Raw genomic sequence first — 72089 nt, 5'->3', positions numbered from 1 at the left:
TCTCCCCATTGAGCGGTTGCTGTAACAGGAGTTCGAATTTCCTGCCTTAATCCTGATTCAAATCTTCGACAACGTTCCTTTTCATCCGTTATTATGTTTAAAGCATACTTAGATAGCTCTGCATACTTTAACTCATACTCAGCTACAGTCATGTTTCCTTGCATGAGCTGTAGGAATTCATCTTGCTTCGTATCCCGATATGATCTGGGATAAAATCTTTCAAAAAATGTTTCTCGAAATTCTCCCCAACTTATCCCCTCCTCTTCTCCTCTTCTGTTCTTTAGTAGCTTCCACCAGTCCTCTGCCTGTTTTTGCAGTAAGAATGTGGTAAGGCTTACTTTATGGTTTTCAGGACATCTCATGACTTGAAAACATTTTTCTAACTGGTTCATTCAGGTTTTTGCATCTGTAGGGTCTTTGGTTCCTTCAAAGGTTGTGGCCCCCAGAGCTTTTAATCGCTCTATCCCATACTTCTTTTTGGGATCAGATCGTATAAATTCTAGGCTTGCTTGAAGTGTTTGGGCAAATTTATCTACTTGTTCCTCTTTCTGGATTTTTCTCTTTGGTGGCTCGAGGTACTTTCGTTTCTGGAAGGTTGTCCCATTCCACGTTTTCCACCTTTCGGTATTTTGTCTACAATTATTCATACATTAGATCAGACGTAGGTTACTAACACATAATTTTATTTATTAACAGTATTTGGATTCATATACTATTTACAGTGGTCTATGGATTTCTAGATAATCCTAGGTTGTCAAAGGTTTGTTGGATTCTTTCATTTCTCCACATACACCTTTCCTGAAGGTGCCCCGGCTGCTTGCAGAAAATGCAGAATTGGTAGATTTCTTCTTCTTGCAAGTTGTAGGGGGTTTGTTCCTCAAATTCTATCACGATCCTCTACGGAATATCTTGCTTCCCTGCGCAGGCCCACTCTTGATCCATTGTTAGTTCAGGCAGTACATGGCTACTCCCCGAACCTGACCTGCCGGTTAGCTCCCGTCGGTATCTAGCTTCTCGCGATCTCCTTTGGAAAGTGTAACAAGTTTTACGAATGTGGCCCATCTTGCCACAATCGTAGCAATATCTGGTTCCCTTCAAACATACTCCCCCATGTATAGTGTGGACATCCCATTCTAGATCGGGATACCACGAGATTTGTATTGTTTACAGTGATGAAACTATTATTTATGTTATTCTCAAAGTTTTAAGAGTTATCCCCTGGGTTAGCATTGCGGGTCTCATCCTGCGTTCTGGAGTCGTTCCCCCACCAATTCTTTCTGCTCAGATTCATTTCCTACAGTAGACATTTTCCAGGTTATTACTTATTCGTCATTTTCCACATCTCCCCTTTTATTTTATTTTTTATTATTTTTTTATATTTATTTTTTTTTTTTCAGGATTTCCTATGTCCATCTATTATTTCCTTTTCCATTAACCTCTTTTTCGATTTAATGCCAAATTTTCCTAATATAGTTTATTATACCCAACTGTTGGCTTATCCTAACTTTTATTACTTGGCTTTTCCTACCTTAGGTAAGCCTTTTCCTGAGACCGTTGTGGCTCTAAACTTATCCCCTCTATTATATTTTGCCTTATTTTCCTAGATCCCATTTATTTATGCCTAGGCTAGACTCAATTTTTATTCTTAATTTTTCTCAAAGTTTTTCGCAAACCTTTGCCCTAATACCTAGTTGGTATCAACTTAAATTTTTAAACTCAATCTCCTCCCAGGTATTATGTATACCTGTGCTCTGATACCAAGTTGTCACACCCCCTCCCAAGCCTTAAACCCCTAAGACTGGGAAGGAAGCGTGAGAGTGATTATAACCCTTCTAAGACGATATTTGTACTAACTATTGTTTTCGCTATTTATTATGATTACAATGGGTTTACAACATTTACCTATTTATCTATGTAATCAATAAGTTCTCATTATCCCACCTATTAATCTATACAACCAATTAAAAGGTTACAATACTCCACCTATTTATCTATATATGTAATTTAATCCTCTTTTCGATTCTTTTAACACATGATCTGAGTCGTGCCCCGAGAGTTTACCGAGCTTTTAGTTGATGGTGGTGGGTGGTGGACTCTTTGTTGAACGCTCCGCTCCGCTACCTGGGGGGATTAGGAAAACAATTTGAAGGGTGTAAGCTACTAAGCCCAGTGACTGGTTCTTTTAAAGATGAAAATCATTTTGAAAATCATCATTTTGGAAAACCTATCACATGTTGGCACTCACACTGAACTCAAGTGCAATCAATGGCATAATCACGCAACTACTAATTTGTATTCCAATATCAACACATAGCAAGCATATCCTATCATCAAAAAATACAATCACTTATGGAAACCTTCCTATGACTCCAATTTTCGTCAATGTGCACATCGACCATTTTATTTATCTCGCTAGCAATGCTTAGGTACTTGACCATATTTTCCGCCGGTCGTCACTGACTATTATTTCCCGCTGACCGAAGCCGACCATTATTTCCCGCTGACCGAAGCCGACCATTATTTCCCGCCGACCGAAGTCGACCATTATTTCCAGCCAAGCACCTTTTGTTAAGTATGCTAACCATATCCCAGGCATAATCGCAGTTTCCATAGTCACACAAAAACAATATCATGGCTTCACAGTATTTAAGATGCATTTCTCTTTTAACTTAAGTGAACATTCACAATGGACTCTACTGTAATGCATGCGAGAGATGACGGCAAACCCTATAATTCATAGGATAGCAAATTCTAACATCTCAAGACTATGATGTTCAGGTTATACAACTATAATATTCACATTACGTACTGATTTATCAAAGACACAGTGCTAACAAAGAAGTATAACACCAATAGTACATCAAGCTACTCACTGTACTTTCTAACTAACAAAGCATGTACTATTTACCAAATATACTGACTTTACCCAACTATCATGCTAACAAATGATGCTCTGGAGTGACATAACATTTACCACGCATACTAACCTAGCAAAATCATCATGCTAGCAGGGATGGTATTTTCTAATGCCATATAATACGCACAACATCTACTAAATTAGTAACAGCAATGTAACACTTACAACATATGTTAACTATCAAAACTATAACACTCACAACATATGTTAACTATCAAAACTATAACACTCACACTAAGTTTTCCCTCTTAGAAGGAAATTTGGGCAGCACCTTCCTCGAGCTTCTCTCTTTTAACCTCACAATACTACCTCTCTCCACATAACTATTACTAATGGAATTTGTTTGAGAATGAGTTTAATTCTTAAGCCAAAGCCTCCTATTTATAGTCATTTTCAACTCTTCTCTATGTGACAACACATCCTACAAGTGGCCTTTTTTAAATTACTAGGGTTAACTGAGTTTTTGAGTTGTCTAATTTTAAGTTTGCCCACCAAAATTACTCCTATGGCATGTAATCTTGGCCGTGCATTTTAACCCCTAAGTTTCTACATGAAATCTCCTTTTGCCACCTAAATTTCTTAATTTTTGACTTAATTATCAAAAATATCAAAGATCGAGTACATTCCTTAAAACACAGCATTCTTTCCAAATCTCGCTCTCTCCGCTCTCGCTTTCTCCAACTTTCTCACTCATTTGGCTCTCGGCAGTGTCACTTTCTCCATGTTTCTTGCTAAGGATCTCGCTTTCTCCAGCCTTCTTGCTCATTTGAATCTCGATAGTGTTGCTCTCTCCATGTTTCTCGCTAAGGATCTCGTTTTCTCCATTCTTTCCAACTTCCTCCAATCTCGTTAGTGGGTTACCCTCACTGCTTGCGACACGTGGATTCTACTTTTGTTTTCAATTTTTAACTTACCCCGTACATTGATAATTAATTTTCGCCTCCAAATCTCTACAAAAGGTATCCAAATTATTCCCACCTTCAAATTATTAATTCCAACCTCCCAAGTCCTCCAATGAACAGTTTCCAAATGAAAAGTTATCTAATTTTCTTTGTCCCTCGAATTTGCTAGCTTCCAACTCCCTTATTAATCTTCCCCGATTTTACCCACTTATTCATAGCTATATATGCTATTGTTGGATAATTATTAATAAATTTCTTAATTTATCAAATTTTCCCTAAATTCCACCCAACTTTCTCTTAATTTAATTTATCAGAAATATTTATAGATTTCTCTCTAGAAAATTTTAAGTAAATGTGCATGAATTTTTTTTTTTAAAGAAATATGATTAAAACTATTCTTAAACAATATCAGGATACGTTTTAAAGATTTGAAATAAACATGAAAATGTTGAACATATTATAAAAATACCTCCTCCTCCTCCTCCTCCTCCTCCTCCTCCTCCTCCTCCTCCTCCTCCTCCTCCTCCTCCTCCTCCAAAGTCAAAGCTAAAAAGGTGTTGGTATTTGTGCCTTAAGCCCTAGCAATTGTCTAGCTTATTAATTTAATTCTTAAACATCGAATATTAAATTATCCATCAATAATTAAAATCGAAGGTTATTACTCTACCTTTTCGAGCATAATAAAAGACCAAATTTACAATTTAATTAACCTACAAAATTGAATATAAATTTACAAATTAATAAATCTCCCATAAACAATGAAATTTATTTCACGTTTTCTACTTTTAATAGAATATTAAATTAAAGATTTGTATATCCAAAGAAGTATATTAATACACATTATTTTTAATGTAGAGTTTCGTCTTCCAAAATTGAATCGAATTACTTAATTAAGAGCTTAAAATATATCTCAAGGTAAATTAATTGGGAACATAACGAAAGTTTCCTTAAAATATTAATGAAGAGTTTTTATATTTAGCCTAAAAAATAAATAAAATTTTCATCCATAAAATTTTAAAGTCATGAATTGTAGAACAAAGAAAATGTCATTGCACATGGTCCTCATTTTAAGCATTTCTTGTTTTTAAGATTTATGAATATTTTGTGTGTTTGGTAGAGAAGAGGGTTATATTTTAACCCTTTTGGCATGATTAATAGCATTAACAAAAAAAATTTGGGGGTTTCAAATAATTTTAAGAGTTACAGCAACAGAGCACTTGTCCATCTTCAGGGATGCAATTTCCATTTTCAAGTCTTCGTCCAACGCACAAACTTTGGTATTGTTCATTTTGAGAAATATTGGTGTCTAGGCAAGTTGAATCACAAACTAATGGTTGAGAATGTCCTACCTTTAGTTCCGCATCTACATCAAATTCAAATAAAAATTAGATTTTCATTCAATTGTGGTTATAAGTTTATTATGTGACGAACTATTCATTGAAATAAATAATTATAATTTTTTTTTTTTGTTTTTTATGTGTAATGCGAGTGAGTACCACAAAATTAGTACACTCTTGGATAATATTAGATATATAAAGAAAAATATTTTGAATTGATAATATACTATACTATTGATTATTAATGAAAAAATTAGATGTCTTTCATTTGTGATTCGAAAACAATGATTGAAAATTAAGACGTTATGGAAAGCTAAAATGTAATATGTATTTTATCTTCCTTAATATGTGATTAGCAATTCAAAATTTGAGTCATGCTTTTTGAATCTTATAAAATTATTTTTGGGTTTCTTAAAATTTTTGGGGGTTTGGATTTATTACATTTTTATAAGTTGTGCCAATCATTTAATTTGATAACTAAAAACAAAAATGATGGTCATAAGAAAAGCCTTATAATCAAATATAAAATTTTTCATTTATCACAAATTCTATTTCAAAGAAAAAACTTTCTTCTCACCATTAGGTTTATTTTTTAAATAAATAGAATATGTATGTATGATGTATGTGTGTGTATATATATATATATAGTAGATGTAGAAGAAGCAAATGATTATTATGTTTGTATAGTATTCATATATGTTTAAAATATGAAATTATAGAAAAATAGTGAATCTCTTTCGTTATACACATAAACATACGTATTCTTCTTCTATATGTATAACTTCCTCAACTTGGTAAACATGGTTTACTCAAACATGTTTGTATGTGTAATTCGAGTGAGCACCACAAAAACAGTGTAGTCTAGGTCACATCTATGTACTTCACTTAGATATATTGAACAAAAGAGAAAACATGACTTACAAGAGTAAACACAAAGAGAAAACAAACACATTGTAGTGAGAGTAATCAAAAAACACTTGTGTATTCATATTTTCATTAACCATGTCAATTATACAACAATGTGATTTTAACTTTTGAAACTCACTTTATATAATACATTTTCATCATATTTTGGTACATGCATATACCTAAATATTTTAAGCAAGAAATCATAATAAACTAATATTTATTTCCTTACACATAAATACTTTTTCATTGTATTTTGATGCATGCATATTCTTATATATTTAAAGCAAAAAAAAAATCAAATTAATATTTATTTACTTACACATAAATACATGCATGTTCTTATATATATAAGACATGCAAGCATTAGCAATAATGATCTTACATATAGATATGATACAAGGTTACACAAGGTTCATCAACGTTCTGGTCAAAGTCATATGACTTGATCGCAGTATCAAACCGTATGATCCAAGATCGAAAGGCCTGTTTCAGCCCGTAAATGGACCGATTCAGCTTGCAAATCTTTCACTCTTGACCTTGGGCTATGAATCCCTCGGGTTGCACCATGTAAATGGTCTCCTCAAGATTGCCATTCAGAAAGGTCGTCTTGACGTCCATTTGCCAGATCACATAATTATAATAAATTGCAATGGACAGGAGGATGCAGATCGACTTTAGCATGGCAACAAGTGAGAAAGTCTCCTCATAGTCGAATCCCTCTACCTGAGTATAACCCTTTGCCACAACTCGAGGCTTGAAGGTTTGCACCTTCCCATCAATACCCCATTTGCGCTTGTTGATCCATTTACAACCTATAGGTACCCCATCAGGCTGATCTCGGCCTTGACCCATTCATCTCCGTCAACATCTTCCATTGCCTTCTGATAAGACAACGGATCCTCAACCTCACCATTTGTTACCATAGCAAGGATTTCCGTGGAACCCAGATAGTGAAGGGCGAGTTCGCACCCTCCCACTATGTCGAGGTTTCCTCAACTCTTGAGGTGGAATCGACCTACTAGATGAACTCCTATCAACAACTCTTGTTGATGTAGAAGGCTCTTCAACAACTCTAGTTAAAGTTTCAATAGTTTTATTGGAAAGCTCACGCAACATGACTTTACTTCATGGACTGTGCTCCCTTATATGATCCTCCTCCATGAAAGTAGCGTTCGTGGAAACAAATACCTTATTTTCCGATGGATCATAAAAATAACCCCCTCATGTACCTTTGGGTTAGCCTACAAAGAGGCATAACCTCTACCATCGTTCCAACTTCTTGGGATTTGCCTCAAGCACGTGTGCAGGGCAGCCCCAAATGTGGAAGTGACATAAACTAGCTTTACATCTGTTTCACAACTCCAGAGGTGTTCTCGCAACACTCTTTGAATACAGTTGAGTATGTATAGCACAGTCTCCATTGCAAAACCCCAAAACGAGTTCGATAAGAAAGCGTAACTCATCACCGAACAAACCATGTCCAATAAGGTTCTATTTCTCCTCTCTACTACACCATTTTACTAAGGTGTACTCGGTACTGAGAGTTAGGAAACGATTCCATGTTCTATCAAATAGTTCTGGAATGCCAAGTTCAAAAACTCTCCATCTCGATATGATCAAAGTGTTTTAATCCATCTATCCAATGCGTTTTCAACTTCAACCTTAAACTCTTTGAACTTTTCAAAGGATTCAGACTTCCGTTGTATAAGATAAACATACTCATACCTAGAGTAATCATCAATAAAACTGATAAAATAATCATAGTCACCTCGGGCTCACACATTCATAGGACCACAAAGGTCAGAATGTACTAACTCAATAGGCTAGGGCTTGATAACCTTTTCCAGTAAAAGGTCGTTTAGTCATCTTACCCTCAAGGCAAGATTCGCACACCAGTAATGAATTTTCTTCTAACTCACTTAGAAGTTCATTCTTCACCACTCTCAATCCTATTGAGATTGATGTGCCCTAAACGAAGATGCCAAAGATGGGCATTTTCTTTTGGAGAAATATGTTGACATTTTGATTGAGTTACGACAGTTTTAAACAATTCTGTGTTATGGAGGGAATTAATGGCTAACGGCCTTAGCACATATAAACTACTTTCTAGATATGTTGTACAAATAGTAACACCATCTTTATGAATAAATGCCTTATCCACACTAAAAATAACAGTGTATTTACATTGTAACAAGCACTTTATAGAAATGAGGTTCCTCTTGAGTTCGAGAACAATATATACATTATTCAAAACTAGAAACCTATTTTGTAAAGCTAAATGGAGCCCTCCCACTGCCACACCTGAAACGACGTGCCCGGTACCTACTCGCATCGTCATCTTTCCAGCCTCTAGCTGTCGCCAGGATCTAATCCCCTGAAAAGAAGAACAAACGTGATTAGTGGCACCCGAATCAATTGTCCAGGCTGAATCATCACTCTCCACTAAACAAGTTTCAAGTACAAGTAAATCATATTTACCTTTATCTGCCTTGGCCTTAGCCTTGGCAGCCTTCCTTTCCTTCAGCCAGCGAAGACAGTTCCTCTTCCAGCGTCTATCCTGTTTGCAGTGGAAACACTTTCCCTTTTCAAACGGTGGTGGACGCCTTCTTAAGGCTACAGACAGTAGGTTAGCAGGGCCCTTCCCTTTTCCCTTACCACCCTTCTTCTTCTTCCCCTTTGGAGAGTTAGAAGTAAAAGGTGCAGACTTCATTCCTAAGGTCGAACCCCTATGGAACAACCTGGAGGATAAAGCAACATTTGTCTCACCCTTCTTCCTCTCTTTACTTTTCAATAAAGATTGGTAGGTCTACAACTCGTTGTAAGGTTATATTTCACTTTGTTAAGAATCATATTACTAGCAAAGTGCAGGAAACTCTCCGGCAAAGAATGCAGGATTATACTAACCCGGCTACCCTCATCGATGGTAGACCCATTCAACTCCACCATATTGAAGTGGACCATCATGTTAAGCACATGTTCATGAACAGAGGTGCCTTCATCAATTTTGGAGTTGAATATATACTTAAGAGTCTCATGCATAAGTTGTTCAGACGATTGTCCAAACACCCCTGCAGGGACTCCATAATCTCACGCGCTGAGACCAAGCACTCATGTTTCTTGGTCAAGACTTCAGAAAGACTTGCCAAGATATAGGCTCGGGCCTTTTCATTCGCCTATGTCCATCGCTCGTATGCCTCTCAAACATTTTGAGTGGTATTGAGAGCTGGAATAGGAGGATAGACCTCCATAAGGGCGAACATGAGATCCTCAATGATAAGAATCCTCGATTTTTGTAAAGGTTCATCCCAATCCATTAATTCTTGGTTTTTTACATGCAATGTATGGTTTTTATATGTCATATGGTATGCATATATAGTAAATCATACCTTAGGTTATGCATTTGTCATGTATCATCTCTTTATTGTGAATGTTATAATTTAGAGAATCATGATTTAATTATGTAAGAGCATGTTCATGCATCATATAATATAAGAGTTATAATTATGCATGCATAAAAAGCATAGACATGCATCATCTTTATATTATAATTGTTATAGTATAAGGATGAATGGAAAGCATGTTTGCTTGGTTATTACGCATATATAAAAGTTATGTATAGTAATGATCGGACATTGCACGAAGCATGACATATAGGTTTCTTTATAAGCGTTATAAACACCTAGTTGTGCGCTATGTATTTTAGTTGTTTCTTTTTAAATGTTAAAGAGAAATTAGAACTAAAAGCAATAAGAAAGACATTCATGCTCATTTAGGTTTAATTCGTGGTTTTAAAATGTTTAAAACTTGGATGACATAGACCTAAGATCACGGTTCTAATATGATTAGCAACCCTAAAGGGCTTTAATGTTTTAATCAGTTTAATAGGATTAAATTGACTAATAAAGTGTAGTAAATATATCTACAAGAGACCTTTTGTCTAAGGCGTGTTCTATCTAGGCTAGGGTATTTAGTTGACAGAAACGTAACACCTCTACCTGAAAACTTACCTAGAAAGGTGAATTAGATAGATTTGATGCATGCATGCAAGTTAAAGACGGTCTATTAAAGTGTTTAAATGTGACTACTTGAACTTGTTCATATTTCTAGACAAAAGTTATTTATGTGCATACTTAAAAAGATGATTTAGACTAAAATCAATAGCCAGATTGTCTAGGTTAATGAACCCCTAGGTAGAACATTCATTGAGAGGTATTTGGGGCATGAGATGCTTCACTTAATCCTTCCACATTTCCTCTAAATAGTCCACACCGTGAAATCTACACTCGGCCTTGAGGCACCTTTGGCGTGTCCCCCTAACGGATGGTATTTGGGTAGGTCAATATCAAGGTGGATGGAGAGGGTGTTCATAGTAAGTGGAAGCGGAAAGTGCGACAGCATATCCCTCGATCTCCCTTGTTGGATTGAATAAAGTTACTGCACATCGCCTCGAGGCACCCTGGGACTGTCCCCCTAAAGGATGGCATTTTTGTGTGTTTCTTTATTTGATCTCCTATAAGAAGATAAGGTAACTTAGTCTTTTTTCCTAATTTGTTTCTTCCATACGGTGGGCTCATTAGGGCGGGACTCTGGCACTGAAAACGAGGAGTCACACTTACGCGGAATTGTTAAAGGTTAACAGTTCTGGACCGAATAAATTGTGGTTGTTAGGTTTAGTTCCAAGAATGGTTCTACCTAATGGTTGAGAATGTCTCATCCCAGCGAAGGGCATCTGATCACCCTAGCAGTGACGTTTGTCCTGCCTCACTGGGGCGTCATTGCAAAATAGAAGTCTTTCACTTAGGGTACTTAAATTTGTTTTGCAAAACCAATTGTTGGGGTTAATGCCCTAAAGTTTCGTGTCCTGTAGTTTGTAAACAGTTTATATGAACACTTGTATTGTATAATATATGATATTTTACTTCACATCTTGTTTTTGTTCAGTTATTTGTTTTATTTTTTTTACCACAAACCAATAAACATAAAATCCCTGGTTATCTATATGTAACTTAAGCATGTATGTTGTGACATACAAGTGGATCATGTCTTGATTAATAACCAAAATGGTCTGTAGTATATGGATATAGGAAGGAAACCTTATCCTGGTAACGCTACGGATACGGCCCGCTTTGTGGAATGGTCACAAGTGTTGTGACTTGTCACGGATGCTCTGATACCATTTGAAAGAACTCTTAACGAAGAGCATCCATAAACGCATTTGGATCTTTTCGATTTCATTGTGACCGAAATACCACACACACATTCTAATAAAAAAGGATGCAATTTAACAATAATTAACGGCATGTTTTCACAAATAAAACACAAGAGATTGAGTTCACATACCAGTTGAAGACTGTATTCACAACAAACTCAACCCAGTAGAAGCAACCCTCTACGATCTTTATCGTCCAGCAAAACAATCGACTACGGTAGCACGATCGTCTACACGAATGGCACCAAACGAACAAGCACGAGTAAGTAGGAGGAGGGACGACACCACCACTTAGAGCCCTTGGTATTCTCGGAGTGAGAATCCAAAGAATGGTCTTTGTTGAATTTGGTAGAGGAAGAAGGAAAGGGCTGATCGTGTAGAACGATAAGCAAGTGGGAGAGAAGGCTATCGTATAGCGGATGCTTATCGTTTAGAGAAAGCTACACGATCGTATAGGTTTTACTAAGCGATCGTCTAGTAATAGGTAAGTAATCGTTTAGAAAACTCGGCACATTAAGCGATTGTATAGAAAAGCTAAGCGATTGTTTAGAGATTGTGTACAATCGTTTAGACACGGGGTGTGCGATCATTTAAGCGATAAGGCTCTATCGTATAGGCTCTCAACTAAGCGATCAAAACGTTTTCACACCTTTTGCAAATTTTTCGAACTCCTTGCAAAATGAAACAAGTTTTCATTTTATTCTTCAGTTACAATAACCGAATAAGAATTCTCCCACTAACGCACAATTGAGGAGATATTTTCGGCCAATTATCATATAATTAACCAATTATTTAATAAATGAATATAATCATATTATATTCTTATCCTATAGTTTGGTATCATATATCTACTATAGTAATTTCTCATCCACTTGATATAAATCATATTTATATCTAATTTCCTTCAAAATAATGTATCTCATACATTTACTCAATTATATCATATATAATTAACCAGTTCAATTATATCATATATAATCAAACTCCCTCTTGTCAATTTGAATATTTCAAACTGACCCAAAAACTGATTCTCGACTTTATCCAAGCTACCTAGGGGACCTTATGGACCTGTGGCTCAAAGCTCCAATGGTACGTGAATAGTTGACTAAACTCTTTAGCCACGAGATCCACCATCCATTAACTGCAAAGCATTCCACTAAAGACCAACAGCTGAACTCTTCTTACCATAGATATGTTTCTGTGTCCATCGGATATAACCAATCATGAGTACGATGACCCTTCATAGATGCTTGTAAGTACAGTTGGGCCAATTTACCGTTTTGTCCCTGTAGTTACATCTCACTCCTTAAGTACCACTAATTTCTCTAATGAACAATACAACATAGTCCAACTATGTGTGAATACCTCTCGGGCCAAGAGAAGGTGTGTGGCGTCACATCGTTCAAGCCTTGGAATGAGCCCTTAAAGGAGCTATCTATCTATTTGCCCCTGCCTCGGGGAAAGAGTGAATTCCATCTTGTGTAGTCACGGATCTTAGTTTATTAGATTTAGACTTTCAAGTGTACAATTTATAAAATCAATAACAAGTTTGTTGACTATAGAAAATGTTTATCATTTTACAAACTGCGAGTTTTTAGGACATAAAACCCAACATTTCCCCGAACAAATTTCAGTGGTAAGTCGAAATGATTTATGGAAGTGAAGGACTCTCAGAGAAATTCTCGATTATGCTCTTACTAGTGATCACAGAATTTTGACTAAGACAAAAATTTGAATCCTTTGACATTGGTGTCAAGGCTCTATTTATAGAGCCATCCGCCGATGGCTTTAGGCATCCTGCTCTGGTTAGTCGCTATCCTTGACTGAGTAGGTGAGAATGTCAGTGTTGCTATCATGGTCATCGTTCTGAGTTGTGGCAGAATATCCATTGCAATTATGTCAGAGATCCCAAGACATAGGATCAACCGTTTATCATCAGATGCAAGTTTGGCACATGCAAACAGTTCTCGCAATCAACTGCAAAATATAACACTTCGGCGTAGATTAACTCATGATATATGGTCGCAGGGATTTTAAATAGACTTCAGCGCAAGTATACTTTAAGCATGAAATCCTAGTATTATCAACGCATGTTTTGCTTATGTAATCTCATTATTCTAAGTTAAAGGCTACAAAACTTGTATTTCTACAAGTTATCAGTATCAGAGGAAGAAATCTGCATAGTTTAAATTATTGTAAAAAAAAAATCCCCATGACTAGAGAATCCAACAAGAATGCCCTTCAACACATTCAACCTCATTTTCTTTGACAATGGTACATTGGCCTATAATAACATGATCTCTCTTCTTCATGCGAAAGAAATGAGATATGTGAGCAACAACATTGGAGTGCTATTTAGTACACTAATATCTGAATTTTATGTTCTAATAAGTTTATACAGAATTATGGATGCGTAGATTATGAACACAAGAAATGATACACAAAACTCAACACTATGACCATCTAAAACCATATCTTGGTGACATAATGTAAAATAAGAAACCACACCCAATTGTTATAATCAAGTAACCGAACATTACATATCAACCAAAATGTCAAGACACAAAGCTTAGGAAGATGAGCAAATGTTTTGTCATGTATGGTTAATGCATTGTCTGGTGGTTATTTCCTAACGACTAGGAATCAAGGAGTTAGGCACATCTGAATCTTAACGTAAAGACAAGTTAGAAGGCGCTCGTCATGATCATCATATCCTTCTTACCTTGACCAAAAAAAAAAAATTGGATTCTGAAATCAGGAAATTGCTAGAATTGGTGTGTGCAGACCATGTTTATTCTAGCAAATGACAACCAATAAATGTTGAAAAAATTACACTTGTCCTTTTCTGCAAAAACCAAACAACCCATTAAGAAAAAATAACAATGCACAAATGAGTTTGGTTTTAGGTTTACTCTTCATGGATTTGAGAAAGAGGAGGAGGAATAAAACAAATGGTAAAGAAAAAAAAAACATTTGGATTTGATTTTGAAACATTGTACAGGTATGTTAAGGAAGAATCAAATTAAACATAAAGCAAAAGAATGGATTTTTTTGGTGTTTACCCTCTAAAAAATGGGAAAGCAAGAAGAAGAAAAATTGATTTTGAGTTTTTCCCTCTATAGGTTTGGCAAGGAAGAAGAAAATGACAATATTTCTCATCTTTAACCAGAGATTAATCGAAGGACAAAGTTTCTATGAAGAACCTTTTCTTGAACCAGAAAATTTTGCCCCTAAAGAGCAACAAAGAAAAACAAAAATTGCACCAAGAAGATCAAATAGCGGGAGGGAGCAGCTTGCTTACTTTGATTGAGACACATTTGAGAGGAAGAAATACTCATTACTGGACTCTATAACTTAAGGAAGGAAGCCATTGCTGCTCAGACTTTGTCCTTGCCCCTTTTCCTCTTCTTCTCCTGATTCTGGCATTGGCTCAATTCATTATTCGTGATTCTCAATTTAGACTTTTTAACTCACGAGTTCACTGAGACCCACCATGTGAACTCTCCCTGATTCTCAACTCTCCCACGGTCGTGTATGGCTTTTCACTACAAGAAATTTTGCCTTTTCCGACAAAAATTCTTCCGACGCCCAAAAAAAAGCCGAAAAATCTTATCTTTCTCCAAGTAGATTAACCGTTGAGAACAAGGGACTTTCCCGATGGTATTTTTAATGTCATTGGGAAAAGGAGCTTTCCTGACGATATTTTTCGATACCCGTGTCAAATGTCATTGGCATAAATAAATTGGTGAAATGTTTGGACATCTCTCGACGACATTGGAGATATATTCGATCAACATAGTTCTCCCGACGATATTTGAAATACTGTTAGGAGAATCAAGCTTTCGCAACGCCTTCAAAAAGTGTCAGGAGAGGGTTTTAAAACTATCAATCCTTATGCCCCCTTAATCGACCATCTCTCAATCCCACCCCCAAATTTTCTTTCCCCCTTTCTTCAAACCCTCGTTCCAGCTGGCTGCTGCTCAGAAAGCCACCCCCGCCGGAACTGCTGCAACCATCGAATCTGCCAAGCTGCTACCGCCGTTTCTGTTGCACCACTGCCACTGTTTCTACCGCACCACTGCTGCCGTCGAAGCTTGCTGCGCTTTGCTCCGCCGCCTCCGGTAAGGGAATATGAATAAATATGAACAAAGTTTCCTAAAAATCCTCTATGGAACAATTATTTGCATTTTATTTTCTTCTTTACTTTTTTAGTTTTTATTTTAATTCTATACATGTATGTTTATCTTTTTTAAGAAATTTATACATGTATATTTATATATTATTTGAATTTTCAATTTTTTTATTAGATTAACACATATTATTGTGGTTGTTTTTAAATATAAAAAAATGAACCAAAATATTTACAAAATATAGTAAAATTTTAGAATTATCAATGATAGATGTTGATAGATACTGATAGACTTTTATCAGTGTCTATCAATGACATTGATAGATACTGGTGTCTATCAAAGTTTATTATTGGTAGTTCTAAAATTTTGCTATATCTTGTAAAACAACAGTTTTACCATTTGAAATAATTTCCCTATTATTCTATTAATTTCATTTCTACCTTTCAACATATACATGTATATATTACTTTAATTCTCTCTTTTTCTTTTCATTTTACTTTGTAATATTAGTACACTTGATATTAGTTTAAAAAAAGGGTTGTTTTTAAATATAAAAAAATGAATCAAAATATTTATAAAACATAGCAAAATTTTAGTACTATCAACGATAGATGCTGATAAATACTCATAGACTTCTATAAGTGTCTATCAATGACATTGTTAGACACTGATAGAAGTCTATCAGTGTCTACCAACGTCTATCATTAGTAGTTTCGAAATTTTGCTATATTTTGTAAATATTTTCAACAGCTTTACCATTTGAAATAATTTCCTTTCAAAAGAACTTTATGTAATTTCATTTTTTTTCTTGATATACAAATGTTTGTTATGAAAATTGAGGAGCACAACAGGAATATTTTTATATAATAATAATAAATAAATAAAAACTAAAATTATAAAATAAAATAACTAAAACCTAAAATAACCAAAATCATGAAATTGGATAATATGGAAATTGGTGGAAGTGGAATTCTCACCAATGTTGAAGTGTTCTTAAGATCCACCAAATGTCACTATTTATAGGCAAAGTGGTAAGTAGGATGTGGATTTACATGGACACTAAGCATGAATAACTACATGGCACATGGACAACATGAATGATGACACATGTCTTTTGGAACACTAAGCAATGGGCATCTATTTTCTATTATAATATTCATAATACTCCCCCTTAGATGCCCATATATATAGATATGAAATATGTCTCATTAAAACCTTACTAGGAAAAACCCAATGGGAAAAACCCTAGTGAAGGAAAAAGAGTACTTATTTTATATAATACATATTCTTAAAAAAATACAATATATTTACTCCCCTCATGATGTCACCATTTTCTTCAGGATCATGAGTGTAGAAAAGCTTCAGTAAAATATGTTTTGTTCTATCTCCTTTAATATATCCTCCTTTGATTTGCGTTATGCAAGCTGTGTTGTCTTCATATATTGTTGAATGGTTTTTATCAGAAGACAAGTCACACAATTCACGAATGTGTTGAGTCATTGACCTTAGCCATACACATTCTTAACTAGCCTTGTGAATTGCAAGAATTTCAGCATGATTTGAGGAAGTGACCGTTATAGTTTGTTTCACCAATCGCCATGATATAGCAATTCCTCCACATGTGAACAAATAAATTTTTTGAGATAAATATCTAGAATTTGCATAACCAACTAGATCAAATTTTGATTTATTTGAATAAAACACACCCATATCGATTGTTCCTCAGAGATAACGGAGTATATGCTTAATTCCATTCCAATGTCTTTTTGTAAGAGAAAAACTATATGCAGCTAATAAATTTATTGAAAATGTAATATCTGGTCTTGTATTATTAACAAGATACATAAGTGCACCAATTGCACTAAGATATGGTACTTCAGGACCAAGAAGTTCTTCCATTATCTTCTCAAGGTTGAAATATGTTTTTCCTTATATCCATTGAATGGACATCCGTTGGAATATTTAATGAATGTGTTTTGTCCATATAAAATCTTTTCAAATTTTTCCTGTATAAATTGTTTGATGAATAAATATTCCATTTGCTAAATGCTCAATTTGCAAACCAAGAAAAAATTTTGTTTTTCCGAGATCTTTCATTTCAAATTATTTCTTAAGATATTGTATTGCCTTTGAAATCTATTCAGGAGTTCCAATTATATTCAAGTCATCAACATATACAGTTATAATAGCAAATCCTAATTGTGATTTCTTTATAAAAACACACGGACATATTGGATTATTTTGAAATACTTCTTTCAATAAATATCCACTCGGGCAATTGTACCACACCCGTCCTGATTGTTTCAATCTATATAGTGATCTCTGTAACTTTATTGAATACTATTCCTGAGAATTTGATGTATATGTTTCAGGTACCTTAAATCCTTTTGGGATTATCATATAAATATCATTTTCAAGAGATTCATATAAATATGTTGTGACTACATGTCACAACCCACCCCGTACCCGCCTCCTGAACCCAAGGAGAGGCGTGAGGGACCGCAGATACCACCCTTTTGTGATACCTACTGTCCAACTGAACCTCTTTACTCTCAGTAAACTTTAAGTCAAGGAGATAAACAACAACTGATTGAGTAGGCCTATTTTATTACAAGAATGTAATGTTTATACAACTCCAAGACTTAACTACAAAGTTTAAAACAACAACTCTTAAACCCCGAAAGTGTGATTGTGGCTTGTGGCAGACCTTGACCTTAGCAGCACCCTAGAACTCCTCATTTTTCACTACGTAGGAAGAAAAACATGAAATAACATAATGAGCTTCACAAAGCTCAGTGAGTTATAAGCAACTTCTAGATTCTATTTCAACTCATAAATAACAAGCATATCATATATACAAGGTTAATACTCAAACCTCAGCTTTGAATGAGTCTAGTCTCAACTCCTATCTACACACATGGTAGATAGTTAACTGTTACTAATTATAAACGCTTACTCTTTTGCGTTCCCTTTGTTCCCTATGTGCATATAGCTCCCCGCTCATGGGCTCAGAAGCTAGACCCGTCAACCCTCTAACCATCCCATACAAGGTTCCTCCCAAAGGCTCATGAACTAGACCTCTCGGTCCTCTGACCATCCTGTGAGGATCCATTTCCGAGCTCAAGAACTAGGTCCATTGACCCCCTGACCATCCCGATCAGATATTCTCGTTCTCATGCTATTTACTCATTCATAATATAAGCATATACAATTTACTCTAAAATATATGATTTAATACTTAAAGGAAATACCACTCACCTTAATAAGGTATCTTCCTTTCTAGAAGTTCCTTGATCACTTCAGGCTCCCTTTTGAACCCTAAGATCCAGATTCAAATTAAAGCTCAGATTACTCATAGTTCTAAGCCTTATCTCGGGATACTTCCTTCTACAATCATGCTCTTAAGAAGCTTACCTTAAAAGCTTGGCTCATAACTCTTCATGATTTGGCCGGAATCATCAAAACATCAAGACTGGCCCAAGCTTACCAGACAGCTCGACCCTTCTGTATTTTCCTCACTCTCCAGCCCGATTCCTTGGAGCTTCTTCTCCAGCAGCCCTACTATGAAAACTATACTCTCAGATTTTTCAGGTGGCTTTGAAATCACTCAAAACGCACGAGTATTCTGGGAGAAATCCTCGTCCCAAGTTGATGTTACTTCCAGACTTCACTGTCCAACAGCATCTCCTCCTCTTGGAACTTCATGACCGACGCATGATCTTACTCCCAACGCTTGGTCTCCTTCTAATCCACTTTCTAACACTCTTCCTTACATTCTTTGAAGAGGATTTGGCTTATGAATGGAAGAAACATCTTGTGGTAGTATTTATAGGCCAAAGGAAACAATCCTTATCATCTTTACCAAGTCTCAACGCAAGATACCTCCTACTTTGGAGTGTTTGCACCATGTTTTGCCACCACTTACTCCCTTTGCCATTCACCTACCTCCATGTCACTCACCTACTTGAGTTGTCTTCCACATGCATAAGACTTTCTTTGCATGAATATTTATTAGTCTAGCTCCTACTAACTCAAGTTCAATCACCTTTCGGTATAGCCATTTGTCCAAGTGAGCTCATCAGCCTTGCATATCGCAAGCCTCAGCACCGCTCCAATGCCCCATCGTGTAGCTCAATCGTTTAGCAAACGATCTCGCTCTCAATGATCTCACGCATAGCCCATCGCTTAGCTACTGCACCTATCGTTTACGTCCATCGTTTAGTGCTAACGCCTTATCGTCTAAAGCATCTACTTATCATGCAATGCCATCGCCCAACGTCTATATCTATCACGCAATGCCCATCGCTTAGTAGTCCACCTATTGTGTAGCGCTGACGTCCATCGTCTAGTGCCTTCGTGTAGTCTATTGCTTAGTGCCCATGCATCGTTTAACGTTAACGCTATCATCTAGTGCTATCGTTTAGCACTATCATCCAACTTCTACGCTTATTGTCTAGCGCTTACACTGATCGTGTAGTGTCTAATGCCTATCGTATAGCCCGATCGTCTAGCATGTCACTTCTCATCGTTTAACGCCACGCGCATCGCTGAGCTCTGCGCATTTGCTACATGATCGCCTACCTCATCTTGTAGCACCGCTCATTTGCTACATGATCGCTTACCTAGTGCCTTGCTCTCAACATTTCGCTATCTACTCTCTCGCATAAGCAACTTGGGCAATGCCTCTTGCCACCGCCTCGGCCAGTCATGCATCCAACCTTACAAACGCTTAGTTGCCTTTCATTTAAACATCTACTAATTCAGCCTTATCTTATGCATTAATGTTTCTTAACACCCAACGCATGGTTCCTTTTAGCTTCACACTTAGCCAAATTCCACTAGTAAAGGCTTATCTCTAAACTACTCAAGGAAAATCTATTCAACACTTAGAAATTTCCTTCTCTTCAACATAGGATTTAACTTTCACTTAGTTAATTCCCTTAATTACCTGCTTAAGTAGGGAAAATGGAAATCCAAGTTTCACACTACATCCATAAGATGGATATCCAGACTTTTATACATAGTCAAGTCAATTAAATATCTTAATGTAATTGTATCCACCACCGGAGAATACGTCTCCTCAAAATCAATATCAGGTCTTTGTGAAAAATCTTATGCAATTAGTATTGCTTTATATCTTGTGACCTCATTATTTTAATTTATTTTCCTCACAAAAACCCATTTGTATCTCACAGGTTTAACATCTTCTGGTGTTTGGACTACAGGTCCAAAAGCCTAACGTTTTGAAAGTGAGTTTAATTCTACCTCGATTGCTTCTTTCCACTGAAGCCAATATTTTCTATGTCGACATTCGTCAATAGATTTTGGTTTAGGATCCTCATTTTCAGATATAATATCAAGAGCAACATTATACGCAAAAATGTCATCAATAATTACTTTAGTTTGATTCTATCTTTTTCCTGTCGTAACATAGTTTATTGAAATCTCATTATTATCTTTAGGTATTTCACCTTCCTCACTAGCCATGTCGAGGATTTCTTTATGGGTATTTAAATCCTCAACCACGTCTTTTTCACTATTATTTATTTTTCATTTTCGAGGATTTTTATCTTTGGAACCCACTAGTCTACCACGCTTCTGGCATGTTCCAGACTCATTAGTGGCAACTTGTTGTGTTGAGATATCAATTTTTTTATAGAACATTTGTAGCTAGTATATGTGACTTAGTTACTTTCTTTGCATCTATAAGTGCATCTGGTAATTGATTTGCTATATTTTGCAAATGAATTATTTTTTGAACTTCAATTCACATTAATCTGTATAAGGATCTAAATGAGACAATAACGATGCATTCTATGTAATTTCTTTTTTCAACTTCTTAATTCCTCCCCCTAATTTTGGAAAACTTGTCTCATTAAAATGACAATCAACAAATCATGCAGTAAATACATCACCCATCAGGGGCTCAAGATATTTGATAATTGATGGGGAATTATATCCAACATATATTCCTAACCTCCGTTGAGGACCCATCTTAGTGCGTTGTGGTGGAGCAATTGGAACATATACTGCACATCCAAAAATTCTCAGATGGGAAATATTTTGCTCATTACCATAAGCTAATTGTAATGGTGAGTACTTATGATAAGCTACTGACCTAATTTGTATAAGTGGTACTGCATGCAAAATAGCATGTCCACATACTGATGAAAGAAGCTCATACGTAATGGTCTTACAATTAATTGCAAACGTTTTATAAATGATTCTGCTAAACCATTTTGTGTATGAACATGAGCTACAAGATGTTCAACACTTATCCCAATTGACATACAATAATTATCAAAAGCTTGGGATGTAAATTCACCAACATAATCAAGACGAATGGTCTTATTTGTATAATCAAGAAATTGTACTCTTAACTTAATTATTTGAGCAACTAATCTTGAAAATGCAAGATTTTGACTTGATAATAAGCATACGTGTGACCATCTGCTGGATGCATCTATTAATACCATAAAATATCTAAATGGTCCACTTGATGGGTTAATAGGTACACATATATCACCATGAATTTGTTCTAAAAATGCAGGTGATTCAGTCCCCACTTTAGTTGGTAATGGTCTAATTATCAATTTTCCTTGAGAGCAAGCTGATGACATGCAGAAATGCATGTCATCTTAGGCCTTTTACTTAGAATTATGAAGGTTGTTAGGCAGAATATGCATCAATCATGTTAGGAATTCACAAGAAAAATAGTTTGCATCAATCAGTATGTTGAATCTCAGTTAACCCGTTATTTTGCATTATTATGCGTTCAATGTTGTATTTTTGTAGGTAAAATAGGAAATGGACACAAACGTGGAAGCTGAACCATTGCTAGACGACCGTATGCGGAGAAACACTCCATCGCAAAGGCAAACGCATCGATCAACGCATGGATGTTGCGGTAATCAGCCGTATACGTCCATCACATGGGAGTTGCGCTCGTCAAGCGGTTGCGGTCATCATGTAGAATTGCAGTATTAAGCAAATGCAGTCATTGAATGATTGCAGCTATGCGACAACGCATGCTAATGGGATCAATGCAAGGTTGGTGGAATGAACGCATCAACGCATCTACCTCGAGAAAAACCAAAAGATGATGTTGACATTTCACCGGGCGTCCCAAGCTCTATTAATAGAAGCCGATGAGTAGAAATTCAAGTAATCCGGGGATGATCCTTGTGAACCGGGGATTTTCCCCATGACCCAGACAAACTGCGTGAGAAGATGGTTGAGAGTTCTTCACCTCTTTCATCCATTCCGAGTGACGACCGGAGCCTTTGACTGAAACTAAATCTCGAGAGAGTCAGCTCCTCTGCCCATCCATGGCATCACCGGTAGCCTTTACGCACATCTACTGGAAGCAAGTCTTTGCTTCCATCCGGTCATCTCATTTCCCTTTCTTTTCTCATATTGTATTGTATGACATTTTGTGATTAAGGAATTAATACAACTTGTTTTTAATGCATTTTTCTGTCTCCTTTGACTCCATTCCCATCTTCTTTGCTTAGCATCTTTACTTTCATTGCAACACTTAATGGAATTGCTTGGGTATTGCATACTTAGTCATGTGGATTAGGGATATGAAGCATGTAGCAACCCGTCGAGAGGTGTGCGTTGCGTGAGTGTGTGAGTAACCTTATTTGCTTAGTGTGAAGCTGCTGCAACGCCTGTCTATAGGCTAATACATTGCTTGTCTTTGAGTGAAGTCAACAACAATCAACTACCCGAGAGGGTAAGTGGTTGGTCGCATTAAGCAATGTATGCATTGTTCACTAGGGACAGTAATAATCTTGCGTCAACCAAGTCCATGCATTGTCTTGTTTTATGTTGTGCCCAACATCCCTTTAGAGCTACTCGAGAGAGAGTCTAAAGAAAGAACCTAATGACTCGAGAGAGCTAGGTTAGAATCTAGACTTGAGAGAGCAAGATTAGATCGACATAAGCAAGAGATAGGGACTTAGAGATAAGCACTATTTGTCAACACTGCATCGCATGCACCCTAGAGATAGGTATGATATTATGTGGTCACCTTATTCGTGTGTGTGTCATTTTGTCATCGAATAAATAAGAATAGAGGCTTATGTGTAGGTCCTGTAGACTTATCGCATATATCGCATGTGTTCTAGCATTAGAAGCCATAGCATTTGCACCGAGAGGTGGTTTACTATTGTATGTGTGTTGCATGATCGCATGGCTTGCGTTGACTAAGGTTGTCCTTGTGGTCACTCTTAAGGGTTGCAATGAAACCATCCCTGCGATTTATCTATTTTCCTATACATTTATTTCATGTCAAGTGTTGTCGTATCTCTACATCTCACGCATATTCTCATTGCGTTGTCTGTTAACTTAGCGGGTTAACTTAGCAACCTCCCTTCCATTCTTTTATTCAAACCACTGCATGCACATCACCGCATACATATAGCTACAAGTCCCTGTATTCGACCTCGGATTACCCGAGAAACTTGCATTCAGGTTATACTTGGCGTGAACGCAAGAAAACTTGTGATAGAATGCATGGTCATCGCATACATTTGATGGTGCATATTCATTCCAACACATGACCATCGATGCATGACGAACAACGCATATCTTAAGAACATGCTTCGCATACCGCGTCCACGGGACTTTGGTTGTCGAGTAAAATTGACTTCTAATTCCCCATTATCACAAGCATCACATGATAATTCATTAGATTGAATAATAATCTTTTTGTTCTTCAATGGGTGTCCATTTGAATTTTCAATAATTCTCCTTATCATTATAGATCCTGGATGACCCAATCGGTCATGCAAAATTGTAAATACGCCTAAATTCATATACTTTAGATTCATTGTTGTATATATTTCAATTACTCGTATAGGAGTATAATACAATCAAGAAGATAAAGCAGACAACTCTTCTAATATACGTTTTTCATTCGAGACAGTGGATATGATATATAGATATTTCACATTATTCTTACTACTAGTCTCAATATGATAACCATTGCAACGTATATCTTTAAAACTTAGAAGATTTCTCTTTGATTAACTTGTGAACAATGCATTGTTAATTGTAAATTTTGTTCCTCTAGGCAAAATAATATGTGCTTTTCGAAAACCTTCGATCAAGTTTGTAGAACCTAATATTGTATTTACTTTTTCTTTCAGCATCGTCAATTTGGAAAAGTATTTTTTTTATTTGTAAATATTGTATGTGTAGTTGCACTGTCTACCAGACATAGATCTTCTTTGCTCATTTTTGAAACACACAACATATGAAAATGATCCATGTTTTTCATTAAAAGAAAATAATTACATAAAAAAAACACTTAAAATATACAAAAGTTACTAAAAAAACATGAAGATATATAAGAAAACAAACAATAACATTAAGTCTAGATATTCTCAAAGTCAAAAGAAACACTTGATGTGCCGCCAACTGTGCCAATCTTCTCTTCAGAAGATTCAAAGAAGTCTGCCACATCCAAATTTTTCATATGAGATGGGTCAAATGTGAACCCCGAATCCTAATTTCTCTACTTGAGTATGTTCCCTACTGAGACCAGTGAGGTGAGTAGGTTAATATGGAACTAGAGTGGAATGGTAGAGAAAAGGGTGAAAAATTAGTAGAAAAGAGGAAGTTTGGAAGTTTGACTTTTGGAGAAAAATTTGGAAATTTGGCTAAGTATAACCCTATATGATGGATGCGTTGGATGATGGATGCGTTGGATGCGTTGGATGCATTGGAAGAGACCAATATGTTGGAGGGATTGTGTTGATGCATTTGAAGGGTTGTTGGTGATGGCATGCGGCTGAAGGAAGAAAGATGGAGGTGACGCGTTGGAAGGTACAAGAGTAGGCAAGGCATGTGTTGGAAGGCAGCCCATGCGTCGAGCGGTCGAAGCCAAGTGCCCTTGCCCAATGCGTCGAGTGGCCAACCAAGCGCCCTCTGCCCATGCATCGAGCGACCATGCCAAACGGACAGTCCATGCACCAAAGCGCCCTACCGAGCATCAATGCGTCGAGCACGCCCATGCGGCCGAGCAAGCAAGCGATGACCAGTGCCTATGCAGCACACCCATGCGATGAGAGGCCAGCGACTATGCAGCACGCCCATGCGTCGGTGGCCAGCACCTATGCGAAGCACCATGCACCCATGCCAAGCAAGTCGTGCGATGATACCTAGTGAGCCATACATCGACGATGAGCGGCCATCCTATGCATTGTTGATGGCTGGCTCTTGCGATGGCTAAGTTGGATTGCGATGGCTAAGTTGGGTTGCTAGGCGATGAGTAGTGGACTATGCGTTGAACATCCAAGAGTTGGACGCATATAAAGGATGAGATCACCTAGAAAACGTCATCAAACCATGTGTCTTCTTGGGAGGAAGCCTTAAGCCTTAAGACTTAAGAATTTGAGGTGGTTGCATCAGATTGGAAGCTCATGCATTGGCTACATAGGAGAAGGACACTTAGATTGTGTTGATCAAAGAATTGCGTTGTTGGTGTAAGGAGGAAACAATTGGACATATAGCCAAGTAAGTGGTGTCGACTTTGGAGAAGGTTTGGACGCCTATAAATAGGGCCAGAAGACTTCATTTTCAGATCAAAATTCAAAAATACATTAAAAAGAGTGGGAGAATTGAGCAAACCTTTCGTTGAGGCCAAAATCCATGCGTTGATCGTAGAATTTCAAAGAGGACGCATTGGACAGTGAAGCCTGGAAAGCAACATCAAATTGAGACGAAGAGTTCTCCCAATTTACTCATTCGTTTGGAGTGATTCTAAAGCCACCTGAAAGCTCTAGAACTCTAGTTTTCAAGGTAGGGCTGTCGGAGAAAAAGCTTGAAGGGATCGAGCTGAAAACTGAGAAGAAGACAGAAGGGTCAGACTGTCGGATAAGCTTGTGCCAGTCTTGAAGATTTTGAGATTCCGGCCAAACCACGAGAAGTTCTAAGCTCATATTTTAGGGTAAGCTTCCTGAGACATTTTAGAATATGGTTAAAGAAGGAGTGATCTCAAAATAAGGTTTAAAACTATGAGTAATCTGAGCTGAAAGTTGAATTTGGATTCTAGGGGTGAAAAAGGGAAACCGAGGTAGAAAAGGAACTACTAGAGTGAAAAGTTCCTAAGCGATCGAGGTGAGTGACTAAAACATTTTGACTAAAATGTTTGAATTACAATTTTTTATAGAAAGCATGTTTTAAAGAAGATTATTCTCATGCCAACTAGTTTTACAAAGTGATTTCCAAGCAATATTTTAAATGCATGCATGTGTGGGAAGTTTGTTGAAAAGTATTTATATGTGTTAAATATCCCCAGCATGCGTTAGTATCCTTAAAGATATGTTTTTATATGTGTTATACTTTACATGTTTTAAAGAAAGTCATTTATGACTAGTTTTACTTAAAACGTGATACCGAAGGACATTTGAGAAGGTATCCGTCCAACTAGATACTGAAGGACATTTGAAAAGGTATCTATTGGTACTGAAGGACGTTTGAGAAGGTACCAAACCAACCAGATACTGAAGGACATTTGAGAAGGTATCTGAGCAGAAGTACCTAAGGTATGACGGTACTTAGTATGGCCACATGCACGTAGGTAGATAGAGTCAGAGATTGAGCAAAAGGGTTCTCTCTTGACTAACAGTTGGTGTTGGGATTGTTTTTTACCCACAGTGGGGTTATTCTCCACTGAGAAATAGTTTTACTGTTTTATGATTAAAATAGCTTTATATGCTTTATGCTTGGAAAATGTTTATACTGCAGTACAAGTACTGTAGAATCTTATATTTCAGTTTGAACTCTTTATTGAGATTTTTGCATGAGAATCAGTTATTTTTCTTAAGTCACTCACTGGGCTAGCAAGCTCACCCCGTTTTCAAATGTTTTCCTTTCCCCCCCACAAGTAGCGGTCAAATCCTCAGAAGATAGCTCTGCATCTGCTCTGCCACTAAAAGATAAAGATATTGTAACCCGTCGGTTTTAAGTGGTTACTATAAATATTGTACACATGTTACTATTGTTCATATAGGGACTAGAGTTTTTGGGTTTGGGACTTATGAATCTAATGTTGTAATGTTATGTTTCTGAATTAATAAATTTTTGGCCTAAAGACATTCCGCTATGTATCAGTTATATATTGGTATCAGAGTTATTCAGCAACAGTTAGTAGGCAGTAAGTGTCAACAAAAGGGTTGATAACTGCTGTCAGTCACGCCCTTTCCTAGGCTAAGAGGGTATCCTGGGGCGGGGTGTGACAGCTTGGTATTAGAGCATAAGTTTCTGGGAAGGTTAAGGAATTAGTTTATACTAACTTAGTATTAAAACATAAGATTTTGGGTGAAAGAGAGAGTTCATGCATTAGATTAAGTTCCATAAGTAAGTCCCTAACATGTGTACTTAATAATTAGGCAAAGATGCTGAGGAGAAGTGTCAAGCTAAGCAGATAGACTGAGGAGAGGAATGTTGACCCTACCAGCGAAGGTCTTGAAGCTAGACGGGACCCAGATCCAAAGGGGAAAAGAGGTAGAGACTCGGTAAAGCAGGAAACGACTTCTACGAACGAGTCGAGTAAATTTTAAACAACCAATCCTTCCGCAAACCATCTTTCATAGGATATTTTATAAATGCTATAATAAAAAGTTATAAAAAGATAATATTTTCTGTAGCATAAGCAAGAAGGTCGTGCCAATGATTGTTATTAAACTCACTTTGACTTACGTTTGCTATTTTTAAATTGTGAAGGCATGGCCCTCGAAGGGGTATGCCTAAAATTGAAAAACCAAAACCAGCTTTTAAAGCAATTTATGATGATTTGTGTATAAACAATAAATAAGGTTAACACGAGGAATAACAAAATGCAAAATAGAGGTTTCATTTTGAAAAAAATGGCAAAAAGATTTTGATATTTGCATAAATGATAAAAATGAATTTTTGGATTATTAATTACGAATTAACAATGACTTACACAGACTAAAAATAATTAAAAATTCAAATAATAGTGACCAAGATTTCATTTAACTATTAAAAATATAATGTTTTCAAATTCTATGAAAATACTGAGTAATTCAAAATATTTAAAATTCGAATCCTAACAGCCAAGATAGCAATTGAAAAATAAAATATTATTTGAAAATCAATCTAATCAAACACTATAATAAAATAATAATAATAATAATAATAATAATATTAAAAAAAAAAAAAAAAAAAAAAAAGCTAAAATCTTAGACAAAATTAGCTACGCACCTTGTATTAAAAGAAAGCTTAAATCTTCGTTGGGCTGAGACACACATAACATACATTTATTCTGCAAACTATGTACTTAAAGAACTAAAATGATATTCAAAAAATAAACTTGGCCAGAAAAAGCTTCCATGTTGTTCTTATGACATTGCAAATCTGCCATATATATATTATTGACATTTTTTCACTGTCTTTATTACTCATTGATACAGTAATATCAAATTCTTGAGTCAATTAATGACAATTATAACTTGTCATAATATACTTAACCATGATAGTTTATAGTTGCCAGTAATCATTTATTGTTGGCAATAAATTATTGACATTAAAAAGCAAATTAGGACACTTATCTTTTTTTTTCGGAGTATACTGGTACTCTTACCACTACAAAAAAAAAAAAAAAAAAAAAAAAAAAAAAACCTCTCCCAAAAGGGCAATCGTCACCCAAAATCACGTTGGTAGTTAACTCCCGACATCATATATGTTGTCGAGTTGTCTTCAAGACAGACTCGGTTGTAGACTATCTCTCGATGTCAAAATACAGACCATTAGGACCTTTGAGTTTGTGACATGTTATTTGAGTATTGTTGCTTTCAATGACCGGAAGACTAGTAACTTGAGATTCTGCTCCTGACATTGGAACAAAAGAGAAAAAATTATTAGTTTATAAACAACGATAGCAACGACGATGATGGTACCAGAGTTGTGGTATGGCGGGGAGATGATGATGGCAGAGGTGGTTAGGACTTCAGACTACGATGGTCAATCAGCAAGTAAAAACCCAGAACAAGCAATAGAAGGAAGATTGTGTGAAGGTTGCAATGGTGAGGACTTCATACATGCAAGGAGGGCAACTTCGTGCGAGTTGGTGGCAATGACTTCGTGCGAGGCAATGATAACTTCGAGCGCAACGATGGTGATGCAAACAGCTTAGCTCGAGATCTGGAGGTCGAAGTTACCATGGTTGAAGTTGAGATATATGATTTTCGAATAGGCTAGGGTTTTTTGGTGATGCTCAGTGGTGATAATACTTGATTTTTTAATCAGCTAGGGTTTTTCGATATTTTTTTTATCTGAATGTACATTTCCATCGCTATTGGTGGCTAGGGTTCCCACAAGAGTTATGATTTTTTTTTTTCAGAAAAAAGATCGAAGCTCAATATAGGAAAAGATTTTTTCTCTTATTCATTGAGTGATTGAGAAAGGCTCAATATATACATGAAATTTATCAATCGATGTGTTGAAATTAAGCTATTAATCAAACCTATGTGAAAAGAATAAATTACGATATACAAGTAAATACTCGGAATAATTCTATGATTTATAACTACATAATTTAGCTTGATTTCTGATAAAAGATTATTGTTGAAAGATAATAATCAAGATAATAGTTTATAAGCTTAAATATATCATTGTCACAGTATTTCATGAAACCTTTACATGACTTAATTAATGAATTATGGAAATCAACACTCTTAAACATATTTATCTCTTTAATTTCAATCTCTATCTTACATTTGTTTTTATTTATTTTCAAACATTTAGATTCCAATCCTTAAATAAAATCAACATGATTCTAAAATAGATAAACATAGTATGGGCATTTGATCTCCAGAAGACGATCCTCGGTCTCTCAAGGTAATTTTCTATATTATATTTGACGCATGTGCTCGTGTATTCATATCAAGTTTTTGGTGACATTATTGGAGATTAGAGTAATGGGTTGATTTAATATTTATAGAATTGGATAGATTTTATTTTAAGGTATATTTTATATTTCCTTTTTTTATGTGGAGATATTGTGGTGTATGCCACGTACCATAAAATCTAATCTTTTGCCTTTTGATTCTAAGATAGAAAGATCTTTTAGGAAAAATCTCAAGTGCAAAAAGATGAATCTTGGAGATGGCATGAGTACCCCAACAGATTATAAGGGAATATTTTAAACCAATCTTACAGGTAGCTCAACATAGGATTGTGCATGCTCCAATCAATGCAAACAACTTTAAACTAAAACCTAGCCTGATTAAAATTGCAAGGGACAATGATTTTAGAGAATATCCCAATGATGATCCTCATAAACATCTCATATCGCCTTGAAACATGTGAGACTGTAAAAAGAAATGGTGTTTCTAATTATGTTATTAAACTAAAACTGCTCCCTTTTTCCTTGCAGCACCGAGCCAAGAACTGGTTAGAAACTATCCCATCTGAAAGCATTACGACATCGGATGAGTTGACACGAGATTTTTTTTAACAAATATTTTCCGCCAGCTAAGACCACCTGACTGAGGATGGAGATTGGAATATTCCGTCGACATGATGGTGAGCAGCTCTAAGAGGCATGGGAACGGTATAAGGATCTTCTCAGGAGGTGTCCTCAACAAGGATTTTTGGACTGGATGCGAATGTAATTGTTTTATAATGGATTAATTAGTACCACGAAATCCATCTTAGATGTTGTCGCAGGAGGGTCTATATTTGAAAAGACAACCCATGAAGCTCATACTCTTTTGGAGGATATGGCCCATACAAGTTACAATTGGCCTAGTGAGAGATCATCAACAACCAAAGTGATGGGACTATATGAGCTAAATTTTTTTAAAGCTCAAATGGCTCCACTTACTAATGCTTTGAGTCAATTAGTTGCAGGTAACCGGGCCCCAATATATCGTCCATCTAACTCAAGCAGCTATGGCAGCTGAAATTGTAAACTAGCAGTCAGGAGATCAATATGAGACTGAAGCAGCAAACTTTGTGGGCAGACATCAAGGATATCATGGAGGAACACAGCAATAGTTTTCAACACATATCATCCAGGTTTGAGAAATCATAAAAATTTCTCTTATGTTAATAATGCTCTCTCTCTCAAGCAAGATATCAAGTAAATATCATCCAAACAATGGTCAATTGTTCAAAAACACTAAGCACATACATGCTAAAAATAGTCTATGCATTAATGAAATCCAAGAAACTATTACAAAATCGACAAATAAGAAATATAAAAAGAAACGTAAAATATAGAAAATTAATTCAAAAATTTGTGTAGCTACATCCAGGGGTAGAAGGCAAACAATTTTATTAGATAGAATGTTACATAATTGATAGCTCTAAAAAAGAGCTATTATTCTTAGCTTAATTTGGGCTTGTTATTGGATTTTATGTATTTATTGTCTTATTTTGTAGATACTGAGCAATCGAGAGGTAGAATTGACCATTTAGTGAAGAACGGTGTTAATTTGAAGCAATTTGGAGGTGATTTGAGCATCCGGACTTCAAATGAGAGGAAATTACCAAAATGCCCCTATCACAGAGTTGCAACGCTCGCCTAACGCTTGTCCAACGCTATAAGACAGAATGTGCAATTGAAGGAATAGCGTTGCAACACTACGAATTTTGACGAAGAAGTACTGAATCCATGCGCGCTTCAAATTTTTACCAGCGTTGCAACGCTACCTCAATGCTACCCTAACACTCGAGGTCTGAATCAATGGAAGCTCGATTTTTATAAATATTCTCTTTGATTTTAGGTCAAACATGCTATCTTTTGGAGGCGAATTCGATGGAGGTAAATGTCAGATTGGACTTTGGAGGCGAATTCGATTTTTTTTTCTTCTCCCTTCAGATTTTAGCATCTTAGCTTAGAATTTACGTTTTTTTTTTTTTTTTTTTTTTTTTTTTTTTTTTTTTTTTTTTTTTTTTTGTAAATGTCGTATTGGACTTTTCCACTTCTTCTTGTCTATGAGATGTTGAGGTAACTTCTATCTAGGTTTTGGAACAAGAACCCTATGTGTTTTTCTTGATATTTATGTTCTTCGGATTTAATGCATAATGAATTTATGTTTCCTTGAATCTTACTTGATTTTTTATATATATTTGTGTGTTCGATTAATACCCCTATCATAAATGTATGTCGTAGCTAGTTGATTTTGGGTTTGCACGTTTCTCTAATATTCGTTATGCTTAAATTCACCCCCATAGCAAATAGTTGATTGTGTATACTAGGATTTATAGGTTGGTCTTGGGTCTTAGGATGCATGCTTGATCTAGGTTCAAGAATAAATCGGTTGATTGAGTTAGGGCTTTCCCATTAATTAATCGACAAAATGGAATCCTAAAGCTTGATGCGCATGTGATTAGTCTTAAATGATCGCTATCGAACCCAAATAGGATTTAATGCATGTACTTTATTTAGGATGCTTTTTTGATTCGGTCCTAGCTAGTTGTCTGCCTTTGTAGAAGCTAGCTTTGTCATGTCAAGCAAGTATTGTGAACACATAAATCAATTGCATATCCAATTAACAGATTTCAATGATTAAAATTACATAGGTTCTCTCTTGCTCTCGAAATTAGATAATTCTCATCTTTTGTTTACATTTATCCTTTTATTTTATGTTTATCACAATTATATCTTTCACACCAACACCACCCCCCCCCCCCCCCGATTTACCACTCTAGTTACGAAATTAGCTTAACAAAACAAATCGTGCTTCCCTGCGGGTCGACTCAGACTTACCACTATTGTTATGTCTTTATAGTGATAGGAGTAGTTCGGTTTTCTAATTTTTCTTTTGATATTTGGCTCTTTTGGGGAATTAAATGACACCAAAAAGGCTTGTGCCAATAATCCATAATGAATTACTTGGTCGATCGAAGAGCCAAATAAAAAATTCAAGATATTCCAACAAAACTCCACCTTGACTAGAATTCTCTCACAAATAGCAGATGTATTAGATGTAACATAAGAAAACTAAAATGTACCCAACTCTCCCTCATGCCTTAGAGTGTCATAAAAGGAACCACTAACAATTCAGAACATTCAGCAAGTTCAAACAATGTTGGAACATGCCATGTAGAATCGACATAAGGGACATATCAACAGGATTACCACCAATACCAAATTTCATTATCTTAAATCGTTGTTCATTTCTTAAGAAGTGATATCTTACGTTTATGTATTTGGTCCTCTCATGATGAACTTCATCCTTTTCTAGGCATATTGCACTTAAACTATCACAATATACAATAGTCCAATGATGATGTAAATCAAGATCACCAACAAGCCCTTTCAACTATATTCCCTCTTTAGCAGCTTCTGAAAAGTCCATGCACTCTGCTTCAATAGTAGACAAAGTAACTGTAGGTTGTAATTTTTCCTTCCAACTAACAACGGAACACCTAGAGTGAATACATAACCAGTCAAAGACCTCCTACTATCTACATCTCTAGCATAATAAAAATCAGAATAATCCATCACCAAACACTTTGTATCATTCTCACAAATGAGATGAACATAAGACGTACCTCTAAGGTAATGAAAACTCCTCTTAATAGCTTGCTAGTGTTCCTTTCCAGGTTGACCCATGAACCTACTGACAACACTAACATTATGGGATAGATTAGGCCTAGTACAAATTAGAGCATACATCAGACTTCCCAGTACTAACATATGGAACTCGAGACATATACCCCTACTTACCTTCAGACTGTGATGAAAATACAGATGGCGAACGAGAATTTGTAATATTAGGAGTATCTATAGGCTTTGCTGATGACATACCAAACTTGAATAATATCTTATGAATAGTCTTTTTGTGATAGGAAAAGCTTTATCTCTAACCCTATAGATCTCCATACCAAAAGATTTTGTGCAGCACCCAAATCCTTCATATCAAACTCAACATTGAGAAGATCCTTCAACTTTTGAATATCAAACATGGACTTTGCAACTATGAGCATATCATCTAAAAAAACAAAAAAAAAAAACAAAAAAAAAAAAAAAGAGATGAACAATTGAACTTGATGGGATTGGATCCTACAATGGAAGATATTAACACTTTTGTTTGGATTTTGGGGAGATGGAATTATAGAAAGTTAAAAATAAAACACACATCAACATGCTGTAATTATTTTAAGGTTAAGCATAAATAGGTTTTAGAAAGAATTACCTTTGAAGATTGTTTTCAATTATTCTCCAAGCCTTTTCTCAATAAATTGAGGTCTCTTTTTCTATAAATTGGATGCCTCCAATTGATCTTCTCAACTATATCTTTGACAAGGAATCTCACTTGGAAGTGCTTTAAAGAGAAAAGGGTAAAATAATTTTTGCAGAGAACTTTCTTCACTGTGTCAATTGAGAGAGAGATTTATTTTTTGCTGAGAGTGTATTAACATCTTGCAAACTGCAGAAGGAATGGTTTTTAACGTGAGAGGGAATTGTAACTCCCTGTCCATCACCAATCCTCATCGTTAAGGGGAGTGGTTTTTATTTAATTTAGTTAAAATAGTTTATTTTAATTAAATAAAATAAAATAAAACTCATTAAATATCCAATATTTAATTATATATTTGAATCATATTCAAACGTACATTTCTCTCATAACCTATAATTTTAATATGAATCTGATTCATATTAACTCTTAATCTATAATTTTAATATAGATCTTATTTATATTAATTTAATATTTGAATCTCAGTCAAATTAATAATCCCAAAATATATAGTTTTAATTATAAATCATATTTATTATTAACTATATATTATAATGTATTGATACACATTATACTTTATATTAATAATAACATATGCATTTAATATGTATTTCCCTGAGCTAATTTGGACAATTCAAATTATTCTTGCAAGTTATGGTCCTTGTTAATCCGTTGTGAGATAGTATGAGAACCTAATGAACCTACAAAGTTTCAATGATCAAAGAGTAATTAATTAAACTTTTTAATTATATTAATCAATATTCATTAACTATGGGACAAACCACTATAGACCCATAATTGCACTCTTATGCACTGTAGAACATGTTGTGTCCATGTGCGAACCATGAATTTCAATTTTCCCTACTTAAACAAGTAATTAAGGGAATTAACTAAAAGAAAGTTAAATCCTATGTTGGAGAGAAGGAAATTACTAAGTGTTGAATAGATTTTCCTTGAGAAGTTTGGAGATAAGCCTTAATTAGTGAAATTTGGCTAAGTGTAAAGTCAAAAGAAACCATGTGTATGGTGTTAACGTATAAGATGAGGCTAAGTATAGTGTGAAGCCGAAGGCAACCATGTGTGAACTTGTGAGGTTGAACGCATGTTGGCCGAAGCGTTGGCAAGAGGTGTTGCCAAGAGTTGTTCATGCGTTGAGAATGCGTGAGCGAGACCGGAGAGAACAAGATGTTGAGCACAAGGCGTCAGGCAGACGAACGTGTAGCAAATGAGCGGCACTACACGATGTGCTACACGATGAGGTAGACAATTGTATAGCAAATGAGCGATGCTACACGATGATGTAGGCGATCGTATAGCAGTGAATGGCGCTACACGATGAGGTAGGTGATCGTGTAGCAAATGCGTGGAGCTCAGTGATGCGCTAGACGATCGTGAAGATGCATGCAGCATTAAACGATGAGAAGTGACGTGCTAGACGATCGGGCTATATGATAGGCAAAGACACTACACGATCACGGTAAGCGTTAGACGATAAGCGTGGAAGCTAGACGATAGCATTAAGCATTAAACGATTGCGCGGGCGCTAAGCGATAAACTACACGATGGCGCTACGCGATGGGCGTGGACGCTAGACGATGGGTGTCAGCGCTATACAATAGGTGGAATACTGAGCGGTGGCCGTTACATGGTAGACGCAGATGCTGGGCAATGACGCTATGTGGTGAATGGATGCATTAGACGATAAGGCGTCAGTATTAAACGATAGAGATAAACGATGGGCACGGCAGTTAAGAGATAGGCTATGTATGAGATCGTTGAGAGCGAGATCGTTTGCTAAACGATTGAGCTACACGATGGGGCTTTGGTGCTAAGTGATGGATTCAAGCACTAAAAGATTACAGCGAGAGATTCATTAAACGATTGTGTCACACCGGGCCCCAGATCACCCTTTTAGCCTAGAGAAGGGCATAACTGCAGCAATTATCAACCCTTAGGCTGACACTTACTGCCTAAAAACTTTTGCGGAATAACTCTGATACCAAATAGAAATTATATGCAATGGAACAGCTGTAGGCCCACAATTTATTAACTTAGAAACTTAATATGTTTAGAGTATTTACAACATTAGATTTACAAGTCCCAAAACCCACAAACCCTAGTCCCTATATGAACAATAGTAACATGTGTACAATATTAACAGTAACCACCTAGCAAACGGTTACAAGTCTTTTGGTCCTTTAGTGGTAGAGCAGATACTGAGCTATCTTCAGAGGATTTGACCGCTACCTGTGGGGGGGGAAAACAAAACATTTGAAAACGGGGTGAGCTTACGCCCAGTGAGTGACCGAGAAAACATAGTAAATTCTCATGCATAATTTCAGAAGATAGTTTTATCTGAAATATAATTTAATGCAGCATAAACAATTTCCAAGCGTAATGTATATAAAACTGTTTTAAACATAAAACAGTAAAATCATTTCTCAAATCAAAGTACTATATAACTGGTAAAATAATCCCAATACCAACTACTAGTCCAGAGAGAACCCTTTTGCTCAATCTCTGACTTTATTCACCTGTGGCCACATTAGGTACTACTGCTCAGATACCTTCTCCTTATACTTTAGTATCGAGCTACTAGGATACCTTCTCAAACGTACTTCAGTACCAATAGATACCTTCTCCTTGTACTTCAGTATCTAGTTGGGTGGATGTCTTCTCCTTGTACTTCAGCATTGCATTTTACCAAAACTATTTATAAATAACTTTTCTCTTTAAAGCATGTATAGTATAACACATATACAACATGGCTTTAAAGATGGTAACGCATGCTGGATAAAATCAGTACATATACATATGTAAATAGTTTTTCAACAATATGTATGCATTCAAATCACAATTCAAACTTGCTTGGAAACAACTTTATAAAACTAGTAGGCATGAGAATATTTTCGCAAACATGCTTTCAAACATTTTAGTTCGAAAATATTTTAGCCACTCACCTCGAATTCTTAAGAACTTTTCACTCTAGTAGCTCCTCGGGTCCCTTTTTCACCCCTAGAATCCATATTCAATTTACAACTTAGATTACTTATAGTTTCGAACCTTATTTGAAAATACTTTCTTCTACATACTTATTCTAAAATGTCTTAACGTACCCTAAACTTTCAGCTCAGAATACTTCATGGTTTGGTCGGAATCTCAAAATCTTCAAGACTGGCCCAGACTGATCTGACAGTCTGACCCTTCTGCCTTCTTCCCAACCTCCAGCCCAGTTCCTTTGAGCTTTTTCCTCTGGAAGCCCTATTCTGAAAACTAGACTTCCAGAAATTTCATATGGCTTTGAAATCACTCCAAACGCACGAGTAAATTGGAAGATCTTCTCGTCCAAATTTGACACATTCCTCTGAACCCTCATTGCCTGCTACTTTCTCTACGAAATTTATGATTTTTGTGTGATCTGAAAATGAAATCCCAACTCCCTATTTATAGACGTTCAAATTGCTCATGGGATTGATAGCACCTACTTGGCTGCATGGCCAAATGTTTAATCCTCTCTTTATCAACGTAAGCTGACTTCACCTTGGTTCAATGTGTTCTTCCCAAACGCATCCAACACAGTTTCTTAGGGTTTAAGAATTTCTCTTAATCGGACACCTAGATTTTAATGGACGTTTGCTCTTACGTATTCAAGCTTTGTTTTATTCAAATTAGGGTTCTTAAATGCATAATTCACCCTAACACGTCCAAATACATCACCCATAAGCTTGCTCGGCCATTCAATGCATAGGCGAGGTGTGGGCTTGACGTTTGAATGTAGCACCGGACAAGGCGTTGCTGACGCGCACAGGCTGCTCTCACTCTCTCCACTCTCGCTCTCTCCCACTTTCTCGCTCAAAATCTCGCTCTCTCCAACTTTCTTGCTTAAACTCTCGCTCTCTCCAACTTTCTGGCTCAAAATCTCGCTCTCTCTACTCTCGCTCTCTCCAACTTTCTAGCTCAAAGTCTCGCTCTCTCTTCTCTCGCTCTTTCTAGCTTTCCCTCCAACTTTCTCTCCAATCTCGCTCTCTTCATCTTTCTCTCCAACTTTTCTCTCCAATCTTTCTCTCCAACTGTTTTCTCCAATCTTTCTTGCTCAAAATCTTGCTATCAATGATCTCGCTGGTCTCGATCTCAATGATCTTGCTCTCAACGATCGCGCTCTTAGCTACTGCGAACATTGTTTGTCTCCGTGTAATTTCTACACAATTGTGCCACTAGTCACTTACCTTCCAATGCTTTGTGCACAACACGTATTACACATAACTTCCATATTTTTCTCGGTCCTTCAACCATAACACACATCACCTAATTTCTCCATACTTAACTGAATTTTTCCCCAAATTTTCCAAACTTAATTTCCATATTTTTCTTTTCAATTCCCCATTCCTTCTTTCACCAATCACACTAACTATTTTCAACAACCTATTTATTATACAAATTTCATTACAATTTTACCAATTAAAGCTCAACTTAAATTATTCAAGGAAAATCTACTTAACACTTAGAAATTTCCTTCCCCTTAACTGAGAATTTAACTTTCACTTAGTTTATTTATCACTTGCTTAAGTAAGGAAAATAGAAATCTAGGTTTCACAGATTGAGCTAAGCGATGGCTACAAAAACTGCACGATGGAGCGGTGTTGAGGCTTGCATTACGCAAGACTGATGAGCTCACTCGGACAAATTGCTATGCCGAGAGAAGGTTGAAGCTTGAGTTAGTAGGAGCTAGACGAATGAAGTTTCATGCAAAGGAAGTCTAGGGTTGCCGGAGAAGAAGATCCAAGGAATCAACTGGAGAATAAAGAAAAGACAGAAGGGTCCAGTTGTCAGGTAAGCTTGAGTCAGTCTTGATGTTTTGATGATTTCGGCAAAACCACGTGAATTTCTGAGCTAATATTTTAAAGTAAGCTTTCTAAGACATTCGAGAGCATGTTTGTTGCAGGAAGAATCTCGAGATAAGGCTTATAACTATGAGTAATATGAGCCTTAAATTGAATCTGGATCTTAGGGTTCAAAAGGGAGCTCGAGGTGATCAAGGAACTTCTAGAAAAAAAGATTCCTACCTTACCAAGGTGAGTGGTACTTTCATTTAAGTATTAAGCATATATTTTAGAGTAAATTGTATATACTTATGTTATGAATGAGTAAATAACATGAAAATGTGAATATATGATCAGGATGGTCAGGGGGTCAATAGACCTAGTTCTTGAATCCAAATGGAACCTCATGGAATGGTCAGGGGACCGAGAGGTCTAGTTCCTGAGCTTGTGGGAGGAACCTTGTATGGGATGGTCAGAGGGCTGACGAGCCTAGCTTCTAAGCCCATGAGCAGGGAGCTATGTGCACATAGAGAACAAAGGGAAACACAAAAGGGTAAGCGTTTATGATTAGTAACAGTTAACTATCTACCGTGTGTGTAGATAGGAGTTGAGACCAGACTCATTCAAAGTAGAGGTTTGAGTATTAATCTCGTATTTATGATATGCTTATTTTTATGAGTTGAAATAGACTCTAGAAGTTTCTTACCACTCACTGAGCTTTGTGAAGCTCATTCTTTTCTCTCATATTTTTCTTCCCAGGTAGCGAAAGGTGAAGAGTTTTAGGGTGTTGCTAAGGTCGAGGTCTGCCACAGCCCCAGTTACACTTCTGGGGTTTTAGAGTTATTCATGTAAACTTTGTAGCTAAGTCTGGGAGTTGTATAAACATTACATTGTTGTATTTAAAATGGACCTAATTAATCAACTGTTGTATATTTTCTTGACTTAAAGTTTACTGAGACTAAAGAGGTTTAGATGGGTAGTAGGCTATGAAGCACAGATACTTCGTGTGAGGCAAAGAATCAGTATCAGACACGTATCGGATACCAATATTTTCAGATACGTATCTGATACACGATTTGACGTATCTATATTTTTAGATACTTTTTCAGATACGTATCTAACACGCGATTTGACGTATCTATTTCTATGCGAACTTTTTTTTTAAAGAAAAAAGACAAGTAACTCATCTAATCTTTCCCAATCTAAAATTAAGCAACCTATTTAAAAACCTCACTACTCGAGTCCGAAACTAAAAGAAAAAAAATAACGGACCAAACCCTAAACTAGAATCATCTAGTCTCCATCTTCACATTTGAGTCTCCACAAAATCCACCAAAATATAAACTATTTGAATATCTTCAATAATAAGTTCTTCGTTTATCTTCATACTTCTCTCTCTAATATTCTTCTTCTTTTTTTTTCAATATGAGTTACTTTTCTATTGCATTTTATTAACTATTGTACTTCAACATCTTAGATGTTGCTTTTTTTGTATTGTATTTCAATATTTGTATTCTATTTTGTGCTATTATTATTAACTTGTATGCTAAATTTATCTATATCCTAAATTTTTTTAAAGAAAAAAATGTAACTTCAACATATCAGTATCCTCGTTTTTTAGAAATATATATATATATAAATGATACATCCTTAGATGTATCTGTATCTTAGATTTTTAGAAATTGGCGAATCGCCGTATCCGATCGTATCTGTATAGTGTAGTCGTATCTGTGTCTGTGCTTCATAGGTAGTAGGTATAACAAAAGCGTAGTATCTGCAGTCCCTCACACCTTTCCTCGGGCTTAGGAGGCGGGCGCAAGGCGGGATGTGTCACCATGGATATAACCATTATACGTAAGTCGATCCTTCACGAGTGATTCATAATTACAGTTCGGTCAAATGTCTGTTTTGAAAGAATCGAATTCCTCAGCACGTGTGCCACAGAAATTCGTTTCGGAAATGCTTAAAAAACAGTGAAACTAACATAACAGGATAAACATAAATTGTATTACCCTGATTTATCATGTAAGTTTTCGTTAATTTATTTTTTGATTAATCGAAATTAAAGATTTAATTAATTCATTAAATTAATTCCAATTTAATTATTTTTTAATTAATTGGGATCTCATTTGGGTTAGGTTAAATTGGATTATTTTATTAAGATAATTCGATTTATTTTATGTGGCTGGAGGATTTAAATTATTTTGGAAGGAAATTTCGGAAAAAATTAGGATATTGAGATATTGATTAAGATTTTATTTGGATTTAATTTTGAAGAATTGGAATTTAAGAGGAAAATATAGATTTTTGGAGTGTAAAAAAGAATTTGGAATTAATTGAGGAAAAAGGGAGGAAAATTATGTAAAAGGGTTTAAGGTTTTATTAAGGAAGAATAAAATGGGAAATTTAGGCCAATGACCCAATATCTAGGCCCATAATGCCAAATGACCCAATTTTTTAAAAAACCGTCAATTGACCTTTTGCTAACGTTATCACGGTATGAGATTACAAGAATTGTCCTTGATAACTGTCTCGCTCTTGCTACATGGATCTAGCTCTCGTTCTCTGTCTATCTTCCATCGTGATATGATTGTTTATCACTATACGATTGATTTGACAATTTTCATGAAATTTGTCTACAACTTAAAATCGTTAACATACAGCAAACATGTAATGGTGAATTCTTTAAAATCTAAACTTCATTTGAACTGCCATTTTGTTGAATAGAGATTTATTGAATGAGGTTTTCCAGAAAGGAGTTTTTTGGAACCAAACGGAGTTTTCAGAATGGAACGGACTTTTCTTAAACCTGGTTTCATTGGTGTATTGTAGAAACGTGGTCTTAGAAAAGGTATGTAAATAGCATAACGAAAGGGGTGTGAGAAAGAGCGACAACAAGAAAGGTGGAGAGAGCAAGATAGAGCAACAGCAAGAGAGCGAGATAGAGCGACGGAGTGAGAGCGAGATTGAGCGACAGTGTGAGAGCAAGATAGAGCGACAGCGTGAGAGCAAGATAGGGCGACAGCGAGAGAAATTGGGAGTGACAGTGAGAGAGATCCATGTATATTACTATCTGCTTAATAAAAAATGTTCTCTTGCTTTGTAGTATGACAGAAAAATGTCTACTAATTCGATATAGAGGTCATTGGGATGAGAGCCAAAATTCGTATGTTGGAGGCGAGCTAACAGGAATCATTGTACCTATTACATTGAAGTATGAAGAACTTAAAGCTCATCTTTATAGGGTTTCAAATGTAAGTTGCTTAGAGTTTGATGTTGTTATGAGAGTTAAATATAAGCTTGACTTTGAAGCCCCTCCACAGCACATACGAAATGACGGTGATGTTTGATTCCTTCTTTTCCGGGAAGATCTTTGTAGAGTTTAGTTATATGTAATGCTAAAATCATACCACAAAGGAAATGTAAATATGAATTATGATGGTATAAGTGTAGACAGACAATAGGAGGTATCATATGAGCTTAATCAAGAAGAGGGTGATATTTCATTTTCTATGAACACTCAATCATCATCATGATCAGACAATGACAACATTCATGCAGTGGACTTGGAAAGTGAAACTCAATGTAACAGACCTGTGCTTGGTAATGAAAGATCAAGAGGACCTACTTCAACAGATTGTGGTCCTTCAGAAGAGCGTGATCCTTTCATTGTTGATAATGAGAGATCAACATGCTTGAATTTTATAGATTGTGGTCCTTCAGAAGAGCGTGATCCTTTTGTGATTGATAATGAAAGATCAGTAGGATTGAATTCTATGGACTGTGGTTCTTTAGAGGTGCATAGACCTGTAGTGGCTATTAATGAGAGATCAGCAGGATTGAATTCCATGTCTTCATGTCATAGAGAGGAATTGATTATGCCTGGTACCTCTTCATCTGAGACAGATGTTGAAGTTGGTCAACTTTTTTTTTAGTAAAAGTGACTTAAAAATCAGATTGTATGTTGTCACATCCACTCCCAGTTTACCCTCTAAAACCAGAAGGGGACATGATGACAGCAATTACCAACCTACTTGCTAGCACTTACTGCCTAACTTAAGTGAAACCTGCAAAAAACCTTAAGTTGCAAAAACGACTTGGCAGCAAATCAACTGACTTTAATCAACATAACAACTTAAATACAATTCCAAAAATAACAAACATATGTCCAACAAATAGCTAAGAATGAATATAGGTCCCAAAATAAGTTCCATAAGTCCCAGACTCCTCTCGAAAAATGTATACATCAAAACAAGCTTAACCTAAGCTAACCGAGCTTTGAGTGGCAAGCAGCAGTGGTTTCAACCACGAGGAAACTGACTTCTACTTAGAAAAAAGGAAAACATTTGAAGACAGTAAGTTGGTTCCTCAGTGAGTGACTCATAGAAATACAATTCGTCTCAAGGCTTTCATATACATTATTGTAAACAAATAAACATGCTGGAAATAATCTCAAGCAACATACATAGTATCATAAATTAATCATTCATAAATTAATCATAGCATCATAAACAAACATATTGTCAAACCTTAGTTTAGAATGAGCATTAGTAGCTCAAGCTTCCAATGTCTATTCATGGTCGTGAGACCCATACTTCGATCTCATTATAAAGATTGTGGCCAGGAGACACATACTTCAGCCTCTCATATAGAACTACCAATGTGCACGAGGAGTATACTAAGCACTGTCAATACCTTAGGTCTGCTGGAACCCCTACCTGTGCCCTCTAGACCATGGGAGAGTGTGTCTCTCGACTTCATCACCCATTTGCCCAAGGTGGGAGAGTTTAAATCGATCCTTGTTATCATCGACCAATTCTCAAAATACGCCACTTTCATCCCGACGCCGAAAATGTGCACAGCCGTGATGACTGCCCAGTTGTTCTTCAAACACATCGTAAAATTATGGGGCGTCCCCGCGAGCATTGTTAGCGATCGGGACGGAAGATTCACTGGGACATTCTGGACAGAATTGTTCAAAATATTGGGGTCAACACTAAATATCTCCTCTAGCTATCATCCCTAAACTGACGGCCAGACGGAACGCTTCAATAGTATGCTCGAGGAATATCTGCGTCACTTTATTGACGCTAGGCAGAAGAACTGGGTTCAGTTGTTAGATGTGGCTCAGTTTAGCTTCAATAGCCAGCAAAGTTCTGCGACCGGAAAAATGCCCTTCGAAGTGGTGTGCGGTAGACAGCCACTCATACCACACTTGGTGGACCACCCTTATGCAGGCAAAAGTCCTCAGGCACATAACTTCACTAAAGAGTGGAGCAAAACCTCTGAGATACTTCTATACCTTCAGGATCCGGTTTATTAGAATCATAACATTCATAGAAGATTTGAGTATCATAAGCTCTAGGCATAGCACTTACCTAGCATTTGCCATAAGAGCATTTTTACAATTCAACATGCATGCTTCACGAATTATAAACATGTAGTTTGCAATACTCTTTCCTTCAATTTTAACATGCGCTAGGATTAGTAAAACTCATTTAAATAACTAACCCTTTAAAACACAAGTATAAACTTTAGTTGCTTGGAAAAACTCATGAACGCTTGCATGAAATTCATTTGGAATGCATGTTCCTTTTATATACATATTTTTTAAAACATTTAGTCACTCAAGGATCCTTAGGCTTGATTTTTCCTAAGCAAGTAGGTCTCTCCAATGGACGTAACTTCTACTCATAAAAGAATAAGAATTTAGTTGCCACTTTGGTCTCCCTTTTGAGACTACTCTTTTAACCAAGCTCATACTTAGCAATAGGTTTCCTGTTCGTCCAAAATTTCCAGATTCAACTTCTAATGTCAATGATTTGAAAACTATAACTCATTTTAAGAAAGTTCCTTTTCCAAACATGCTTAGAATTTAAGTTTCAACGTAAAAATCCTTGTGGTTTAACCTAGGCCTTCAAATCTCTCCCAAAAGCCCTAAACCGCAACTCCCTGCTTGAACAAAGATTCTAGGTTTAACTTCCAAAATATTTAACTCGAACCCATTCCTTATCTTGCAAAAGTTCCTTCTAGCAACTTATTTTAAATAGTGTTAACAATAATACCTTAAAATGTCAGCTTGAAAATCCAAGTGGTTCGGTCTAAATCTATGATACTTTATCGAGTGCCTGGAAACACCTAAAAAAAAACCTTCAACTCTTCCTTCCTTCTTCGGCCCTCTTTCTGGCAAGAACTCCTTTCTAAAGACTCGATTTCAAAAACTAGACTCACAGATCCTTCCAACAATACCAAGTTTGTATTGTTTGCTCGAGAAAATTGTCCAAAACGAGCTCTTGAAGTTCTCTTCCCTTTTTATACTACTGTCTAGCCCTTTTGCATGAAATCTCCTTAAACCCCCTCACCCACTAGTGGAGATTAAGAGCTAAGATTAAGCCACATGTCCGGATAACTAAAAGAAAAGTTTAAAATTGAGCGTTTTAAGCAAACTCGATCCTCGCTAGAGAAACTTAATGGATAAGGGTCATTACTCGATGGGAAATTCAATGGCTCTCTGTTGAATATTCGATGGGAAGGACTCGATACTCGATGTTGGATGGCTTGCTCGATGCACGTTCCTTAATCAATCACTTGTACACGATGCGTGACCCTTCCTCGCTTATAGTCAACGCTCGACCCTTCCTCAATCACTTATATTTGATGTTCGACCCTTCCTCGATCGCTTACACTCGACACTCGACCCTTCCTCGATCGCTTATACTCGACGCTCGGAAACATTTACTTGATGCCTGCCTTATGCTTACTCGATGCTCAGTCACCCTTCTTCAAGACCAACACTTAGCTAGAAATTCTTTTTGCAAGGCTAGATTAATAGGTATCCGAGAGCTAAGTTCCCATACTTAAACATTTTTCCTTCTTCAAACATATCCTTTACCTCAAAACGCACAATTCCAATCTAACTTAAATATTTAACCCCATCACTTTTCATAACTCAAACAATAAACATAATTAAAAAGAGAAAGTAAAGTGCGGGTTTTACATCTATTCTGTCCATAAACAATAATATTAAATATAAGGTAAGGAAGTCAACTAAGTCTTTGTTTACTGTCAAATATATAGAGAATAACTGTAAGTGGAGCCTTCATGTAGTGAAAATTCCAGGGTGTGACATATTTAAGATCACGAAGTATATGCGGTCACATACATGTTCTATTGGAATTTTAAATCATGACCATAGACAAGTAACGGCTGTGGTAGTTAGTGTACTAATCAAAGACAAGTTTACAGGAATAGGATGTGTTTATAAACCTCTTCACATTGTTGAGGATATGAGGAAAGAGTACGGGGTAAACATAAGTTACAATAAGGCATGGCATGTAAGGGAAACTAATTATGCTCTTGCTAGGGGTACTCCAGAGGAGTCGTACGCTGTTTTACATGCATATGGTGAAGCGTTAAAAATGGAGAATCCAGGTACAAGGTTTGAAATCAAACTTGAAAATGATGTCCATTTAGAGTACATGTTTATGGCATTAGGGCCCTGTATTATAGGTTTTTCAAGTTATCGATCTGTGATAATTGTTGATAGATTGCATCTGAAAGGAAAATACAAAAGGACCATGTTGGTCAGCATTTCCATGGATGGTAACAACGAAGTTTACCCACTAGCATATGCCATGGTGGACAATGAAACTGATCGAGATTGAAAGTGGTTTATGTCAAATTTGAAGTGTGTCATTGAAGAACCCCTTAACTTGGTCTTCATGTCTGATCGAGCGATATCTATTGGCAATGCCATTCGTGCAGATTTTCATACGAAATTTCATGGATTGTGCACATACCACCTAGTAAATAATATTCTTTCCAACTTTAGGGATAGTACGATTGTTGATATGTTCAAGGATGCAGCTAGGGCATTCGCATGTCAGAGTTCCAAGCACACTGGGACCAACTATGTACTTTTCAAAATGGTGCTGTATTGAAATATTTGGAGCATATTGGTCTTGAAAGGGGGCCACATGTTTACCAAACAGAACGAAGATACGATAACATGACATCCAACAGTGAACAGTGTTTCAATTCATTGACCAAAGAATATTGACAACTGGCCATAATGTGCTTATTGGAACATGTTCGAGGCCTCATCCAATCATGGTTTTAGGAACGGATAAATTATTGAGCATCTCAAATGATGTCACGCTCGAACTATTATGAAAACTGATTAGAAACTGAGTGTGACAAGGGCGGATGATATCGAGATGAGTCGATTGATTGTTAGAGGATCCATGTGCAGGACAATCGATTGGACAGTATTGTGAACCTCCATACGAAGGAATGCACGTGCAAGGAATTTGACTCACTCAATATCCCATGTTCACATGCAATTGTGACTGCGCAAGAACGAAACATCCTCATCCGAGGTATCACTTACACAACTTTACTAAAGTTTGTCTATTCATGAATCCCTTCAAATGTCTCGCTTATCTCGCTCTTGCTAATCTTGCTCTCCCTTTTATAAGTTTAATTAACTTGTTCACTATTCATGAATATTTTTGGAAATGTCTCGCTCTCTCTGGATCTTGCTCTTACTAATCTCGCTATCACCTCCACAACTTTACTAAAGTTTGTCTATTCACGAATCTCTTCAAATGTCTCACTTATCTCCCTCTCGTTGATCTCGCTCTCCCTTTTATAAGTTTAATTAACTTGTTGTCTATTCATGAATCTTTCTGGAAATGTCTCGTTCTCTCTGGATCTCGCTCTCGCTAATCTCGCTATCACTTAAACAACTTTTCTCAAGTTTTTCTATTTTTGTTACTCAAATGTTTGTCTATTCATGTTAGTTTTACACTAACAATTTAAATAACATGTTAGTAAAATTACATCATAATACATAATATACATCTACAATAATATACATAATATACATGTACATCAATAATATGGAGTGTTCGTCCACAATTGACATGCCAACTGCATCCTATATTCACTCATCTTCCTCTGAGTGATTACAGATGAGGCACTACCAGTCACTAAATGTTCTAAGAATTTTACAACAAATATTCCACAATCTAGCGACCCGTACTGTGTGTTCATAGAGGTAGGTCAGGATATCTTCCAACGGGACATTTCTATGTCCAACTTCAAACGTTTGAAGTCACAATAGTGAAGAAGCGATGGTAGGGTGTAAGTCAACAGTTCAAGGCAATACTCCGGATTCTTCTTCAATGTCATGGACAATAGTGAATCAAATACAAACAACCGACCTCTATTTAGATCGATGTTTGTTTCTATATAGATGAAGTCCACATCTGACCATTGACATCGAATTTACCCATGACATAATCCGGATACATCTCTTCCTCCCATACTACGACAGCATGCAAAGTCGACTTGTTCTTAATATGTTTGTAGACCCCATCTCAAGAATTTATGTCACAACCCTCTCTCAGATTACCCTCTCACCTTGGAAGAGGATGTGACGGTAGCAATTACTAGCCTAATCGCCAACATTTACTCCCTTTAAGTACTTACTTAACTCCTTTAGTACCAACCTGATAAACATTATTAACTTATACAATTAACCCAATCAGGAAGGCTCAACATTAACTTCTATACAATCACATGCTTAACAAACCATAACACAATATCTACAGATGAAATATTTACAGCTGGGCCGAAACTTTATTAACAAAATCGTGACTCCCCTCATAACATGTGTACAACGTTATAGACCATTAACCGAAATTCTTTTAACTAGCTAGGTCTTTCAATGGCAAGCAGCAGTATGATCAACCTTAAGGAATCTTACCGCTACCTGGGAAAAGAAAAACATGGGAAAACTGTGAGCTAATTGCCCAGTGAGTGACTACTAGAAATCAGGACATACCATGCTTTTCATTAATATAAAACATGTAAACATACTAGAAAACATTTCAAGCAACTTCCTTTAAAACGTGAACATAGTCATAGCATCAAGCTTTTGAGAAGAAAACCTATTAAACATCGATGAATATCATTAAACCTTAGTTGACAATGAAAATACATCGCTCTAGCTCCCAACGTCTGTATCCGGCCAAGAGACCCATACTTCGGCCTCAGGTTGCTGGTATATTGCCTAGGAGACCCTTACTTCGGCCTTACATTCAGAACTACCTACATGCACATGGAGTTACTAAGTACCATCAACACCTTAGGTACTTCTTGGATACCTTCCATTATACACATTAAGAAGCTTTCAGAACATAGCTTTTAGCTTAGCATTTTGTAGAAACTTAGCTATAGTCTTCAAAATGCATGCTTCAACATAAAATACTTAATTCAAAATAAAACTAGCATATCACGTTGGCATGGGATAGAACAAGTACATACTTGAGGAAAATGCTAAGCAATCTCATGAAACTTAATTGCTTGAAAACATATAAACTTATCATCAAATAGCATTGAAATCGCATGGTTTATCATTCTTAAAAACATTGAAAATATTTGAGAATATTTAGTCACCCATGGGTCCTTCAAGTTTGCTTTCTTAGGGCTTGGTAAGCTTCACCAATTGGGGTTGCACCTACACACATAAAGGTACCTTTTAGCTTTCTCATTAGCCTCCCATTTGAGACTCATTATATAAATCAAGCCCTTATGCCAAACCATCGCATGGTGCATCCTACACTCACCTTGAGAGTCGGACACTTAGCCAAATTTTGAAGGATTAGCTCCTAGGTGATCGTCTCTCATCGCCAAACTTTCAAGCACTTAGCCAATTTTCAAAGTGTCCCTTAGCCAGCGACATGACTTCCCATCGTGCGGTTGTTCTCACACAATGCTGATCACTCAGCTTGCCTCGCTTAACAACCTCCCTTATAGGATCACCTGGCCCTCTCGCCTAGACTTGGTGATCGCTACTTCGCTCACGTGGTCCTTGCTCAGCCTGCTCACCAATCTCCTTCCCATCGAGCTACTTGTTTACTCATACCAAGCAGTTGCCTGCTTGTTCATCAAATTCCAGATTAAACTTCAAAAATTCATAACTAAATTTTTGAAATTCATCTCAAGAAACTTCCTTCTACAAAGTTGTTTATAATTGTATTAACAACATTACCTTAAAATTTCAGCTTAAAATTCTTTGATATTTGATCTGGAGCTTCAAATATTCATCATTGGCCCCAATTCAAGCAGCTACCTGCTTGTTCAACAATTTCTCGTTTAAAATAAAAAAAATATTTAACTAGAATTCCATGCCTCATATCGAGAAATTTTCTTCTAAAAGTTGTTTAGAATTGAGTTAACAATAATACCTCAAATTTGCAGCTCAAAACTCTTCGGGATTCATCCTGGAGCTTCAATTATTCACTAATGGCCCAGATTCACTAGAGAAATGGACCCTTCGTCCATATCTTGCTCCTCTGGCCTTATTCCAATGAGTTTTTCCTCCATAAGTCCGCCCACAAGAAGTAGACACATAGGGATTTCGAATGCCACCAAAATTACACAAATAGCATGAGTGGTTTGTCCAATCCTACCAAATGAAGTCAGCCTTCCTGCTTATACCACCGCCCAAAATCCTACATGAAAACTCCTTGTGCCACCTTGCCCACTAACGTGATGAAGGGCTAGGATTAACCAATTTTGCTTTCCTAACTCTACTCATAGTGTTAACTCAGTATTCCACCTCATGCTTGGCTTGTTCCCCATTGCACACTATCGCCCACACTCCCCATTGCCAATGCCTGCTCTTGGTTTCCCATACTTTGCAAAATTTAACCATCCTTTCTTACATAACCACCCGAGAGCTGTATTGCTCTTTAGTTTGCTTTCTTCCTCCATCACTCCTAACCAAACATAATCTCATTACAACTCATTGGAAGACATCACATAACATACATATATTTTTAAGTAAATAGGGTTTGGATTTTACAAATTTCTCCCCCCTAAAAGAAATTTCGTCCTCGAAATTTACCTGAAATATCATCTAAAAAGTTGAAGATATCTCTTTCTCATTTGCTCTTCGGGTTTGCAGGTTACTTGCTCAATTCCATGATTACGTCATAATACCTTTACCAAAGGTATCATCTTGTTCCTAAGTACTTGGTCTTTCCTATCTAAAATCTTGATAGGCTCTTCTTCGTATGATAAATCTTCCTTGAGTTGTATTGGTTGTTCTGCTAGTATGTTCGTAGGATCAGGCACATACTTCCTTAACATCGACACTTGGAATACATCATGAATACGAGTTAGCTCTAGAGGTAACTGCAATCTATATGCCGTTGAGCCAACTCGTTCCACAATCTCATATGGTCTGATGTATCACGAACTTAACTTTCCTTTTCTCCCAAACTAGAGAATTCCTTTACATGGGGACAACCGAAAAAATATCTGATCTCCACCTTCAAATTCTAGTTCACTTCTTCGCTTATCCGCATAACTCTTCTATCTATCGCGAGCTGCCTTAAGGTTATCTTTAATAAACTTCACATTCTTAGTTGTCTGTTGAATTAATTTTGGACTCAATAATTTTCGTTCTCCGTTCCAACATGTCGGGGTTGTAACATCCTGCACCTTTTTATTATTTAATAATAATGTAATTTTTCAGTAATTTTATTAGTTGGAAATTCAGTAATCGTCCTTAGTTGGAGGGCATGTTTGAAATTTTGGATTTGAAGTATAAATGCGAGGATTTAAGTGTTGACGTGGAAATTATTCAAAATTATTCAATTTTGATTTAAGTTGAAAAATAATGGTAGGAATTAATTTTCTTTGGAAAAGGAAAGGAATTAAATAGTATAAAGTGGAATAAAGAAACGATTTAATTATAATTATACTATTTTCCTTTATTATTATTATTATTATTATTATTATTATTATATTATTATTATTATTATTATTATTATTTTTAAAAAATAAAAAGGAGCACCCACCCTCCATCTCCCTCACACAACCTCTCTCTCGCTCGAGCGCCCCCCTCCCTCTCTGCCTTATCCAACAGTCGCACCTGCACCTTCCCTTCACAACCATCCGACCGCCACCGAGCCCTCCTCACAACCCAGACGCACCTCCTTCACTAGATCCGGTAGGCGTACCTTCCTCACCAGATCCAGCAGACGCGCCATCGCCCACCGCTCGAGCCAGACCCGCTGCCGACCGTCACGCCTCCCTCACTGCCTCCCTTCACCGCCCATCGTGTCGATCTCGCCCAGCCGATCTGAATTGTCATTGCCGCTCTAGCCCCTGATCGCCACACACCGCCGCTGTCTCCCAGCAGCTTGAGCCGTTGCCACCTCCAGCTGGGTTCTCTACCGTCCATCGCCACACTGTCTATCTTCTGTTGCGTGAGTCTTCGTCGGACGCTTAGATTTTGGTAAGATCTATTTTGTGGTTAGGTTTCTTGAAATATTTGGATGCCCATTAAGTTGGATTAAAGGTTAAATTAGTCGTATTATTTTGATTTTAGATTTGAGCTTGGGAAACTACAGCAGCGACTGTCCAGCAGATTCAAGATCGTTCGACAAGAGTTTTGGTAAGAGTTATAGTTCTTATTGTTGGTTTGTGGGCATGCTTTGATTACTGAATTAAGTTTGACTTAACCCTTGTCTCTTTAAGGTTCCAAGTTGTCATCCATTGGGAGTTAAAATCTACTGGAAGGAGATTTTGGAGTGGTTGTTAATCAAGTTCCTTGGGTAAGCTTTTGGATATTGTGGTTTTGAATCTGAGATGTCAAAATTATTTTTGGACTGAAACTTAATGGTTGTATTCGTATGTTAGGGTCATTTCTTCAAACCACGGTCATCGTTTGGTTGTCTGAGTTTATCTGTGGAATTTCGATTAAGGTAAGTAATCTTACCATTGGAATTGCCCACGGGCCAGGCTTTATTTGTATGCTAGCATGATGAATGTATGTTATGGTAAATGTTAGCATGTTGACTGCTAGTATGTTCTGGCACGATTTCTTATTTGTTTAAATATACACCTAGGCACTTGATTGTTAGTATGAGGTGGTATGTGTTTCCATATGTTGGTATCTGATCTGCTGATGTTGAGGCCTACTTGTATGTTGTGGAACTATGATGTTAAGGTATACATGAAAGTTGTAGAATATGTTGTTGAGGATTATGTGTATGTGGTAGAGCCATGGTATCGAGGATTACATGTATGTCATAAATTCGTACAATGTTGATTTTTGAATGTTGAGACGGTGTGAATGTCCTTACTGATTAGTTAGATGCTCACCAGTTTGTGTTTCCTTCGGGATTCACCATTTTGTGTTTCCTTCGGGATTCACCAGTTTTGTTTCCTTCAGGATTCACCAGTTTTGTGTTTCCTTCGGGATTCACCAATTTGTGTTTCCTTCGAGATTCACCAGTTTGTGTCTCCTTTGGGATTCACAAGTTTTTGTTTCATACAGGATTCACCAAAGGTAGTGAGCATACTTAACTACAGTAGGATAGGACTTAGTCTCTTACCTGTTTCATATGTGTATATGTGTCATAGGTGGGTATCTAGAGGACATAGATGCCTAGCTTGACCCCAGTGGTGGGGTTACTTACTGAGTATTTCATACTCATTCTTTCTTATGTTGATGTTTCAAGTAAGAGTAGAGATGCACCGGCGATGGCGCAGCGGAATTCGTGATCGTGCCACTGGGACTAATTTTTATGCTTCCACATCATGAAATTTAGAGTCCTTATTTTTTTTTTCCCTTAATGTTTAGTTTTTTTGTTTGAAACTTATTATTAAGGATTGTTTCTTTTATATATTTTTAATAGTCTTTACGAATTATGGGTATCCTATTATTGTTTTAACAATTGCATTTAATAAGTGGCTTTTGAACTTCTCTTGTCTATTGAGCATTTATTTCAATATAACTGAGCGTCGTTTTAAACCCTATGCATGTATTTATTTTAGTAACAGTCTAACCTAAGTCCTAGGGGGTTGGGTCATTACAGGGGTCCTGCAAGGTCTGTCATACAATGCTTCATAGGGAGCCATTCCGATACTTGAATGATAACTATTGTTGTATACAAATTTGACCAATAGTAATTGCTATGCCAACTTCCTTTGAATTGTAACACGCATGCTCTTAACATATCTTCCAGTGTCTATATAGTTCTTTCCAACTATCCATCCATTTGTGGATCAAAAGCGGAACTGAAATGCAATTTAATGCCCATAGCCTTCTGTAAACTAGGCCAGAATTTTGAAGTAAATCTTGAGTATCGATCTGATACTATCAACACTAGGACTCCATTCTGACTGATTATTCTATCTGCATAAATCTTAGCAAGACCGTCCAACGTAAAGGTAACTTTTACTGCTATAAACTTGTCCATCTTGGTCAGTCTATCGACTATCACCCAAATTCTATCATATCCTGAGGGCGTCCTAGGCAATCCAAAAAGAAAGTCCATTGTCACATGCTCCCACTTTTACTCAGGCATTGGGAGTGGGTTTAGTAATCTTGTTGGCCTCTGCCTCTCAGGTTTCACCTGTTGACAGACTAAACATCGATCTACATATTCCGCTATGTCTTTCTTCATTCCAGGCCACCAGTATGATCTTTTCAAGATTCTATACATCTTGGTGCTTCCTGGATGTATAGCGTAAGCAGAACTGTGCTCCTCTTCCAGAATAGCTTGCTTAAGCTACAACTTATTAGGCACACATATTCTTCCTTCCTTACATCATCTGCATGTAACCTTTCTTCAAGTAATCCTTCATACTAGCCACAAACAGAACTCCTTCTTCACACACGGACACTACCAAGCGAGAACCCTCTGTATTCTCTTTTGGGATTAAAGGATTCAAGCAGGAGTTATGGGTTTTGCTTGAATCCTTGGAAGACGGAAGGAGAAGGAGAGGATGAGAGGGAAGATTTTTCAGAGAATTTTTCTCTGTACTTGTGAATCGATTAAAGAAGATGAATTCCTCAACTTCTTTTATCACTTGTTAGTTTACTTTGGGAGAATGTGGGAGGGAGTTATAACTCCTTCCCTTTTATGAATTTCAAATAAATTAATAAAATAGAATATATAATAAATACTTTATTTTATATACACTATATGTTATATCAAATATAGCATAAAGCCTATAGTTTTATATTGCATCAAATACAACATGAACTGTAGATTTTATTCTCTCTTAACTATACATGGCATTTAATATAAATCACATTTATATTAACTCCACTTATATGAATCTCATTCATATAAATGATGTTTGGATCATATCCAAATATTTTAATTCCTCTCAATATAAATCATATTTATATTTAATTACATGAATCTCATTTATATAATTGGTATTTGAATCATATTCAAATTCCTCTCATAATATATCAAATACATTATAATTAATTATATCTATATAATTAATTCCTTCAATTAATTTAAACACTTCAAATCAGTCCAAAGGTTAAATCTTTGTTGAGCTATAGTGGGGACCTTATGGACCTATAGATTGAAGCTCCCACGGTACTCGCATAAATAATTAAACTCTTTAATTAAATTACCCAACATCTGTTAACTATCGATCACTCCACTAAAGACCAACAACTGCACTCTTCGCATTACAAATAAATTTTTGTGTCCATTGGATATAATCAATCAACAATGCGATGACCCTTCACAAATTGCTAGTAAGTACAACTGGGTCAAATTACCGTTTTGCCCCTGTAGTTACATCTAACTTCTTAAGTACCACTGATTCTTCTAATGAACAATAAGTCATAGTCCCACTATGACCAAGTCCTCTCGGGCCAGGAGAAGGTGCAGCCACTATGTTCAAGACCCGGAATCAGCCCTTAAGGGAAAAATTTATCTACTTGCCCCTACATCGGGGAAGGAGTGAATTCTATCTTATGTAGCTGAGTTCCTAGCTCCCCAGTTAGACGAATCTTCAAAATGGTAGGCTTGTTGAGTTGGCAATCTGGCCACTCTCGCTCATACAAATCAAAGGACCGCCTTCATGAGTAAGAGTTCAGAACTCACTCAAGATTCAGGTCATGTCACGTATGGTCATCCTAGTGAAATGTACGTCTCTATTATTAACAATGTTATATAAAGAGACTAATCATTTCATGGTTCGATCTTATACAAACTCTTTGTATAGAATACCCCTTGCTCGCATGTCTCCACATGAATGATCAGGATCAGATCATTTATAGCACTTTACAATACTTGTAACACCTACAAAGCGGGTCGTATCCGCAGTGTCACCAGGATAAGGTACCCAACCTTATTCATCTACTACAGACCATTTAGGTTATTACTTGAACAAGATCTACTTGTATATCTCTACATACTTGTTTAAATAACATGAAATAACCACGGATCTTAATTTATTAGATTGATTATATGCTTATAAAATAACACTTATTTTATTAATAACAATATGTTTATACAAAGTTTACAAACTACGAGATTACAAGGAGATTTAAGACACCATTCCCAACACTTATATCCTTACTTCCTTGATTGTTGAGAAAAGATATGAGAATCAATTCATTGTGTAAGACACTTGAATATATAAAGCATTTGAATGTGAGGATGAAAATGTGCCAACATAAATAAGTCAATTTTGAATAAATTAATGAAACTTTGAATAAACAATAAACAACCCATTTTTGCTTGAATGTATGCATACTTCTATTTTTTACTTGTTTAGGACGACCAAGATCTCAGTTGGGGGTATTTTGATAGGTCTTGTAAAGAGTTATCTTATTAGTGTTAATTCCCTCAATTATTCTTCAATTATTTGCTTAAAATGTCTATGTTGGTAGGTAAATTCCAATCCTGACTCAAACGAAGTTATTTCAAAAGATTTGGAGCTAATTCAAGCCAAACAACACCAAATAACCACTTAACAAGAAGATCAAGTCAAATTACCACTTTGCCCCTCAAGAGGAACAATTCAATAACTTTAGCAATGCTTGTAGCGTCGCAATGCTCCTCACAATACTGAGCCTGATGCTAGCCTGACGCTTGAAGACAAAATGTACCTATTTGCTGCAAAAACAAGGCAGCGTCGCAACGCTTCACCCAGGGTCACAATGCTCCAGAGATTGACGGAATTGTCTATGCTTGTACGCACCTTGCACAACCGAGCATTGCAACGTTTCTTGGCTTTTTACGATTTAGCATTGCGCAACCGGAATTGTCAAGACGCTAGCCCAATGCTTCTTGGCTTTTTTACGATTTCGCGTTGCAACACTACTCTTGGCGTCATGATGCTACACCTGCAGATATAAATTCAGTTGTCTCATTTTCAACAAAAGGGAGGATAAAAAATCATTTTTCAGTTGATAGAGAACTTAGACAAAATTAGAGAGAAAATTACCCAAACTTTGTGTTTTGTATGAGAGATTTCTTGCAACTTTTACAATTCCCTAGTGAATTGCTTGATGGAATTCATCATACTTTCAAGATCTTCTTCAAGACTTCTTATCTTTATGGCTAGGTAATTCTTTTTCTTGGGAATTCTTAATTTTAGGTTTAATTTTTGAGTTCTTTTTTATATTTTCTTGAATTTTCTTCATCTTTGAATGTTCTTGGGCTGAATTTGAATAGAAATTAAAGGAGGATAATTGACACTTTGATTCCTTTGCATCAGTGAGATAGGTTACAAAATTAAGTTTTCTTGTGTTAATTAGGACTTTTTCCGAATTTACTCTTGAAATTCTTAATTAGAACATTCATTTAATCATTCTTGAAACTTACTCCAATGTGTTTCTTGAATGTCACAATTATGATAACCCATGTCTTTAAAGCAACTAAGAAAAGAATATGATAAATGCTATATGGAAGTGATTTTTACTTAGACTAGGGCTAATTGATGTGAGTCATGCTAATTAGTTATGTGTGTCTTTAAGGGTTTTTCCTTATTGGATCGTGGGATGTTGAGTTTTCAAGCAATTGTTCAAGAACAATAATAGGATTAAATCTAGCACAAGAATTCCCAAGAACCTTTTTCTACCAACTTTCTTCTAACAAAAATAGTAAGTTTGTATTACGATTTACCTTTATCTTCATTTTAGTTAGCTTTTAATCTCTTTACAAACAACCCTCCCCTCTCCCCCTCCCCAATTAATTTTTTTTTTTAATTCAAGGATTATTTTTGGCCAACTAATAGACGTTTCCTTGGGATCAACATCTTACTTCCACTTTAACTACGTGCTAGTTTTCGTAGTTGTTAGAGCCTTATAAATTTCATTTGCTTGGGTAAGGTAGAACTAACAACACCTATATTGCATCGATCAGTACCTTACTCCCACACCTTTTCCTTCTAAGGTAGCATTACTCCCACTTAAAACCTTTTAGTAACTAAATATGGATCTTATCATGATATCAAATAACTCTATGAGCAAAAAATTCTCACATTCACCAAAAAAAAAAAATAAATAAAAAATGCTATGTTTCAATATTATTTTCGTTTTTGTACCATTGAAGTTGTTATTACATTTTAGTCTCTATACTTTCAAATTTTCAAATTTATTTCTTGTACTATAAACTTAATTCCTCCCCCCCCCGGGTTGGCAATGGGATGGGATGGGGCCGGGGATGTACTCCCCATCCCTATCCTCGCGGGTATTTTTAATCCCACCCTACCCCATTCCCCATTTTGAGGAGTCAGGATCGGGGTTGGGAATCCTCATTCGGGGATCGGGTCCTCCCGGGAAAAAAAATTTTGTCCATTAGCTTTTCTTTTTATTTTTTATTTAAAATCACTAATTTTTTATATTTCTATTTAAATGATAGACTTTTTAGGTAAAAATTTAGTATTATTATTGTTTTATTTATTTAATTTAATAATAAAAAATATTTTAACATTTCTTTATTTTAAAATTTAATAAAAAAGTTAAAGTTAATTATATTATGAAAAAAAATATAAAATTAAAAAAAATATAAAAACAGTAGCTTATATATATTGTTTTTAGTTTTTTTATATTCTTTTTAATTCTATTTCATAATATATATATATATATTTATTTATATATTCGGGTCGAGGATGGGGTAGGGATATGCTCCCCTTCCCCACCCCGATCAAACTGGGGATTTTCGAACTCGTGAGGATTTTTGCCAACCCTACCCCCTCCCCTCAATCTATGATCAACTTTTGCCAAATTCTTCTTAGATTCCTAAAGATATTCTTGCTAAGAATTTAAGAAATATATTTATATTGTACATTTTCTCAGTGAAAATTTTATTATTCTTTTGTCGAGTTGGATATAAAAAACTCCAAACAAATAAGAGGATTAGTTTTAAGATTTATTAAAAATACATAGAATGGAAAATATTGTTTGGGGAAAATGATATATATATCGAACTGAATACTAAGCAAACTTTGGAGACTTAAAGCGTAGTCGAGGCATGCTTCTGGTAAGTGTTGTCCTAAAGACAATTATTTGCTTTGCACGGGCTACAAGCAGACTACAGCGATCGTCTCGTAGGATACAACGATTAACTTCGATAGAACTATAACCTCGAACTATTTGGATATGGCAGAATCTTTGGATACTTTCTCTTACCTCAACTCAAGAACAAAAGAAAAAAAAGAAATGAGAGAACTCTTCAATTTGAAATAGGATACTACAAATAAAGAACCAAGTTGTTATCTACAAGCTAGCAACTTGGTAACTCTCCAAATTATAAAATAAAATCAAATAAATATAAAAAATTGAAATGTTTATCAAGTCTAACTAAATTGAGTTGTTACTTTACAAAAATCAAATATAACTCATTCAAATTGAAAAAACTACAAATTTAACTAAACGTTCTAAAATAAAACATAAGGAAACCTTCATTTAAAAATATATATATATAATGAGATCCTGCTCGCGCGTGGATGCTACAATCAACCATGGTTGTAGTATTGGGCCTGGCACGTGTATGTTCAGGCCCATTTGTAAAAAAGAATAAGCAGCCATGAAAATAAAAATAAAATAAACAACGGAACTGGTAGCGATCGGAACCCTAGAACCATCCGGCGAAGGGATCACACCACCGTCATTGCCACTGGTACTCCAGCGATCGTATTAGCTATTTTTTTGTTCGAAATTTGCGCAGCTAGTTTTATTCTTAAATTATGGATTGAAATTCTTCTTCCTTCTTCCCATTTGCCCCCAATTTGTTTCAGTTTCTTCTCCGGTGTCAATAGCTTCTGGTTTTGCGAATTTGATTTTCTCAGTTGATTATGGAAGTCTTCAGTTTATATGAAATGAAAAAGTTTTCAGAACTCTATTTTCGGTCTATTAGAGAAAGTTGAAGATCTTCCATTCTGGAAAGCCGCTGTTATATCTCTTGAGGGATCGTGAGGGAGATGGAAGTCCTTTAGGAAACATCTCCCGATTCTTGTGTACCAGTTATTTAGAAATGAGTGGTGGCCGGCAGCGGACCCTTGGGGTTGGGGTTCAGCATGTTTTAGACTATCTGAAACGAATGCAGGCTGAGAATCCTGCTTTTTATTATGCAGTTCAGGGCGACGGTGATAACCACACTGGGGGCAATATCTTTTGGGCAGATGCAACGTCTAGAATGAATCATACTCACTTTGGTGATACCGTTGTATTGGATACAACATTTAGAACAAATCAGTATAGGGTGCCTCTTGCTGCCTTTACAGGGTTTAATCATCATGGTCAGCCAGTGTTGTTTGGATGTGCATTGGTTCTTTATGAGTCTGAATCCTCATTCATTTGGCTCTTCCAAACTTGGCTTCAAGCAATGTCTGGGCGTCAACCAATTTCCATTACAACTGACCCAGATAGGCTTATCCAGGTTGCTGTTGCACAGGTTCTTCCAGGTACCCGCCATCGTTTTTGTAAGTGGTCTATATTCAGAGAAACACAAGAGAAGTTGTCTCATCTTTGTCAATCTCATCCTACTTTTGAAACTGAATTTAGAAAATGTGTTAATGAGGCTGAGACAATTGAAGAATTTGAATCCTGTTGGAAAGCCCTTCTGAATAGATATTACATTATGGACAATGACTGGCTTCAGTTAATGTATAGTGCTAGGCAACAGTGGGTACCCGTCTACATGAGGGACACATTCTTCGGAGAAATGTCGATAAATGAGAGCTATAGAAGTTTAAATTTGTTTTTTGATGGATATATTACTGCATCCACCTCGATACAGATGTTGGTTAGACAGTATGAAAAGGCCATGGCAAGCTGGCATGAAAAAGAATTAAAAGCTGATTATGATACAATTAACTCTATGCCGGTTTTGAAGACACCATCTCCTATGGAAAAACAGGCTGCAGATCTATATTCAAGGAGGATATTCAGAAAGTTCCAGGAGGAATTGGTAGAAACTCTTGCCAATCCTGCAACCAAAATTGATGATACAGGAACTGTTGCCACTTATCGAGTAGCAAAATTTGGGGAAGACCATAAAGCACATGCTGTTAGTTTTAATTCATTAGAGATGAAAGCAAATTGTAGTTGTCAACTGTTTGAATATTCAGGAATAATTTGCAGGCACATATTAGCAGTTTTTAGGGCAAAAAATGTTCTTACACTTCCTTCCCAATATGTATTGAAACGGTGGACCAGAAATGCTAGAAATGGAGCTGTAATAGATGACCATAATTCTGAACTACCAAATGAAGCTGGAGATTCTTCGACTGTTAGGTACAACAATCTTCGTCAAGAAGCAATCAAGTATGTTGAGGAAGGAGCAAAGTCAATTCATATTTATAACGTTGCTATGGATGCCCTAAAAGAGGCCTCTAGAAAGGTTGCTGCTGTGAAGAATCGGGGCCCTGGAGCTATCAATGGCGATATTATGGCCAATGGAGTTGTTGGGCCTTTGGTTGCAACAGAAGAGGATCAGTCAACAACCTATCAATCTGTGGTTAGTCTCTTTAGTTTGCAGTTTTAAATCCACCGAATTATACCATTTTTTTTATCAATGATCCTCACCCCTCCTCCTGCATGGAGTGATTTAGACTCTTTTAAACCAAAAAATGAGCATCGTGTTTGAGAGATATCTAAAGCAGTTGGGCAAAATACTACGAGTCTCTTGATGCAAACTGTAGTAGGGTTCAGCAGTAGGCTTTACTTTTGAACAGATTGAAAGAATGACGCCGCGGGGGGGCGGGTGGGAGAGAGGGAAGAAGATAAAGAAGTTTCAGGGTATAATTCAATTTCTTATTTGTTCTCTGTTCTTTGTGTTAATTATTTTTCCAGGAACAAAAGGAGAAGAAAATTCGTGAGCTTTCTGCAGAGTTGGAAAAAACAAATCAACGTTGTGAAGTGTATAGAGCAAATCTCCTAGCTGTTCTAAGAGACATGGAAGAGCAGAAGTTGAAGTTATCTGTGAAGGTCCAAAATGCAAGGCTTAGTTTGAAAGAATGAATATCTCACTTTACGGTTCCCATCCTCCTCTTGAGTTGAGACGATCCTTCCATTGTGTTCATCTTTTTTATGGTTCTTCAGATGGGGAATCGACAGACGAGCGTCTGCGGCATTGAAAGGAACATTCAAGTGTGTCACAACTGTCTTGTAAGTTCTATAAATTATGAATGTTTCCTTTTTCTGTGGAAAAATGCTACAAGTATCCTACATCTATACTGTGTAAGTTACAAAGAGGTAGTTGGATCTTGGATGAACCATCATGAACATCTGGCATTGATTGCTGCTGTCGACTTAGATACTAGGATTATGAAGATGAATGCTGTTCAAATCCTGCTGACTCAAACCACTCCTTGTTTGAGTGATTCTTGTAAAGTAAATAGAATGTGTATTCTTATTAAACATTCTTCAATTTTCTAGTAATAGTAATTGTAATATTATATAGAATAAATTGTAAATTTAGTCTCTAATCTTTTATGTTTATGTCTATTTGATCCTTGAACTTTTAAATTTTAGTTTAAAATACTGTTTTATCCATGTACTTTGATAGTTATTCTATTTTGGTCCCCGTAATTTCAAATGTCTAATTTTGGTCCCTACAATTTCTATGAAGCTTAGAAATGGTCCCTCCCATTAAATTAGTATTAGAAACTAGCTGAGTTGACAAATAAAAATAATAAAGAAGTTGCAAGAAGGATAGTCGGCAAATTTGGGTTTTAAAAAATCATTGGGTACTGAGTATTTCGGATTGGTAGGGACCATTTCTAAGCTTTACAGAAATTACAGGGACCAAAATTGGATGTTTGAAACTATAGGGACCAAAATGGAAAAATTATCTAAGTATAGCGACTAAAATGGTATTTTAACCTAAATTTTATAAAATTTATAGATCTTCTAAATACTAAATTGAAAATTTAAGATTCCATTGCGCGTTAGATGAAATTCATATTTTGGAGATGAACTAATTTTTTAAATATATTGAATTTGTAAGAAATTTATTAGATACATTATTAAAAGTTTAAGAATCTAGTAGATACTTTGAAACTTTTATAAATAAAGGATACACAAACTTCAAAGCTTAAGGACTTGTTATTTATCTTACCAATTACCATCTAATATTTGATTATGCTCAATGATTAACTTTTGGTACTTTTTTCAATCATCCAAGCGCATTTTATATGGAAATCTGGGTTGGTTATGTTCGATGTGTTTGGTTAGCATTATTGAAGTTTGTAATGTGATTTATGAGCAAATTCATGGATGGTTTTTATATTCTCAAGAACTAAATCTTTGTTTTGGTTCACCTCTTTTCCATCTTAGCTTATAAGATTTTGGCCTTCCATAACAAAACGTTTGTATTGCTTTTAGAAAAAAAATAATATCTTTTTGGTTCATAAGTTTTGGATTTAGTTATTTCATCCCTAAATTTTATAATATTACACATTTAGTCCTTAAGTTTTGAGTTTGATTTTATTTTAGTCTCTAAATTTCATAACGTTATAATTTCACCTTTGAGATTGGAGTTTTATTTCAATTTGATCCTTAAGTTCAAGATTTACACTTTTAACCTTAATTTTTTACTAAATATTTAATTTCCATCTTTAATGTTAGTGTCTATATTTATTGGTTTAAGAGAAATATAATTAATTTTCACTATTCATATTAAATTTAAATTTTCACTTGATACTTATTTTAAATTAATTGGGAGACATTAATGTCAATGACTGTGAGTATTTATTCAAAAATTGAGGAAAAGTGTGACATTTGAGATCTAGAAACCAATATGAAACAAAATTCAAATTTCAAGAGTAAAGTAGTTACATTTGAAACCAAGGGACTTAGTTGAAATCAAACTCAAAATTTGAGGACTAAATGTATAACAATTTGAAACCTAGAGACCAAATAAAAATTAAACCCAAAACCGACGGACCAAAAATGTTTTTTTTTCCTTGCTTTTATTAGTAATTTTCCATCATCTATTAAATATAGCTTATTGAAACTTCAAGGACTATATGATTGTTCAATTTAAGTTTTAAAAGAAATAACTTTTGGTTAAACTTGTCACACCCCCTTCTAGATTACCTTCCTAATCTAGAAGATAATGTGACGACAACATTTACCAATCCTTTATGGTACTTACTACTTAACTGACATTCTTACCCTATTTACGAAACCCTAGAAATACATACATACACAACATTCAACATACTAATAGAACTTAAAACAACTTCGGTATACTAATAGAACTTAAAACAACTTCAGCAACATCAGGGTTTAACATACAACATATTTACATCACATTAACAGTCACAGAGTTCAGTGGGTCCCAACACTTTTCCCTGGTTCCTAACATGAATGATACATATACACAGACATTAACAAAGTAACCATCTAAAACTTCTTTACAAACTTTGAGCCTTTACTTAAATCCTTGAGTGGCAGAGCAACAAGGCAGTTAACCTCTGGGGAGATAACCACTACCTGGAAAAGGGGAAAACATTTGGAAAGAATGAGTTACTGGCCTAGTGAGTAACTAATAAAACATAAACATCATGCTCATTACTGAAAATTGCCAAGCAAACTCATATTTAAAACTTTAAAATATGGAACTATCGGAAATAATTAAACATCTGAGTCCTTAGTTAAGAGAAAACCCGTTTGCTCAATCCCTCAACGTCAATCCTTAGTTGGTGTGGAGTAATCTCAACACTACCAATGCCAACCCTACCTACGTGCACGTGGTATTAACTAAATACCATCATACCTTAGGTACTATGGCCCAGATACCTTCTCATAGTCTTCCGATATCGGGATCATCATAATGATCATAAAATTTACTCATTGAAACATAATCACTTGAAAGCGTAAGTAACATAAAATATATGCTTTAAACCTCTTCATCATATAATCATAACCCACTAACGCATGCCTTGTAAACATAAAGTTTGTATAAATACTTAAAACATGCTTTTATAAACATCTTTAAACTATGCATGCGTTAGGAAAATTTCTTGGAAAACTGGTTTGCTTGGAAACTATCATTTTAACATACTTTATATAAAAGCTAGCATGAAAACTAGTCTTTTGGATAAACCATGCGTTTACTAATTATTTAGGAAAACACTTAGTTTGTCATTCACAGTCTTGGGTATCCTCTTAGGATTGATATGCTTCTCTTATAGGCGTTTGTCCTGTAAGGTTCACAAACAACTTTGATTAATGTCACTAGCTCTCTTGTGAGCCTAACCCTCTTTAACAAGCTTAATATTAAAAACTTTTGTGAAAGCAACATTTCAATCCTTGAATTTTAAGTGATAATCATTTATGTCTTGTAGTTTCAAAGTTCTAATAATTTAGTCTTTGAATCTTAATAAATAACAAAACAATTTCATTCTTATATTTTACAATTTTTAATGATTTGGTCCTTGTGGCAAAAATATTATTAAGATTTTACAAATATTTTCACACATATAGATTGATAAACGTATCGAAGATTAAATTTGTTAATAAAGTATATAAACTAAGTTAATACATAATGAAAATTGGCACTTAATTTTGTTGAGATTTGTTCACGAAGAGGAAAAAATTGTTAGAAATTTCAAAGTATAGGAACTAACTAAATTATGGGACAATTACATTAAGTAATCAAGTCCAACGAATTTGCAAATGTAATAGAATTAAAATTACACATTTAAAGTTATCAATGTTAGACTATATTATTGGTAGGAGTCTATTAATACTAGGTCTATTCATAATAGATTTTATGCTATGTTTATAATTCTTTTAAAACGTTATTATATACTTAATTATTAGTCCTACAAAAATTACCTATCGTAATTATCCCTTAATTATTATTCGTTAAAGTTTAGAGATTATTATTTCTATAAAAGTTTAACAACATGAGTGCTTTTTAACTTGTACTTTAAAATAGAAATGAGGAAATTTTGATCATCAAACTATTTTTTCAGATCTAAAATTTATTATTGTAATAATATATGCAATAATGGACTTTTTATTCAAGTATATACTAAAATTAATCAAATGTTATAGTTCGAACTCCACTTGATTTTACCAAAAAGAGTGAAAATATGAATTGGCATTGAATGCTTCAAAATGTTTGATATTTGTTCGAGATAAACGAGCAATATTAAAAGTTTGGAAGAATTTAGAATGGGTTAGCTAGGCATAACGTAATGGTAATGCCATACGTTATTATTATTATAAATAAAAAAAAATGAGTCAATTTATTTATAAATATAGTAAAATATCATTATCTATCAATGATAAATCACAATAAACTTTAGTAACATTTTGCTATACTTGAAATATTTCCATTAATTTTCCATTTAAAAAAATTACCCTTATTATTATGTTGAGAAGTAGTATATAAAATTTCATGGTGTTTAGGAAATTGGTGTTTGAATTATTGTGATTACTTCATACCCACAATGTATCCCTTCAAATATTTACCTATTTATAGATGCAATCAATTAAAATAGAAAAATAATTTGGTGCATGCATCTATCTTTGTGCATTATCTCGATGTTCAATCATATAACATGTGGCAATTCTTTTTTTTAATTTTTTTTCTTTGTATTTGAAAGCATCCATAGACATATGTGTAGTATGAGTCGTACCAAGTATCGCTCTTTAAAATATAGGATATTCAATATTGCAAAATTATGACAATTTTTTAAAAATAATATATAACAATCTAGCATAAGATAAAAAGATTTATATGTAATTTAGGTCTAAACTTTGAAAAATTGAAAAAATTGTCAACATATCTCAAGAACCCAAAATTATCAATAATAAATGTTTTCGGCTCGTTTAGGTTTACGAATCTTTTAGCCTATGATATACATAAAATCGCTTACAACGTACACACGCAATACAAACTAGCTTGAATGAGAAGAGAAAATCAATTTGTGTTTTAATATATAGTTAAATTTGTTCTCGTGTTTGAAAAAATAATTTGAATAGATGGGAAGTCTTCAACATCCTATCTTTAAACAAATGTACGACGTCTTAACTAACGGATGAATAATGAAGTTAGCATAATATATATATTTTTTGTCACAACATAGACCATTTTCAATTGGATCACTCGATGTTGACACAAATTAAATATAAGGTTTTATTGGCATTTGACATGAATTGTTGAATTATTTTGATAACTTAGCTATCACACACATGATTTGACTGTTCTAAGTCGTTTCGAGCAATTTAGTAGCCTTAGTTGAATCAATTGGGAAGTTTTGTGTATTTGTTCTGTAGTCCAAAATTTCCAAGAATGCCCCTTTCAAAGGACCAAAAACTAATACAAAGTGGAGATTTCACTTGCTACAACTATGGCGTGCCGCTGCCCAAAGAGTTTGGCATTTGGCTACTTAAAGACAAGATGCTCTTGTCAAATTTCAATACTTTTGACTTGAGAACTCTTTTTAAGTACAAAATTATAACTCTTTTGTTGTTTGGAAACCTCTCTATAATCTACTATCATCAACAACTACTAATGGTGCTCTAACTGTTATGAATGTTTCTTTTTTCTCAAGTTTACTAAATTCAATATAGTTTGATTGGATGAAGTATACATCATTTGAAAGGGGACAACGACCCTCCAACTATCTCCACAATAATATGGTATTGTCCACTTTGGGCATAAGTCTTCATGCACTTGCTTTTGGTTTTATCCCAAAATGCTTCATACTATTAGAAATAGTTGTCCTCATTTGTGTCCATGATCATCCTCTTATTTAACCAATGTGGGATTTTTTATTGCATTTTCGACAATCCTTCTGGACCATATAGCCTCCGCTCAAATAGTTATCTATCCATCTAACTCTTATCTAGATTTTCTCCTCTTCACCAAAGCACCCTACCTATCCAGAAAAGCTCAACCATGGGTCATATCATGAACTACTCTCAAGGCTCCACTACATCTAGTTTTGATACTTGAGGATTTTATCGACATGGTTAAATCATGGGCATGACTTTGATACCACTAGTTGGGAAAAACCTACCACTTCTACGATAGAAAAAACAGAAAATTGACATAGAGATTAAAAGAAAGTAATAAATGTTGGGTTTTATGTCCTAAAACTCGTGGTTTGTAAACAATAAAACTTCTTCTTAAAATTTAATAAGTTGTTATTGAATTCGAACAACAAGATAAATATGATTTACTTGTTATCGAAGTATGTTTAGTGGAAAATGATAAAATTTGAAAATTGATTCAGGTATCGCTAATCATGTTTGTACTATCTCACAGGAAACAAGTTCCTAGAGATAGTTGACAGAAGGTGAAACAATCTTTAAGGTAGGGACCGGGGAGATTGTTTCAGCCAAAGCAGTGGGAGATATGAAGTTATTTATAGGAGATAAGTACATTTATTTCAAAAATGTATATCATATTCCTTCTATGAAAAGGAATCTAATATTTGTCTCTTGTTTACTAGAACAAAATTATAAAGTTTATTTCGAAAATGATGAAGTGTTCATCAATATAGGAAGTAAACAAATTTGTTCTGTAAAATTAGAAAATAATTTGTATATGTTAAAGCCAATTAAGGTCAAAGCCGTTTTGAACATAGAGATGTTTAAAACTGCTGAGATTCATAAGAAAATGAAGATTTCTCCAAATGCCTATCTTTGGCGCTTGAGACTAGGTCACATAAATCTCAACAAGATGAATCGTTAAAAACGTCCATCTAAATAAGTTGGAAGACAGTTCATTACCACCATGTGAGTCATGTCTTAAGGGTAAAATGAAAAACAGATCTTTTTCTGGAAAAGGTCTTAGAGCCAAAGAACCCCTAGAACTGATTCACTCAGACCTTTGTGGGCCTCTAAATGTTAGAGCAAAAGGAGAGTATGAATATTTCATCAGTTTTATAGATGATTATTCCAAGTATGGGCATATTTACCTAATGCACCAAAAGTTTGAAACTTTTAAAAGTTCAAAGAGCATAAGGCTGAGATTGAAAATCAATTAGGTAAAAAGATTACACTTTGATCGGATCGAGGTGGTGAGTATATGGACATGGAATTCTAGAACTATTTGATAGAACATGGAATTCAGTCTCAACTCACAGCCTCTGGCACACCTCAACAAAACGGTGTGGCAGAAAAGAAGAAACATAACCTTGTTAGACATGGTTCGTTCCATGATGAGTTAGACTTAGTTACTAAATTCGTCCCGATATATGCTATGCCATAGGAATTGTCAGCTGATTTCAGTCCAATCCTGGATATGATCATTGGACTGCTATTAAAAACATTCTCAAGTATCTTCAGAGAACGAGAGATTATATGCTCGTGTATGGTGCTAAGGATCTGATCCTTGCTGGATACACTGATTCTGACATTTAGACCGATATTGATTCGAGGAAATCAACTTCATGGACAGTATTCACTCTAAACGGAGGAGTAATTGTGTGGAGAAGCATCAAGCAAAGTTGTGTTGCTGACTCCACGATGGAAGTTGAGTATGTAGCTGTAGTGAAGCAGCAAAAGAAGCAGTATGGCATGGAAAGTTCCTGACAGATCTAGAAGTAGTTCCTAATATGCATCTGTCTATTACTCTCTATTGTGACAACATTGGAGCAGCTACAAATTCGAAGGAACCACAAAGCCATAAAAGGGGAAACATATCGAGCGAAAGTACCATCTCTTCAGGTAGATTGTACACAGAGAAGACATAATCGTCACCCAGATTGCTTCCCAAGACAACTTAACTGATGCATTTATAAAAGGCCCTCTCGACTAAAGTGTTCGAGGGTCACCTAGCAGGACTAATACGAGTTTTGTATCACTAGGGCAAGTGGGAGAATTTGTGAATATTGTAATGCCCTAGTTTATTGTATTTATACATTTTATCTCCATGTAAACTCAACATTGTATATATTTGTATATATTGATCCACTAGAGTTTTAGTCCAAGTGGAAGTATTGTTGGGTTTTATGTCCTAAAACTCGCAGTTTGTAAATGGATAAACATTTTCTATAATCAATATACTTATTCTTGATTTCATAAATTGTATGAAAGTCTAAATCCAATAAACTAAGACCCATGACTATTGTATAAGTACTTGAACTTTATGTGGAGACATAAGAGTGGATCAAGTTCGAGTAAATAGTCAAAATGATCTATGGTACATGAAAAAGGTTGGGTACCTTATTCTGGTAACACCATTAGATGCAGTCTACTCTGTAGTTGTTACAAAGAGTTGTAAAGTACATACAATGTGATCCTAATTCGTACATGTTATGACATGATGAGTGGGAGCGTCCTATGCAATGAGTTTGCATAAGATCGGACCAAGAAATAAGTCACTCTTCCTTTATAACGTTATTTACTATATAAGATTGACTTTTCACCTAGATGACCTAAGTAACTCGATCTTAATCCTGAGCTAACTATGAACTCCTGTTTATTCAGGATTACCCTTAGATTTGCATAAATGAGGGTTGGCTCAACAACACCAGCTCAATAAGACTCCCATTTCAGGGTAAGACTTAATAGATAGCTGCTGGGGACATAGGGTGCAAGATGGAGTTCACGCCTACCCGATTTAGGGATAGAAGAAAGGTTGTTCTCTCAAGTACTGATTCCAGGTCTTGAACAAGGGGCCCCACCCTCTCACTGGATTGAGAGAGTTTGGTTTTGTGATCGGATCACAAACCAATTGTTCATTAGATGATCAATAGAAACTTGAGGAATAAGACGTAATCTCGAGGGTAAAACAGATATTTGACCTAACCGTTAGTACGAACAATCTATGAAGGGTCGACTTGTTGATTATGGTTAAATCATGTGGACATAATATATCTACAATGAAGGGAGTGCAACTATGGGCTTTAGTGGAGTGGCCCATTAGTTAACGAATGGGGATTAATCGGGTCTAATGAGTTTAGCCAATTAATCTCGGATCATTGGAGCTCATGATCTGTAGGTCCCTGAGGTCCCTCTACTAGCTCATAACGGACTAGCTCTAGAATAGCGTGATAAGTTAATTTAAAATGTTTAAATTAGAATTAAGAGAATTAGTAATTATATGAGATATAATTACGTATTTAATTTGAGAATTAAATGAAATAGGAGAATTTATATTTAAATATGATTTAAATATATAAAGTTGGATGTGTGTAAAAATTAATTTAATATTTGATATTAAATTAGTTAAGTTTTATTTAACAATTAATTTATGAAATTAATTTTATTTTTCAGTTTTTAAAATCAAAATGGATTTTGGAAAAATCAAATTTTGATTATGTAATAAAATTGGAAAATTGAAAAACAAAAACACAAAATGGAACAATCATGTTTTCCATTATCCATC

General features: G+C 35.6%; 2 protein-coding genes across 3 annotated transcripts; both read left to right on the top strand.

Annotated features, from left to right (window-relative positions):
- The first annotated feature begins 46733 nt into the window (after positions 1-46733).
- Positions 46734-47111, top strand: LOC150033254 (uncharacterized). Its single transcript, XM_090306344.1, has one exon. The coding sequence runs from the start codon at positions 46734-46736 to the stop codon at positions 47109-47111; it is 378 nt and encodes a 125-aa protein (XP_090162470.1).
- A 13139-nt stretch (positions 47112-60250) lies between these two features.
- FRS9 (FAR1-related sequence 9) lies at positions 60251-63219 on the top strand. Of its 2 annotated transcripts, XM_039020734.2 has the most exons (3): positions 60292-60410; positions 60529-62249; positions 62585-63219. In XM_039020734.2, exons 2-3 carry the CDS (start codon positions 60765-60767, stop codon positions 62750-62752), a joined length of 1653 nt encoding a protein of 550 aa, XP_038876662.1. In that variant the 5' UTR covers positions 60292-60410; positions 60529-60764; the 3' UTR covers positions 62753-63219. The 2 variants fall into 2 exon arrangements, with proteins under 2 accessions (XP_038876661.1, XP_038876662.1); XM_039020733.2 differs by having other exon boundaries at positions 60251-62249.
- The last annotated feature ends 8870 nt before the right edge of the window (positions 63220-72089 follow it).

This window comes from Benincasa hispida, chromosome 10 (genome assembly GCF_027475165.1).
Source record: "Benincasa hispida cultivar pf3 chromosome 10, pf3_genome.v1.1, whole genome shotgun sequence".
NCBI lineage: Eukaryota > Viridiplantae > Streptophyta > Magnoliopsida > Cucurbitales > Cucurbitaceae > Benincasa > Benincasa hispida.
The sequence above is the reverse complement of the archived record's forward strand: the minus strand, read 5'-3'. Positions and strand labels throughout refer to the sequence as shown.

Bases quoted from the DNA above. Each gene is read 5' to 3' on its own strand.
- FRS9 (XM_039020733.2), top strand. From the start codon at position 60,765: ATGAGTGGTGGCCGGCAGCGGACCCTTGGGGTTGGGGTTCAGCATGTT. The intron at 62,250-62,584 runs GTTAGTCTCTTT...TTATTTTTCCAG, and splicing joins CAACAACCTATCAATCTGTG to GAACAAAAGGAGAAGAAAAT.
- LOC150033254 (XM_090306344.1), top strand. From the start codon at position 46,734: ATGAGGAAAGAGTACGGGGTAAACATAAGTTACAATAAGGCATGGCAT.